Below are 60,948 nucleotides of genomic sequence, written 5' to 3' on the forward strand. Positions count from 1 at the left end.
ACCAGATCAACAGAGTCTGCTAGTATTTGAGAGGCGTATGCATTTTAGTTTGCATTTTTCATTTGGTATGCTTACAGAATGAGAGATATTTCTTTCATAAATAACCTTTATGTTGTTGATGTTCTGATTATTACTTCCATGTAGCAACAGGTTCCCATAAGATTGTAAAGCAGCACCCTTGTGGGTGACATTCAGAGATCCAGTAGCTATTTAGGTGTTCAATTCCTCCGTGGGTTTCTTGGGTGGCTGCAGCCTGGCTACGCTCATCTGCAGCTGGACAGGTAGGCATCCATGATGGTGTCTCCACACAGCCAGCACTGGATGCTGGTGTAGCCTGAGTTATGAGCTGGAGATGTCAGTCAGAGACCACAAACACAACCTTTTCAGGACAAGGGTTTCTGTGAAATCCTGTTTATTCTTGGTGATGATTTTACCTCAGAGCAAGTCACATTCCATGGGAGGAAACAGTTCAAACCTGTTCAGATTCAAAATGGGAAGGAATTTGGTCAATAATTCTGTCCATTTATTTAGTCAGTTGATCTTCCCAACATGCTAAAAGGCTGCTTACAACCTTCAGAATTCAGAATGCACTCAGCTTCTTCAAAGACCCTGCCTTTGGAGTCTTAGCTGGGTGATGTCATGTGCAGGTTCTACATGTGGGGTTTCGATGCAGACCCACAGGCACACACGGCTCCTCCTGTTCAGTCTTGAAGAATACTAGTCAATCTACAGAGGATGCGTAAGTCAGAGAAACAGATTTGGCTTCAGCACACATACAAAGGTGCCCCTGGGGAAGGGTGGCATATGCCTGCTTGGAGTAGAGTTGTAAATATGGTCATTTCTCTTCAGCAAGGGGTGTGATTACACCAGCTGGCCAGTGGGAGCCACAGCGGAAGGATGGTGAGACCAGTAAGAGTTTCAGTCTAGATCCTGCAGAGACTCAGGGAGGACTTTCTTCTTCTGATCTCATTTTCTACACAGGACGGATAACAAACACAAAAAACCCCAAGCCCCACAATTCTTTCTGTCAACTCTTCGGCTAAAATGTTCTACCAGAAATGCCAAAATCATGACGTTTGAGTACTAACAGACACAGATTGCCGTGTATCGGTAAGGTCATTTAACAAGCAGAAAATGTCACATAAATTATGATTAAATTATGAAGCAAAAAGTATTGAGTGTGAAGGAGAAACTTATTTTGATTTAGTGTCACCACTAGAGGTCAGTAGTGTACCATCGTCAACATGGAGACCTTAGGGCTCTTCTATTGAGGTTACTCCCCCAAGCCCCCAGCTGTCCTGGAAACGCTCTGTTAAGTTGGACAGCCACCACCTCTGGGGCTCTCTGCCTGTCTGCCAGGTGTAATGAGAAGCAGTGAGATTATTTGGTGGAAAGCAGTTTGAACTCTCAGGAAAAGACAGTGTGTCAATCCAGCACTGTCCCTTCATGCCAAACACACAAGCTTTCTCTCAACCCAGAAAAGTGGAGACCCCAGGGTAGAACACCTGTCCAGACAGAGTTTACAGACCGACCATGTCAAGAACTGTGTTCTTGGGACAGAACACAGTTGCTGTCACCAAGGAATATAAGAAATCAGATGCAGGGATTTCTGTTCAGCTCCAGTTGGTACTCATGCAGACCAGTGTGCCTCCCTTCTGTTCATCTTGTCTTCCCCGCAGACATAAAAGGCAAAACTGGAGTTCTGTTTCTGTGGTCTTAAACGGCACAGTGAAGGTCAAGTGCTTTGTTTAAGACAGGGTCTTTCAATGCAGTCCAGGCCATGAAGTCCAGGCTGGTCACATATCTGTAGCTCTCCTGCCTCTGCCTCCCAAGTGCTGGGATTATAACGTGTGTCTGCATGCATCTGGGACTGTCATTTTTCTAAAGGGGACATGATAGGCCTTTTACACTAAATCTAAAAGAGAACCACCAATATATTTTCATGAAATGTTAAAATGCTGATTGGACTGTGGTCTATGCGGGCTGTTAGCAAATAGCTAGTAACATTTATTTTGGCACAAAACTCTTGGGATGGAAAAGACATTGTACCAGTGAACACCAGGGGTGTCAAGAGCCGTGCAGATGTCCCGTGTCTGTGGGTGAAAGGCAGGGAGCTTCCGCATGCCTTCGACATGTATGTTACATTCCGTCCCCCTGAGAGCTGCTTGCTTGTAAAATACCTTGCACTGTTACAAGGAAAACCCAGGTTCATGACTGTTGTCTCCAATGAGTCTGAGACATGCTGGGTTCTGTGTTTAACTTCAGGAATTATTAATTTTTCCATAGCTTAAGGTTTCTTAAGGCTTGAACCAGTTGCCACTGGCTTTTAGACTGGCCTTGGCCTCCTAGTGGCGAGGCTTTGGAGAACTTTGCCAGGACAAGTAGAGGGAGTTCTGGCCCTGTTTCCCTGATTAGAAATGATCAATTTAGCCAGTTGTTTAAAACAAGTCACAAGTAGGTTTTTATTTACACCTCTCCCATGTGAGTCTGTGTTTCTCTGTTGGTGCACACACACCTGTGCAAGTGCGCTTGTACAGGCTGCAGGTCCACCTTGGGAGACATTCCTTAGGACGCCTACCCTAACTTCTGTTTTTGAGACAGTCTCTCCCAGGCTGGGACTCACTGGTTCAGCAAAGCCTGGGTATCTGTTAATCTTCTATTCCCCAACAACGGAATTAAAAGTGTTCACCACCACATATGGGTTTGTCTCCACAGGTCATAGGAATTGAAGTCAGGTCCTCATACTAGCATGGTGAGTTACCAACTGCACTCTCGCCCCGGCCTGGGTTCTTCCTTGGAAGCATGGAGACGTTAGGTAGGTTAAGTGGTGAAAAGGAAGGTCAGGAGTAAACAACAAAATGCCACCTGATTCATGCCACTGGCATTCCTAAAGTGACAATCATCTCTGCTGATGTATTCCCAGCCTCTGGCTAGTGGACTTTTCCTCCTTTTTAAAACTTGAAAGAACCCTCCCAGGCTGAGACATTTGGAGATATTTCCCTAGAGCTATATAATGGAGGGGCGGGGGACAGGGATTTGCCACAGAACTGAAAGCAACTCGGGTAGCAGGTTCCTGGAAGAGACGCTGACATGAGCCCTGGGGGCCATGGACCTGGGGGGGGGGGGGGCGCGTCACTGTGTTTTTTGTGGACCTACCGAGTGTGAAGCTCTTTCTCAGACTTTGATGGACTGTGCTTCCAGAGCACTGTTCAAAGCCACTGGTCCAGCCCTGGTCCAAGAAAAGCTCCCTACACTTTGTGGAGAAGCAATAGGTTTCCAAGATCAGTGTTCTGCCCCTGCATCCTAACACGCTGCACACGGAGGCTGCTGCAGCCTCCCCACACCCAGAGACATCCGCCAAAGGGGGATCCCAAAATGAAGTACAGGCAGGGGGTGTGAGGGGGTGTGAGGGGGTGTGAGGAGAGACTCGATCTTGGGGTTACCGAGAGTTTATCTCGTCTCATAGATAACTATGAGAATTAGGACAATTTGAAGAGAACTCTTTTAACAACCTGGCATTTTAGAGCTTTGCTACCTAGTGGGACCATTCTGTTATAAAATTGTCACCCTGGTGTCTCTGCGCTCTTCAATGCATTGCTTCATGCAGATTCTGGTGCACGGGTGTACATGCAGATAGAGCACTCAGATACATAAAACAAAATCTTTTTGAAAAGAGTTTAAAAAGATTTTCCAGTATAATTCTGATAAAGGTTTCTCTGTCTTCCAAAGCATTGACGATCTAAGCTTTCATTTTAGACTAGGTCCATTTGAATTAACATTTTTTGTGTATGCCGTGAGGTAGGAATTCAGGCTTACCTCCCGATGTTGATATGCAGTTGTTGAAGCATTGCTGTTGAAGACAAGCTTCTCTCTATGGGACTGCTTTGCTACCACTGTGAGAACCAGTTAGCTATCTGAATCAGTGTGTGCACCTTTTCCTGGTCCCATCCTGTTTTGTTTCTGTATGACAATCTTTATACCAACACCATTATTGATTTCATTGGCTTAGATTAAAAGTAAGTGTTGAGATAATGTAGGGGGTGCCCTCTCTTCCTTTGCAAAACTATTTTGTCTACACTGGTTTATTTGTATCTTACGGACTTGTAGAGTTTACAGCTTTAGACCATAAGTTTCCTTGCCGTGGGTAGGAGTCCCAGTGATTCAGGCTGCCTCCCTGCAGGATTTCCTGATACCTGTTAAGGCCTTTTGTGTCCACGTTGTGTCTTCCATGTTTACCCGTCCCTCAGTGGTCCTCATCCACCCTAATGCTGTGACCTTTAATACACTTCCTCTTGTGGTGACCTCCCCCAACTATAAAATTATTTTTGTTGCTACTTCATAACTGTACTTTTACTATTGTTATGAATTGTAATGCAAATATCTACATTTTTCAATAGTGTTAGGTGATCCCTGTGAAATGGTTTGTGACCCATAGGTTGAGAACAACAGTCTTAGCAGAAGGCTGGCTTTTTAAATTGAGTTGGAGAATGGCCTCTCCTGTTGTATTTCCTGGAAGACTTTGTACAGATTTGAATTTTATTAAAAAATTGGAACATTTTACTACAGAACCTTCTGGATCTGGAATCTTCTTTGTGGGGTCAGATCACTGACAGTTTAAAGTAGATATGGGCTCTGGGCGTCATCTGTTCTTGTGAGCTTTGCGGTTGGTTTTTCTTTCAAAGAATCATCAGTTGCCTCCAGGCTCTGACCCTGATCCAAGGCTTCTGTAGATCTTTACAGCCTCTGACATCTACAAGACGGACAGACAGTGACAGGACGGACAGACAGTGATGGGACAGACAGACGTGAGGCTTTCATCACTGAGGTTGGTAATTTGTAATGCCCCCTTTTCTCTTGCTGGATGAATTTTCCTTGATTGTAAATTTTACCATTTCTTTAAAAAACTAAAACCCAACCTACTGTTGTAACTCAGTGCTTGGCTTGCACGGGACTTCAATTCAACATTAAAACACACACACACACACATACACACACAGACATACGCACACACCACACACTACATACTATACCATATACACACACACACACACACACACACACGCACACAGACATGCGCATACACCACACACTACATACTATACCATATACACACCTACACACACACAGAGACACACATACCAAACACTACATACTACACCACATGCACACCACACTCACAGACACAAAGAGACACACACCACACACACATATACACACCATACTACACCACACACTACACATTACACACACCACACATACCACATCCTCCCACTCTCCCACACATGCACACACATACACCACACACTCTACACCACCCCACAGACACACATACTGATATACACACACCATACCATACACACACCACACACTCCACCACTTACTACACACACTACATACACACCACACACACACACACACACACACACCACATTGTCTTTTGTGGTTTGGATGAGAATGGCCCCCATAGGCTCATATATTAGAATTCTTGGTTCCTAGTTGGTGGAACTCTTTGGGATGGATTAGGAGGTGTGGCCTCACTGGAAGAGGCACATCACTGGAGGCGGGCTTTGAGGATCTAAAAGCCTCTTGCCATTCCCACCACACTCGATGCTTCCCTTTGAGGGGGATGTAAGTGGTCAGCTGCTGCTCTAGTGGTGCCTGCCTTCCTGCTGCCATGCCCTCCGCCATGACAGTGATGGGCTCTCCTCCTCTGGAACTGTAAGGTCCAAATAAACCCATTCTTCTAGCATTTGCCTTGGTCGTGGTGTTTGGTCACATCAGTAGAAAGGTAACTAAGAGACTGCCTTTCTGTTTCATTTTTTCCCCATGTTGATTATACGTATGGTTGTCTCATCTGATAGGAGGCTGGTGGGGAATACTGAAACGGGCTCTATGCAACCCAGAGCTCTCAAGCCTCCTGCCTCCATCTGTTAGATGCTGGAAACTTAGGTGTGCCAGAAAACATGGAACAAAAGGTTTTGATTTTAGATTATTTCCTTCTTTCTGCTTATTTTTAAAAAAATGTTCTTAGTTCCTAATTTCTTAAAGGAATACTTAGAATTATAATTTGAAAGTTTCCTTGACTTCCCAAATAAGCGTATAAAAGGAAAAAAATGTTCCTAAGCATTCCTTCAGCTGTATCCACAAATTTTGATGTTTACGCTTAAACTTAAGTAAATGTGTTGGTATGTTTACATTAATTAAAATATTTTGATATGTTCATATTTAAACTTAATTAAAATATTTTCCCATGACCGCCCCCATGACTCACAGTTTGTTTGAAGTGTTTTAATTTCCAATTATTCAGGAATTTCAAAATATTTTTCTCTTACTGATTTTAAATTTAATTTCTAGGTGGGCAGAGAAAATAATTCGTATGATTCCAACTATGTAAGCTATTCTAAATTTATTAATGTTTCTTTTCAGGCAAGAGATCAGTTGGGGGGCTGGAGAGATGATCAAGAACTGTTTCTCTTGTAGAGAACACAAGTTTGGGTCACAGCACCAATGCTACATGGCTCACAAAAGCTTGTAACTCCAGCTCCAGGGGATCAGATAACACCCTGACTGGGCTCAGAGGGCACAACACTCGTGCGCACACTGGCTCACACACATACATGTGATTAAAAAAAAATAAAATGTAGAGGCTGGAGAGGTAGTTCAGCAGTTAGAGCACTGGCAGCTTTTCCAGAGGACCCAGGTTCAGTTCCCAGCACCTCCATGGCAGCTCACAACTGTCTGTAACTCTAGTTCCGGGAGATTCAATTCTGTTTTCTGGCTTCCTCGGGTATCAGGTACCCAAGTGTTTGAGAGAAATACATGCAAGTAAAATACGCATACAATAAAAAAGAATTAAAACTGAAAAAAAATATTAAGGCCCATGTCTATGACTGGCCCGTGTGCATTTGAAAAGAAAGTGTGTTCTTCACTACCCTGGAAAATCCCACCATTCTTTGAATGTTGCCCGTATTCAGTCTCTCTGTTATCTTGTTGGCACTCCTTTTAGAGTTACCTGGGTTTCCCCTCTTCTCTTGTCCATTGTCTTTTCCTTCCCTCAAATCCTAAATAATAGTCTCAGCCAAATACATTTGTCTCAAACACCAAATGAAAGATACTTTATTTGTAAAGGATTATGGTCAAGTGTTAGCAAGTCCTGCTAGGTGGGGGAAAAGACCCCTGGGAGCTGTAGACATGGCTCTGCAGTTAACAGCACTACTGCTCTTGCACAGAGTTGAGTTCTCGGCATCGATGGCTCGCCACCACCTGTAACCCCAATTCCAGGGATCGGATTCCCTCTTCTGGCATCTGCAGGTAACTTACACACACACACACACACACGCACGCACGCACGCACACACACACACACACACACACACACACACACACACACACCGCTGCATATTCATGCAACTAAAAAATAAAATCTTATATTAAAAGAAAAGCCAAGAAGAAAAGTATTTGTAAGCTGGCTTCTAAAGCTCAGAAGGTTTGGATAAAGTCAAAGCAAGATTGCTTTGCGGGCGACAAGATACTTTTGTTTCAAAGGTTAGGCTGTAATGTGGTGTCACGAAAACCACCTGGCAACCCAAAGTCTGGCATTGTACCTGTACCCTTGAATAAGAAACACAATTTTAATTAAGCCTTGGATTTTCTGAGAGTGAGACTAGGCGACTGCTGATCTAAGACATCATTAAGTGGTCGGGTGAACGGTAAGTTTAAAAATTGTCCAGAATATGGAGTACGAAGAGAAACATCCATTAATGGTATACGCTTTGTGCATTATCTAATTTTAGAAATGGGGTGGTGGGGGGGAGGAAAATGTACTTTTAGAATTGAAGGACAGCCGACTGCACTGTTCTGCTCACTATGTTCTCGAATGTGAACGAAATCTCTCTCCCAGAGTCTAGTCACGGCAATTTCCAGAAATTCTTTGTCTCTCTGGCTCCCTCCTCCCTCTCTCTTTTAGCCTAGAGTGACTTTCCCCCTCACTTTCTAGGTTCCTGGCAAGACAAAAGATGCTCAGCAAGGACCGCTTTTTTTGGGGGGGGGGGCGCATCTTCTCTTCTGCGCCGTGATTGGTCGCTACTTTTTTGGGACACGCCCAACAGTCCTGATTGGGCGTCAATGCCCTTTTGTTAGGGCAAAGGTGGACCCCGGTGCTCTGCCACAGGCCTGGCGGGGCGTCCGGCAGCCAGTGCGCAGGCGTGCAGTCTCGAGTTAGGATTGGTGGGAGGGCGCCTCCTCGCTCGGCGCACGCTCCGTAGGCGGGAAGGGCGGAGCCGACGCTGTCAGTTGGTCCGAGAGCGGCGGCCTGAGGCTTCCTACCTATCCCGCCTCCTCCCGGAGCCTCAGACGCGAGGTGAGGCGGCTAGGAGCTGCGAGGGCCGCGGCCCGGGCACTGCCGAGGCCCTGCGGGGTGGGGCGGGATGGAACGGGGACCCGGGCGGCGGCGGCCTGGGCGCTGGGGTGCGGCGCGGCGAGGCCCGACACCCCACCGAGCGCTGCGCAGCCGCCTTCCCGGCCGCTCGCCGCGGGCTCGGTGGGAAGAGCCGGACGGTGCGGGACTGGGGCGCCGTGGGGTGCGATGGGACTGGGTGGTGGGATGGGAGAGGACGCTCTGCAGCCGGAGCTACCTTCCAGCTCGCTGCAATTCTCCTGCTTCAGCCTCTCGAGTGCTAGGGTTCGTTTGCAGGCGTGGTGGCCCATGCCTGTCTGGGGTGGGACGTCTTTGCTAGAACCTGAATTTGTTTCTTTGTCAGCTTTTCTCAAGCGTCCTGCGGAACAAATATTGAGGAGTAAGGTTTGGGAAGGAGAAATCATAGGTTCTCGAAAAGCCAAGATTTCTGTCACACCGTCAGAGACTGACGTCGTCGTAATAGCCATAAGGACAGAGGTCCCCAAACCGTTATCCGTGTCTGAGATGCAAAGCTGTGCGTAGGAATCCCAGTGTCTGTATGCTCCAATGATTAAACTGGATGCAGCTAGCTCCCCGGGGATCTAACTTAAGTTTGATCCTTACCGATGATGCAGTTCCTTGATTTCCATCGATTTTGAAACCCCCAAAATGTCAAAGCGGAACATGAACGGATAGAAACAGATCGCACTGGAGTGGATGTTGAAGCAGATGAAATTTTATATTTGTTTTGTTTGTGGAAACGCCAAAGGAGTCGAGTTTTTCAAACTCAGGTTAGGACCTTAATTATATCTTGGCTATGAAACATGAGGCAAGGCCTCTAGCCTTTATATAAGGCTTAGTATTCACATCTGTGAATTGCATTTTCCTTTTGTTTTGATAAAACTATATATATATATATATATATATATATATATATATATATATATATATATATATAGTGTTTAGTGCATTACTGTAGTGCATTGGACTTTTAATTTTTCAAAGCCCTGTATTTCTGGTGATTGGATAACAGATGACAATGGTAGGTGCAGAGAAGTCTTGCGGTTGAATCTGGAAGGATATTAGGGAAATGTCAAACCTATATCTGAGTTATGGCCAGCTGAGGTGGAGTGATGGGACATTGGCTATATCCTTGACTCTGGATGACTACTGTGATGTGAATTAAGCCACTTTCAGAATAGGCCATGAGTTCTAATACAAGGCTTTTGGCCTCACGTTTTTCTAAAGCTTCTTCTGTGGTCCAAATGAGAGTAGAGGTGAAAAGTTCCGTTAACATCTGTTGAATACTTACTAAGTACACACATATTTGGATGTATTAAATTCTCAGAACAAACCCATGAGATGCATAGTTATTAGTTCCATTTTATGGATGAGGATACTGAGGCTGAGGTTTTTAAACTTGACCAAATTTCAGAGCCTAAATAGGAATTTTAATCACTGTGCTAAACATCACCTCAAGAAGTCGTCTTAGAAGGTGCAGTGTGAGCACTGTCATATCCCTGAAGTCTTACTGTCTCTTTTCCCCTTTCTATATTCTGGATTCAAGTTATAAAAGGTTCTCATCCACTAGTAAACTAGATGCACACAGGCATTGAGATTTCCTGTGATTTTCAAAGAAAAGTCTTTTAAAGCACTGACATAAAGATCTCAGAGCCAGGGCAGGTGGTAAGTTACAAAATAATTGTGTAAGGTTGTGTGTATTTGTGTGTGTACATGTGTGCTGCATTCAGTTACCCCTCAAATTCCAGGCTTGGCAGTGTGCATGTGTTTGGGAGGTGGAGGTGAGACCTGGGGCTTCCTCACAAACACAATAGAACCAGTGGATTCCAGGTTCACGGTCTTATAAACAAAACAAAACAGTGGAAGAGGCATTGAGGGAGACAGCCAAAGCCTCTACATATGCACAAAGACATGCAGATACACATAAACATGTACACAGACAGAAATGAACACATAAAGCAACTTTGTCGAATCAAAAATTGAACATTGTTTAAATGAAGAGGAATACTACTTTCAAAAAATGACCATGCAGTGTTTCATACATTTGGTTGACTAGAAGAATTTTTCAAGTGTGATTATCAAATACTATAATAGGTTGAATAACTTTAAAAATAGAATTAAAACCCCCTAGTAATTCACTTCCCTGAGGGGCAGTGCACTGAGGTGGGAAGGGCAGGCAAGGGCTGCTTTGCACTTGAAGCAGGCTAGCTTTACAGTGGTGCTATGTAAGGATGCTCGATAGCTTTCAGACTGAGCTGCCACCCTGGGCATTCTTCCTCAGATTTTTATGTATGTACCTTTGCTCCTTTTTGTAATCGTCCTTAATAAAAAGATTTACAATGTTTCTGAATCTTCCTTTAAAAGTATTATCCTAATTTGGCAAGCTTGCGGTTACGATGTTTCCTGTCGGGTATTTACATTTCCGTCTCCCTTTGCTAGCACATGTCAGTTGATACGTCAGTGTGCAGAGGTTAACGTCAGGGGCTTGGCTACTGAGCAGCTCAACAGCATCTTTCCTTGTATTTATCTGTGGAACTGTTGTGTCCTTGGCTGATCTGTGCATGCACACTTAGTACTTCAGAGCAGTAAAGCACGGAGAGCAGGCATTCAGGAACATGGTCTTCTGCAAAACAAATGTGTGTTTTACTGTTACATGTTTCTTTTTCTTCCTACAGACCGTTCATTAAAGAGTTTGCGTTCAGGAGCTGAAAGTCTGTTACCCAAGATGATGAATGCTGACATGGATGGTGAGGTCTTCATCCTCTGGCTTTCTGGATGTTTTTGCTTCATTAAGCAATGGAAAGAGCAGAGCACTGCTTCCCCTTTACTTTAGAAAGCACCCAAGGTGGCTTCCATTCTGTAATTGTGTGGCAGTTCATTTGTTATTTTCTGCTTAGTGCTGTCAAGTGGAGGCTCCTTTAGGGACTTTGTGAGACAGTTAATGGTTGTACAGTGTTCTGCAGAATTTTAAGTGTTGCATGCCACACCTCACACAGTGTTTATTAATGGTAAATTTAACGCTTTTTATTATAGCAGTTGATGCTGAAAATCAGGTGGAACTGGAAGAAAAGACTCGACTTATTAATCAAGTGTTGGAACTCCAGCACACACTTGAAGGTAGATAGAAGTTAACTAGATGCCATTCATGAAAACTACTAAATGCAAAGTCCATGTTAATAGTTTTTTGTCTGTCCGGTGGGTGTGCATGCCAGGGTGGTGTTGTGCAAGTCAGAGGGTGACCTCCATTCTGTCTGCTCCATGGGCCTTGGACTTGAACTCAGGTCCTGAGGCTTGGGTGGCAGTGTGACCCAAGGAGTCACGTTGCTGCCCAGTCGTTGTCTCTCTTCCTGCTGTCTGCAGTTGGCTGTGGTTTACAGGACACACGTGCCCACTCAGACCAGTCACTGCTCGGTTCTGTAGGGGCTTCAACTGTGCTGACTTAGTGTGAGAGCTCTCTTAAAATTCTGGCAATGTGTTACTAAGCTTGTTTTAAGAAATCTCTATTAAAATGAAAAGAAACACTACTTCTAAAGATTAAAATTGATCTTAGAGGTTTTTCTTTTCTTTATTTTTTAACTTCCTTCCATAAAATTAATATTGCCACCTACCTGGTTTTTGATGTTTAATGACATTGCGTATTGTTTTTTCTGTTTGGGGCACAAAGTGAGCAGTAGCTTCTCACTGACGGTGACAGTCACACACTCAGGTCACCTCAGTACCTGGGCCTCGGCCGTTGCTGCTCTAAAGCACTGAGGTCCCCTTAAATGCTGCTTGAAAAAGTGTCTCCCGTCAGTTACACGTCTGAGTGGCTCGCTTCCTGAGTCCTTCAGAACTCTGGTCAGATTACCTTTAGCAAAAGAGTTAACTCTGAAAAAGTGCTTCTAGTCTGCTTTAGTGACCCTTAGCCATTTTTGCTTTTTTTTCCTAGAACGTTGTGACATACTGTCTATTGACATGTTTAGTGTTTTCTCTAGATGCCTGGACCCCACGTTACTGAATCACAGGTGCTCACACACAACCATGTTTTTCTCTGTTGCTTCTAGAATGGTGCCTGCTTCTGTTGGCCACTATGCATCTGTTCAATATGTGAACAGACATAATTGTTTATTGCTTCTTTCGGACCTGCATCTTTTGAATTTTTAACGAATATAAAACTGTAAAAGGATCAGCTGCTTGGGTCTTTTATCCAGCTTAGGAATCCAGCTGTATTAAGCTGTGCATCTTACACATTTCCAGTAAAGACGTAGTCATTTTGTGTGGGAGGACACACACACTTTAGAAATACACTGTTTTCTTAACCACCATAAGAGTTAATACAATTGCTCTCTACAGATTCCCGCGTCCCATGGGAAACACTGTTAACAATCACCATTTTCTGACTTGTACTCAGAAAAGTTTTTTTTTTTACCCAAGCCTTTCCCCCACAGTAATCTGAATTAAAAAACAGAAAACTTATTAATTAATTAATTAATTAATTTATTTATTGTTAGTGCTACGAATCAAATTCAGGGTCTCACATATGCTGGGCAAGGGCTATAGCATTGAGTTACACCCCTCAGCCTGCTCTCACATTTTGTTACATGGAGTCATTGCCATGATTTTATCGGTAATCACATTTTTATTTATTTTTTAATATAGATCTTTCTGCAAGAGTAGATGCAGTTAAGGAAGAAAATCTGAAGCTAAAATCGGAAAATCAAGTTCTTGGACAATATATAGAAAACCTCATGTCTGCTTCTAGTGTTTTCCAAACAACTGATACGAAGAGCAAAAGGAAGTAAAGGGCTTACTCCCTCTCTTCCGTGGATGGCTGCTCTTTCCTCCCCTAAGGCTTGGGTATGATCCAGAAGTTAGAGTGTCTTTGTTTGCTTCCCCGAGTATTTATAAAGAGAATGTCAGATCTAGGTAATACTAATGTTTAACAGGAGCATCTCTGAGTTAACATTATATGTATATGTTAGTCTATGAAAATGTGCACATGTAGAGACTTTATATTAGAATTACAGATATTTATGAAACTTGAAGATGAATGTTTTGCCAATTTGCTGATATATATATAGGTTTAGCACTGTCTTTTATCATAAGTCTAACTAGTAAAATATACAAGAAAATAACCATGTTGTGAAAAAGTGACCAAAACCATGTACTGAATCACAGCTTCTGAACCCTGTGCACCGCCCTGTGCCTCTCCTCCACCTGCCTCGTCCTTCCCATCCCCCTCCTGACAGTAACTTCAGTAGTCATCTCCAACAGAGTGACCTGAACTGTAATTGTTGACACTTAACCAAAATAAGGGACTTCCTTATCTAAGGCTTGCCATCTGTGATATTAGTAATAAGATAGGATTGCTGGTTTCTCTTTAACCAATTGAAAGTAGATTGAAGCTATCACAAATGAAGGGTTTTCTTAGAAATGTAAACTGTCACACCAAGAAGCTAAAAACTCCCTATTGCATAAAATAGTCCATTTGATGTTGAAAAGATAGGAATGCTGGTCATATGTGTGTGAGAAATAAAAAAAAAAAAAAAGCAAAACAAAACAAAAAACCAAAAAACCCCCCAAAAACAAAACAAAACAAAAAAAAACAAACTTGAGGAAAGATAGGAATAGGAAGGAAAACAGGATTAACAGAAATAACCAACTCCCAATGTTTTCCCTCTAAATGTGTGTTACCTCTAGCCCACAGCTGCACTTTTGGGACATATATGAAAATAGATTGAGTCTAATGTAAGTGGATTAAGAGAGACCAGTTAAGAGTTTGGTCTCAAGGTTTCTTTGTACCCAGGAAATGAACTTTTGCAAAATTAATTGAGAGTATATTAGTAACAGAATCATGAATATGAAAGAGTTTTGTATATGTGATAATTATTAATCTTAGTATTTTATCTCAGTTATTCCAGAATTTCTATAAACTCAACTTAGTTTGCAGAATTTGTCATTGTTTTAACAAATTTTAAAAATCTAGTTTACAGCTTCCATTGATAAGGAGCTGATATCAGAAATAATAGTAAGGTCTTAGGAAAGATCCGCTAACGCAGCTGGAGGCTCTTACACGGGCTGCTTTGACTTGTGGGATCATCTAATGTATTAATGGAAGCCTGGATGAGTGACGTTAGCTGTATGGATATGTAATGCAATCCTCACATTGCACACATTTTGCAACCCTTTTGTGATCTTGTTACAAATATTTAAAATTGTGCCCAAGTTCTGCTTTGCTGTTTAATAAAAAGTTGTTTCAGAGGTTGTGTTTTGTTACACTTGTTAATAAGTACATGTGCCTTGGGTATCCAGGATATGCGGTATCACATTGTGGTATCACATTGTAATAGTGCATCTTATTTAAGCACCCAAGGCTGCTACAGGGTAGCCCTTTAGTAGCAGTGTTGCAGAAGCTCACCCTCTATTGGAGTTCTCGGGAAGGGGGCTGGATTGGGTTAGACTCCTTACCCTCCTTGTTCCCAGGCTAGAGAGCTCTGCTACATAGATTGGCCTGTCATAGCTTCTGTATCACCAGTTACACCATTCCGTTTGCAGGAAAGAGTTTTCGAGTGCACAGAATCTAGGTATTAAGGGTTCTGTCTTGAAATGTCCAGGCCTCTCTACATCCAAGGCCTTAGATTGGTCAAGCAGAGTGAGTTCTTTCTTGTGCAAAGAAGTGAAGGACTTGTCATAGCCGCCTCAGCCACAGCTTGTTTCTTCCTACAAAGTGTCTGGAACTGTGTTTCCTCCAGAGAAGGCATTCCAACACCCACCCAGCCAGCTAAGGACTGAGCTCAAAATCCAAGATCTCCCTTGAGGTCCCTCACTTTATCTGTTCTCACTCTGCCTGGTCTAGAGTGTTATGGGACAGGATAGCCAAGTAAAAAGCTCTGGGTATGCAATGTGGAATAGAGATACTCAGATCTGAGCAATTGTGGAATGACACTTGGAGACAAGTTCCTTGACATAGACCCTGACTCTGATTAAGGTTTTCTGTTTCTGCAGCTTTCCCCTTCAGAGTTATTCCACACCCACCCCACTCCATCCCTCAGGTTGAGAAAACAGTCCACTTGCTGGCAAGAGCTTGGGCCCCTTATAGCTTTCTCAAACTAACTGAAGCCTTTTACCTAGTTTACATTTATTCCATCTGTTTGCTTTTATGCACTAAGGTTAGAGGACAACCTGTAGGAGTCTGTCCTTTCTTCCACCATGTGAGTTCTGGGGACCAAGCTCATGTAGTCGGGCTGTACCCTAGCCTGAGCCATCTTGCTGTGAAGCCTTTTATCTTTGTACTCTTAGTCTGTGTGTCAGGGACAGTCTAACTTTCTAGCTTTGACTCGGAAGCTTTTTTCTCTAGGACTTGACTCGGTAACAGAGACTACCTTAGGACCAACTGAAATGCAGGCAGGGAGAGCTGGCCCTGGGGCTGGAGAGCTGGTCCTGGGGCTGGAGAGCTGGCCCTGCCCCTCACTGGCTACAACACTTTGGGAGTGGGCTCTGCCCCTCACCTGGGCAGCACAATAAAGCTGTCCCTGTTGGAGTGGTGGTGGATGAACTGAGCCCCAGGGGCATGAGAGCAGAAGAGTTGGCTCTGCGCCTTGCTGTGGCATTGGGTAAGCCAGGGCAATGCTGGAGGGCTTGCCTGGTGGTTTGGATGCTGGAGAGCTGGAGGTCTGACTAGCTCAGCTACAACCCAGGCCCAAATCTAGGCTTTAAGTCGGCTCACCCCAACATCTACACCATCTATGAACTTCTGGAGCTCGTTAAGGGATTGGTCCTGCCGATCTAAGCTATCATAGGATCTCTGTGACACAGCAAAAACAGGATATCTGAGAGGAGTCCTAGTAAGGATCCAGTATTGAAAGTGTAGCAGGCCTCACATCAGACCAAGGACTCATTGCAATGAACATTTGCAAGTAAAGTGTGGACAAAAGGGTGTACTGTGTGACACAGTCTCACACACTATAGCTTCTATAACAATTTTTTTTTCTTATGAGGTGGGGTAGGGGCAGGTATGAAGGATGGGGAGATGAGTAGGATTGGGATACAAAATGTGAGATTCACAAACGATTATAAAGTTAAAAAAAAAGATATAGAACTCTCAGCTCCTTCTCCAGCACCATGTCTGCCTGGACGCTGCCACGCTTCCTGCCTCAATGACAATGAACTAAACCTTTGATTTGTAAGACAGCCCCAGTTAAATGTTTTCCTTTATAAGAGTTGCCGAGGTCATGGTGTCTCTTCTTAGAACACTAAGGCACATAGCTTGTGTCTTAGCTTGGCTCTAGAACTGTGGAAACAAATTTATTGTTTAGAAGGCACCTGGATAATTGTATTTTGATAGCAGTCAGGCAGATGGTGGCTCCTCCCCACTGGGCCCCAAAGAAGAGCTTCTTCCAACAATGACACTCTTATGTTTCCGCTGCTGACAGTTCTGCTGCACACCACAATCCCTTATTTGGAACTTATAGGACCAGATGCTCCAGAACTTGGCATTTTTCAGATTTTATAAAATGTTACAATTTATGGGCAACTTGTTTTTGCATGAGAATCCATAAAAATTAGTGGTAAATGGGGTGAAGTGAGTGTACAATGCATATGACAGTCGCCCTGGGAGGTCAGGTCGGGCTGCTGAGGGAGTTTTGTTGTCACAGTTGTGAAGTTACTTGAACAGAGATAGATTTTCTTTTCTTGAACTATACAAAGCAACAAACTCTTTTGTTGTAAAAGACACTTAAACATCTGCTTCCATCTAGGTTGTAATTCCTATATTCCTGGCCACTCCTTTCCCTTGTAATGTGTGGTCCTTTTCATAGGATAAAAGTGAGAGTAGAAATTTAAAACCTAAGATTAATTTTATGGTCAAGAGCAAAGAAAAATTGGGTCTTAATTCTTTACCTATAAAGCTTTACTCTTTGATGATAATGCTTTCTTCAGCCTTGAGTTAATCTTCATTCCTGACTCTTTCTAGGAACTTCTTCAGTGATGTCATAGCCAAGATGACCACCAACAAGTATCAGAGGTTGCTTTTATTCTTAAGATTGCTTGTCAAGTGAGACTGTTATATGGACAATAATATTATTGCCTTTAGCTACTTCTTCCAGAAAACTACAGTCAACTGACTAAAACCAGAAATTAATGAAATCTAAATGACAAATTCACTATAACAAAGACTTATGTCATTCCATCACACTGTCTCTATGTAGCCCTGGAACTCACTGTATAGACGAGTCTGGCTGTAAACACAGGGAGATAGATCTACCTGCTTCTACCTCCCAAGAGCTGGGATTAAAAGTGTGTACTACAGTGCTCAGCCCAGAGTTTATGTCTTGACAGAACTGAAGCCACACACAGTAATCAGTTACACGATGTATTTACCTTGTTTTAAGGTTTACAGAAGACTAATCAAGTGTCTGTTTAATTAAAACTTGAAGATAACCCTAAAATAACAAAGAATGCAGATTACAATCATTTAACATCCACAAAAATGTGTATCTCTTCAGAGGAGAACTTTGGAATTCAGATCTCTCCTTCTTTCTCCACTGAGCCTCCCTGTCCTGATAAAACCACTTGCAGAGTTCTAGATTTTGTGGTATAGAGAATCCATCACAGTTGCTCACCTGGAGAAGGTGAGCCTGTCGAGGTTTTGTCTTTTACTGACTATTGTCATGCTAAGTATGGCCCAACTTAATCCTGATTGGTGGATAAGGATGCCGACAGCCAATAGCTGGACAGAAGAGAGATAGGGATGATGGAAAGGAGGAGCCACCTCTGTGGAAGAAGACAGACCAGGAGGGAGGGAGAGCGAGCGAGCTGGCATGGGGTGTGGCCAAGTGGGCTGGCCAATCGGAGCTAAGAGCAGCCCAGAGGGAACTCAGAGAGGGATGTCTCCTGTTATCGGTGGGAGGTAGATTCTAATGGCATGGAGGGGAGGCAGCCGCCCCACTAGTGTGCTGCCTAAAGCATATTAAAATATAAAGGCTGCCTGTGTCTTTCATCTGAGAACATACATGGTAAAAGGCAGATAGAAACACCCGCAGTAGGAGTTTTAGTAATTACTACAATTTCCACCATGTATTCCTCCAAATGAAGACTAACCAATATTGAATAGAGAATGTGCACTGGAAGTGGGCATTTTCAAGGAAAGAAAGCAGAGGCTGATGAGATAGCTCAGCCAATAAGAACAAGGCTGCTCTTGCAGAAGAGCCAATTTCAGATCCCAGTACAACTTGGAAGCTCATGACCAGTGCTGTCTTTGGGTCTCCATGGGTACTGCATACCTGTGTACATACACAACAAATCCAGGTACATGAACGTACAAGTCAAATAGATCTTTAGAAAGTTACCTTAGTAAAAAGCTGAAAAAGACCAAGAAAGCAAGACATACACACACACACACACACACACACACACACACAACCTTTTATCTGGGAAAATGATAAATTCAAGTAATTATAAAAAAATAAAATTAGATTAGAATGCAGAAAAAAGCCAGTTGACTCCTATAACTCTTTCAGATTGCATAGATCTCATGTGTCACTCACTGGGCTTTAGTTTGGATTGACCTGTCTGCCTGGCACAGTCACAGAGGGAACACAACCAGGAATTTGTAGTCATTGTTTGCATGATTTCCCACACTTGCCGTCCCAGCACTGAGGGGCTGATACAGGATCGCATCAAGTATGAGTACAGCCTGGGCTACACCAGGTTTCCAAGCCAGCTTGAGCTACAGAGTATAACCTTGTAGCGACAAAAATAAACTAAAAATAAAACTTGGTTGCTCAGGTGCTACTATGGCAAGCTCCTGAAGTTTACTCAAGTGCCCATGAAGAGTCAGTCTGCAGCTAAGAGTTAAAACAGCTCGGACCAATCTTCAGAACACGTGTCCACACACAAGTTACAGGTCAAGCCGATTTCTATCAAATCGGCATACTTTATTTTGAAATTATATATTTTATTTATAATTATTTCAAATGACTAGCTCAAAGGAAAAAAAAGGAGCCCTCGAAAACTATGTTAAGCCCTATTATTGCTAAGTAAATTCTTGTTATGGCAGCTGTGTTAGAAATTCACCAGGAGTCTATCAGTGCATGGCCGCAGGGCAAACACTCACGCTCCCCATTTGATGTCAGTCTGGATGATGCAAACCACAGTTACTGGCTTACTCAGCCTCCTTAAGGGGGGTGAAGCTAGGTTTCTTAGTGGGTGTGTGAGTTCTGAGTGTACCTGTGAGGGAGTCAGAAGGCGGGCATGCATCTCTATTAAACAAACCCCATAAAACGCACAAGAAGTCCATAGGACTTTCTCTGGTCTTCACGGGGACTTGAATGGCCTTTCAAAGGGTTGACACCTGGTGCTTAAGTGTGGAAAGTTTTTCTTTTTCTTTTTTTTTTTTTTAAAGATTTATTTATTATTATATGTAAGTACACTGTAGCTGTTTTTAGACACACCAGAAGAGGGTCTCAGATCTCATTACATTACGGATGGTTGTGAGCCATCATGTGGTTGCTGGGATTTGAACTCAGGACCTTCAGAAAAACAGTCAGTGCTCTTAACCGCTGAGACAACTCTCCAGCCCGGAAAGTTTTTCATAAGACATTTTAAATACAGCAATACTGCTGATAAGGTAGGCTGTCTGGGCACCCACTTCAGACGCAGCTGTGCGGGTGACCTTGTCAGCAGGAATGCATGGTTAAAAGCTACAGTTGCAGAACTGCGACACAGCCATTAGAATCCCACACTAATCAAAGAAGCCTCCCCAGTAAGGATGCACACAGAGGATATCATTTAGATGGGAAAAATATTTAAATTTCATTTTCAAGAGCAGTGTGTGCATACACAATTTGGTGAATGAGGTAAGCCACTTGGGCTACAAGAGCTTGAAAAAAATATGTACATAATTTGGTTTTGACAAGCCTGTTATCTTGTAAACTATGCTTGCGTTATTACCCGGCAATGGAGTGGGGACACTTAAACGGTCGCTCAGTTGACAGGCTTGCCAGCGCAGCGCCTCTTCAAGGACTCTGTGAGCTGAGTGAACTGACCTCAGCACAGAGTAGCACAAGCCAGGGAAGTGTGACTCCTTGCTCACACTCTATAGTGCAGACAGCATCGCACAGTCATCCATGGAGTCCACCACCTTCAGTCTGTACCTCATAGCACACCCACATCTCAGGGCAAAGCTAACCTGCTGCTTCCTGCACAGGCACGGCAGAGGAAAAGCCCAATAGCAGATGCTCCAATAGCAGGCGAACACAAAACACATTATTTTTTGCGCCATAAAACCAAAATGATCTTCCTTCCAACTGTTAAACGGTAACCTCTAAGGAGACGAGTATCTTGGCTCTCATGTAATGTGCCACTTTTCTTTTATTCTAAATTCAAAGACCAGTTAACTTCAAAGTTACTTCCCCCCGCCCCCCAAAAGAAAGAAAGAAAGAAGTGTGTGAAAGAGTAACATTGCTAGATACTTAGAGGAGTTTGTGCAGATGCCCAGAGTCACTGTCCTTCTGGGCACCCTAACTCTAGATGCCAGATCTCTCTCTCCGGGATACTTGAAGCACTTCAGTCCTTCCGTACCCTCCTCTTGCGTAATGACTTCAGTGGGGCGTCTCCAGATCCTGTGCTCTCATCAGCGTCCTTCATCTGGAAAAGAATGAATGAGGGGAACGTTTCCTTTCATGTGATCTGTAACTAGCCGGCAACAGCAGGCTCTTTCCACATTCTTTAAACCATGTGCCTTAACTGTCCAGTGCTGTGTGACACAGGTTCCTGTACTTCACAAAGGTGCCTTGGGGTTTTAATTGTTTACACTGGCCTGATGTCTCTTCCCAAATAACCCTGCTTTTTTCACTGATAAAGAGATTTCATCACAGGGGTTCTGTGAGTAATGAATCCTGAGTCGGTTTTACAGAGATTAGTTCAGAACTTCTGGAATGAAAGTTTCCAGAGAAGTGAGAAGAGAAGTAACAGTTTCCCCTCTGTTCTTTCAGATGCGTTTGCACCTCAAAGCAAACTAGGGACAGAGCACACACATGTGGCCAACGTCCTTCACAGTGCGACGCCCTGACTAAAATGATGCTATTCAAGAATAACTGAGCGTGGTGGTGCACGCCTGTAATCCCAGCACCTGGGAGGCAGAGGCAGGCGGATTTCTGAGTTCAAGGCCAGCCTGGTCTACAGAGTGAGTTCCAGGACAGCCAGGGCTACACAGAGAAACCCTGTCTTGAAAAAACCAAAACCAAACAAACAAAAAGAGTAACTGAGCTTACTGACAAAACGCTAGAGTGGGCAGAGGCGCCAGTCTGACTGCAGCCCTGTGTTTTCCACAGGAGGACTGCATTTTACAGACTCAGCCACATCTGTGTCTTCTTACCAGTGCAGCCTTTACCTAGCGGGGCACAGGTGACCTGAGGGACAGGGAGGGCGGGTGGGGGCGGGGGAAGCCTGCCCTGTGGGGAGGGCTCACCTCATCCTCAGATCCGGATTTACTCAGCTTGCTCACTTCCTCTTGCCCTTCTATGGTCTCTCCGTCTTCCTCATTCTTCTCTTCCGGTTCACCAATTACTTCTTCTGGAATACAGATTTCATTAAAGGCAGAGACCCCATGAGTTAGGATTTTGCTACTGAAAAAGGATTAAGAATTAAGGGGGATTTATTTAAATTCTAAAATTAAAAAGCCATTTCAATCCTTCAAAACTGAAAAGAAAAAAAATGAGCTAATTGTAAATACTCATTATTTTACATTTATAAATAAATCATCTTTTTGAAGCAAAGGGTGAGTTCCTAAAATTGTGATGATATAACAAAGAAACCCCAATGATTCTCAGCTTTAGTGACACCCCTTCACTCAGGCCTCTGTGCTCTTCAGCGGGCTGTCTAAGTATCCTGGAGCGCATGGCGCCGCCTCTACCTTTCCCAGGTGCTGATTCTCCCATAGTCTCTGTAGCCAAATCCCAGCTTTGTCACCATCTTTATGAACAGATGGGGGGGGGAGGGAGAGGGAGGGGGAGGAGAAAGAAGAGGAAAAGAGGGGAGATAAGGACCGGGAGGAGCACCCAAGAGGAGGAGGAAGGGGAGGAGGAGGAAGAAAGGGAGGAAGAGATTCCATAGCAAAAAAAGAGAACATGTCCTAAGAATTATAAAAAGTAAAAACTTACTTTGCCAAAAATTAGGTTGGAGGAAACCAGCCACATGCTCTCTCTTTTCTCACGTTTGCACATGTGCAGTGCAGGACAGTGCAGAAGCACAGAACTGCCTTAAACAAGGTCTCTTGGATATTTAAGTATTCCCAAAATTGTTATTTATGACAGAAACATAAATATAATGTACTAATAAGTTACAAAGACTCTGAGAACCTATAACCTAAATTTATACACACACACACACACAGAGACAGCACACACACACATACACACACACCACACACACACACCACACACAGACAACACACACACACAGACAACACACACACATATATACATACACACACATACCCAGACAACACACATATACATACACACACACACCAGACAACACACACACACACTTCTTTTCTAAGAACTTAGTCCTGTGCTACGTTCTCTGGCACACACATGTGCACACATGCATGCTGCCTTTGAGTCACCATGCACCCGTAAGGAACCCACTGGCTCATCAAGCTAGACTTGGGTGGAACTGTTTGGACTGCTGCAGGTGCCCCATTGGGCTGAGGGTATGCCTGGTCACACAGCCCTAAGGACACGCAGGGTAAACAGGGTGCCTGCTCAGAGGGCTGTCCCTCTCGGAGGCTTGCTAGTCACGCTCCCAAAGTCACACGCTCTTGCCAATTCCTGTGCACATCAGACGTGGAGCAGGGCAGACAATTCTGTCAGTGCTGGCAGGCCAGGGCGGGTGCCACAAGCCATCAGCACAGCCTTACCCTTTTCCACGATGACGGCCTCAGCTTCATTTGGCTTCTTTTCCTCTTGCAAATCTTCTGGCATCTCCAGGGCCCTCTCCTCCTCTGCCTCTTGTTCCAGAGCGGCCTTGCTTTGCAGTTTGCATAATTCAGGTTTTTTAGGCCCCACGTCTTCATATTTTTTCTGTGGTAGTTTAACAAAAGCTGGTATTACTGAGCTAGCCCTATTTTTATTTTATCTTTCTTTTTTAGTGCACAGACAGTAATGATTGAAATACACAATGCGTGTCCTCTCCGTTAGAGCATTTATCTACCTGTTTTCTGTTTGTTTGGTTTTTTGCACTAACTGATGAGGTACATAATCAACTCAGTAAATCTTACAGGAAACTGAACTCATTACATTTGCATTGGATTCATTACATTGCTTGACCCATACAACTCTGGAACAGAAGCAAATCTGAAAAAACAAAGTTGAAAAAAAAAAGGTGTGTTTCCTTTACCTTTACTTTTCTTGGCCAACAAAATGAAGTAACTAATGCTATGGGCAACCCGACCGTCACCAGATACATGAGCCAGAGCCAGGGGCGTTCCTCTGCAGCCGTCGTCAGCTGTCGGAGTACACCAGGCTGCGGGAGACAGCAGGGAGTTCACAGACTTCCACAGATTCTGTACATCTTACACTACTAACCAGTGAGCATGTGCACAGACACAGAGACACACAGACACACACAGACACACACAGACACACACACACACACACACACACACACACACACACGCACACGCATGTGTGTGCTCACACACGGAAAAAGACATCTTTGATGATATGTTCTGTTAAAGAACTTCCTGATAAAATCACTCTGGGATTACTCTGTTCTCTTTTTCTTTTTATATGAACAATTTCACAAGTGGTCCTTGTGTATGAATTTTATCAAATTAAAATCTGAGGCCACGACATACTTCACTTGTAACAATCAAGTGTCTAAAGCAACCAACTGGGCATGGGTGAATGGTTCAACAGATTAAAGTGCTGACCATCGTATAAAATGTAGGATGCGGTGGCCTGCATCTGTAATCCTACACCCCAGGGTGAGCCGGGAAGTGGAGTCAGCAGGCTCACAGGCCAGCTAGCCCAGAGCACACAGCACAGCAGTGCAAACAAACACAATAATGCTGAAGTTAGGCATCTTGGCATTTCTCTGAGTAAAAATAGTTGGAATGCATGTAGATTACTGTTATAACCCAGCCTTGCACTGCCGACATGAAAATGCAAAGACGTCATTTTTGATGCTATAACCTATATGCTATAACAATTGGACTTTGAATCTCATGAGGGCTATTATAATTTAAGTTCACCATGCAGTCTATGAGGAAAAGCTCGATACTCTGTGTAAATGTATTCAAGTCCATTTCCTTGGCATTTAGTAGTTACTGCATCTGTATGTCCCACAGCCGGGGTGGGTCCCAAGGCCCGCCCGCAGTTATGTTGTCTGTGGTCATTGTCACACCTCATTAGCATTTGCCACCATTATCTTCAGTTCCCAGCCATCGGAAGCCCACTGATCTGCCACTTCTTTTTCTGAACAGATGATAAAATTATCGAAGTAGATGTCAGGAGTCATGGACCAAAGCTCTAGGCCCAGTGCACTAAAGGAAGTCAGGAGGAACGGGTGGTCGTCCTCGAAATAGTCCGGGTTCGGAATCTTCTGAGGACTCCAAATTCCCTGGAAGAAATAACAAAGAAAGACACTTTTGGATAAAGTGATGTCATTAAACAAATAGAAAGGAGCCTTTTCTAAGGGATAGGGAGGTGGCTCAGGGTAACATGTGCCTCTGTGGGAAGATACAGGAGTTGACTTTAGTCCCTGGCACCATCTAAAAAGCTGGTGCTGTCAGACAATGGCTGTGATCCCAGTCCTGAGAAGAAGGAGACAGTGGATCCCTGGAATCTGTTGGCTAGTCAGTCTACTTGAGTCAGAAAGATCCAGGTTCACTGAGAGACAGTGTCTCAAAAACAGTAAAAGAAGAACAATCACATGTCCATGCACATAAGCACGCGCGTGCACATATATGTGTGCACACACATACCATAGCTTGTGATAAATGAATGCTATGAAGACTACTGTGAAGAATTAGAATATATAATCATATTTGTATGTGTATACCATCTCTATATATCTCTATATCCCTATCTATCTGTCTGTCCGTCCATCCGTCCATCTGTCTGAGAGAGACAGAGATGGTTTCTTTATATAGCTCTAACTGTCCTGGAATTTGCTCTGTACACCAGACTGGCCTTGAATTTACAGAAATACTCCTAACTCTACCTCTCGAGGACTGGGAGTAAAGGTGTGTGCTACCACATCCAGCAAAAGTTGCTACATCCATTTTTTTTATTGATACTTTATTTTAAATATTATTACTTTTGCTTTTACCCTAGGGGTCTTACTTGGGTAACCTAGAGTGCTGGGTATGAGTGCCTTCTCGTGGAGTGGGCCTTAAATCAAATCACACACTGCTTGGCCACTCCCACCAAGTTCTGTGCCACAACTGCCCTAGCATATTTTGCAAGCAGGACGGATGGTGGGTTGATAGTTTTGTGGCAGGGTGGGTATCCATGTTTCTTGAAGCTTGCAGAGCTTCCTGGACCCCAGAGACTAGAACATAGGGGTGAGGGCTTCATGTAGGCATCAGTGCAACTTCTCCATGTTCACAGGAAGTGTCTGTTGCCCCCACTCTCCACCCCCACCCCATCAGCTTTCAGAGAGAAACCCTTTGCCTTAGCAACAGTCTGGGTTGTTTAGGGATTTCCATGGGATCCCCTTAGCCAACAACTCAATTAAATGTGCCCTGCTCTCACCACTGGGAGCCTTGCCTGGCTACAGAGATGACCAGCTGGGACTCTGTGTTCCCCATTACCAGGAGTCTTCACTAGATTCCAGGAAGTTCCCACTGCACTAGGTTTCCACACCACCCCCAAGTGCTCCCCAATCCCAGCCATCTCTCCCTTCATACTCTGTCTTTACTTCATCTCCCCCCCCCCCCCCCCGCTCTTGCCCCACCCCCCCGCCCACCCATAAAGTCTGTTCTATCTTCCCTTCCTAGGGAGAACCACGTGGTCCCGCCCCAGACCACGCCTCTTTCCAAACCTAAGTTAGATGACTTTCTTTAGCTTCATAAAATGACAAATAAAACTTCTAAGAGCTGCAGACTCTGGTGAGGATTAGATAAAACAATCCGACCTTACTACAGACCGGGGACAGGGCTATCACCTGGTAGTTAGGATTATTGATCATTGGTGGTCTCCAGATTCCTTTGTACTTTGGGTTATCTATCATGGGAGGTTTCCATTCTCCACACCCGATTTGACAGGCTGGGTTAGGAATGTGTGGCGCCTCCCACTCTCCGTCCATGTCTTCGCTCCTGGAGGATTAGAGCAGGGACTACTTTAGCTCCTTAGCTCGCAGGCTGTGACACACTCGGCACCATGCGGGAACTGGGGGATGCTCACCAGTCCTCAGGCTTCTCAGCTTTAGGATTGGGGATAAATTTTGGTTCATCATCAAGCCAGCCGTCAGGTTTAACCGCGCTTGAGTCTTCTATTTGGGCAGGTTCATTTTCATCCCTGCAAAGACATCGTTACAATAATGTACTTACTATTTTAGGAAGTTCTTAAATACACATGTCAAAATGTCCAGAAGGTACCATGGCAGTATGTCCTATTTAGTCTGTGTGCCTACTAAGGGCACCTTATACACCCACACACATGCACACGCACACTCACACATGCACACGCACACACATGCACCCCATTCACTTGTCGTATGTGGTCTCATGTTCCATGCACACATTGCACACACTTTTTTACATAAATGACAACCCTGCATCATGGCATGCTCAATCTTGCTTTTGTCACCAAAGCTCAGCAAAAATGTATGCACTGGCTGCTTTGTGACACGGCTTGCTTTATGTGTTGAAGGCTTGGTTCCTAGCGAGGCGAGTTTAGAGAAGGGGTGACTGGATCAGGAGGGTTTTGGTTCGTAAATTAATCGACTCCTAGCTTAATGGATTTCAAGCAGGAGATTTTGTTATAAAGCGATGCCCCTCTGCTTCCCCAATGCCACAGGCGGGCAGCTCTGTTTCACAACATGCTCCTTTCCAAGGTGTCCTGACACCGCAGCCACCAACAGTGGAGCCGGGCAGCTCTGGATAGAATGGCTGACACTGAGCTCAGGGTCGGCTTCCTCATGTGTTGACTGCTGAGTGTTTTCTGTCACAGTGAAGTCAGTCTAACCCAGACACTTCACACCAAGGAATGTGTTCCTGTCCACAGCTACCCCCTACAGAAGCCTTTGGACCATGTCTGTGTCGGGGAATGGCTCGGGAAAGTCTCAGTGAAGACTCAGTGTAGAAGGAGCTTCTAGGGCCAGAAGCAAGAGCTCAGAGGACAGTCTGCCCGTGCTCAGGAGAGACAGAGATGCGGAGGGCGATGGAGGCAGTGCAGCCCGGCCCTGAAATCCGGAGTAAGGTCTAAGCGAAGTGCACAGCAGGGAAGTGCATATCCAAGCCACTCACACCTCTTAGGTAGATTATTAATTCCACATCATGAAATCGGCCCTTTGCTGGCTATATACTGTAAAAATATAATCTTTCCACTTTCTACATTTTCAGGTTAAAAAAATACATTTAATTATTTATTTCTCTGTATGTGTGTGTGCACATTCGAGAGCACAGACACATATGTATGCCTATGTGAATGTGCACTTATGCCACAGCACACAGGAGGTCAGAGGACAACTTGTAGAAGCTGGTTTTCTCTTCCATGTGGGCTCTGAGGGTGGGACTTTGACCATCAGGCCCAGTGGCAGGGACCTTCAGCTAATGAGTCATCCCACAGTCCTCGTGTGTTTTAAAATAAATGTTTCTGGCCTTTCCTCTCTCTTCCCTTTCCTTTCCTTTCCTTCCCTTCATTCCCCTCCCCTCCCCTCTTCATCCCTTTCCTTTCCTTTCCTTTCCTTTCCTTTTCTTTCCTTTCCTTTCCTTACCCATCTAGCCTGGCACTTTCTGTGTGATCAAGAATAACTGTAACGCCCTGACCCTCCTGCTTACTTTCCAGGTGCTGAGCTATGTGTTTCTAACATGGTGCCAGGCCTTTAACATGACTCTGGAGTTCCTTTTGCCATGTGCAAACTGTATGTTTTCAAGCAGCTAAATTTATTAGCATTTTATGACTTTTCTAATTCATGTCATATTTAAAAAGATTCTTCATACTCTCCATATTCACATCTAGCATTTTAATTTAAAAAGCAACACTGACTTAGGAAGCAAACCCCGAGGAGGAGTATGAGCATAATGAGTGTTAGGAGAGTGACCATGACGTTGCTGTGACGTCACTGCTCCAGAGACGTGGACACCGTGACCCCATCAGCTCACTCACAGCTTTCCATGCAAATCTCAAGCTGCAACACAGACTAAACCCAATTCTTTTAGTGCACAGACTCAGCCAACCTGACCTCAGGGTCAGTCTCTGAACAAGCACAGTAACCTCACCCTGGCCCCAATACGGCTAATGCGCAGACTCAGCCAGCTTGACCTCAGAGTCAGGCTTTGAACACGCACAGCAACCAGACGCTGGCTTTTGACAAAGCCTTTCTTTTCGTACCTCCTAACACAAATCTAATGCATTCACCAAACATGAAGCTGTTAGCTACAGCTTCTTCCTCTTTCTGGGTCTACAAGGCTGAAGCGGTGTGGGCTCATGGTGGGGGGAGGGGGCCCACCACTGTTGACGAGGTAGGACTCATCAAATGACGTGGCTTGCTCCTCCTTCCCTTGTAAAGCTTGTCTGGAGGGAAAGGCAGGCAACATCTCTCTGGATCAGTAGTGCTGACACGTTTGGTTTTCCTAAGAACAAGACCCATGTTCTGCACAGGTGGTCACAGCAATGTTTGCAAGCACACGGCTGGAGGAAATGAGTTTTCACAGGCAAAGTTAAAAAAATAATCAGACAATGGCAAACAATGAAACACGCACGTACGGAGCTGCCAGAATGTCTAGTGGAAAAGCAGCCAAATCTATAACACCGCACCTCTTGACCATGTTCTAAGAAGCTCAAAGAACAGGAAGACACCAGGAGGAAAAAGAAATCCGAATCAGAACACAGCAAAAAGCAAACATCTGAAACTGGCAAAGTGGGAGAGTGAGTGCCTTAGAGTAGAAAATGAGTGACAGGGTGGCAGAGATCACCCACCTGCCGTTATGAACCACACACACACACACACACACACACACACACGTTCTCAGAACAGTCCAGCAATTCCGTGCCTAGGCATTTACCCTCCAAAGATCTGTCCGCAGATTTCTATTACGCATTTACTTGTAATTCCTCAAAACTGGGAAATTGTGCGGATTTTCAATAACTTGTGAATGAATGGAGTCATGATGATTCTATGCGAGGTGTGATTGCTGCAGACAAAGGCACCGATGCCGGGCAGGCTCGGGAACCAGATGGAGAAGCCAGACCCTGTAAGAGGTCATTCTTGCCAAGAGTGCAGAATGTTGGGTCCTTCTGGGAAGACAGGAATGCCGCAGACGCCTGTGTGCCAGTCAGCCACAGAGCCGGGCGGCACTAAAGAGCTTAGCAGCATGCGATTTATAATCAGATTGTAAGCAGTACCCAGCAAAAGATATAAAAAAGATACCAGTGCTAAGCAGGTGGGTGTGAGTCAGCCACTCAATGTGATATACTATACTGAGAAAGTACAGACAAGACAGGTATTTCTTTTTTTAAAAAAAATTAGATATATTCTTTATTCACATTTCAAATGTTGTCCCTTTTCCTGGTTTCCCCCCCCCCCCCCCGAAAGTCTCATAAGCCATCTCCCCTCCCCCTGTTCCTCAATCAACTCTCCCACTTCCCTGTCCTGGTATTCCTCTACACTGCAGCTTTGAGCCTTCCCAGGACCAAGGGCCTCTCCTCCCTTTGGTGTCTAACAAGGCCATCTTCTGCTGCCTATGCTTCTGGAGCCATGGGTAACTCCATGTGTACTCTCTGGTTGATGGTTTTGTCCTTGAGAGCTCTGGGAGTACTGGGTGGCTCATGTTGTTCCTCCTGTGGCGCTGCAAACCCCTTCAGCTCCTCAGGTCCTTTCTCTAGCTCCTCCATTGGGGATCCGGTAATCAGTTCAATGGCTGGCTGAGCCTCCCAGGTGACAGCTATATCCGGCTCTGGTCAGCAAGCACTTGTGGGCATCCTCGATAGTGTCTGGGTTTTGTAGCTGTATATGGGATGGATCCCTAGGTGGGACAGTATTTGGATGGTCTTTCCCTCTGACTCTGCTCTACACTTTGTCTCTGTATCTCCTCCTGTGGGTATTTTGTTTCTTCTTAGAAGAAGGACCAGATTATCCATACTTGGTTCTTCCTTCTTCTTGGGCATCATTTGATATGTGAATTGTGTCTTGGCTATTCCAAGCTTCTGGGCTAGTATCCACTTATCAGTGAGTGTATACCATGTGTGTTCTTTTGTGATTGAGTTACCTCACTTAGGATGACATTTTCCAGTTCCACCCATTTGCCTAAGAATTTCATGAATTCATTGTTTTTAGTTGTTGAGTAGTATTCAATTGTGTATGTATACCACATTTTTGTATCCATTCCTCCGTTGAGGGACATCTGGGTTCTTTCCAGCTTCTGGCTATTATAAATAAGGCTGCAATGAATATAGTGGAGCATGTGTCCTTATTACATGCTGGAGAATCCTCTGGGTATATGCCCAGGAGTGGTATAGCAGGGTCCTTCAGTAGTATTATGCCCAATTTTCTGAGAAACTGCTAAACTGATTTCCAGAGTGGTTTTACCAGCTTGCAATTCCACCAGCAATGGAAGAGTGTTCCTCTTTCTCCACATCTTCTCCAGAATTTGCTGTTCCCTGGGTTTTTGATCTTGGCCATCCTGACTGGTGTGAGGTGGAATCTCAGGGTTGTTTTGATTTGCATTTCTCTGATGACTAAGGATGCTGAACATTTCTTTAGGTGCTTCTTAGCCATTCGATATTCCTCAGTTGAAAATTCTGTTTTCAGCTCTGTATCCCATTTTTTAATAGGGTTATTTGGTTCTCTGGAGTCTAACTTCCTGAGTTCTTTGTATATGTTGGATATTAGCCCTCTGAGAGACAGGCATTTCAACAAGCATGCAAACATCATGCTATAGTCTCACAGGAGGCTTGTTTTTAACTCTTAGGATTTATATTCGCCAGTGTGCTAATTCTAGTCTCAGTCATGGCGGCCATTTCAGGGTGCTGTCTCTCTTTCTCAGCTCCCCTACAGGGAGGGCCAGGCCGGGGTGGACTGAAACCTGGGATCTGCCACTTAGCAGCCTCTCAGCCAAGCCAGAGTCAGTCACCTCTCACTCAGCCCTCCTTTCATCCTCCACCTCAGTCCACTGAGGTAACTGTCAGCATGACTTGTCAGCCTGGCCTGGTCGGTTCGGGGATATTTGTTTTACAGTACAACCTAGCGTGGTGGTTAAACACAGCAAGAAATACAATCTATTTAGCAAACCTTAATTAAGGGTTATGCAATAGACAGGAAAAAACCGTGGTTCTTAGGAATAAAAGTACGTGGTCTTTATGCAGAAATCATAAAACATATGTGATGGACAAAGACTAGCTCATTAGAAAGAGCGATTCACTGGGCGTCCTTCACCATCCAACCTCAAGCTATGGGAACTTATCAACCCAATACATTCAGGTAAGAAAACCTTCCCCTAGGATGGCAACACCAACAGCTAGTAAAGACAAGTCAAGCTTTAGCATGTTGGTGCCAGTGAGTCCCAAGGAGAGTTTAAATAAGACATTGACAACGCAACAACCTAAAGCCAAGTTATTGTTAAGCAAAACCAAAAAACTCAAACTATCAACCTACAAAAGAAAAATAGCACAAACAAACAAAACCCAAACCAATCTACACCTATAGAGAATATTGCACACAGATGAAGTACAACAAGTCAGGAATTGAGATGAAAGGAAAGACTTGCTGTTTCAAACTCATGGATTTTCCTGCAGAACTGATATCATTAAAAAAAAAAAGCACACAAGGAAAAGAAAAGCAATAAAGTAAACATATTAAAGAAAAATTTAAATTAAAATGATAGGAAGATAGGACCATGCAACATCAATTTCTGAAAATTATTTCATAGAAAACCACTGAAGTCGGCAGTTTTAACAGCTCTGCTGTTAAGAGTCTCATAGCTGCAACCGTTACTCAGACAGACTAGGCCTGCAGCTGAGGCCCTGGCTTACCAGTCGTCTGGCTTGACTGCGGTGGGATCTGGGATCTTGGCTCTGTCATCCCACTCTTCTGGCTTTTTATCATTGGGGTCATCAATTTCTCTGGGTGGATTGATAGGCGGGACCACATCATCTAGCAAGGTCCCTTGGTTCACAACTTTTTGATCGATTAATATTTCAAATGTATCATCCGGATTCATCACTAAAGAACAACAATTTTAACACCTGATGGTTAGTATTCAGACAGATGGAAAGATAATCTTATAAATAATAAAATGACTTAAAAGTTTATGGATAAACGTTTTTCTCCTAACCAGGGAAAACCAATGTATTGAATCAAAACTTGCTGAAATCATGAGCTACACTATTTTCTAAAATAAAGATAAAATTTGTTTTAAAATCATTTTTCAACGATGAAAAATTCCATTATCTCCACAGATAAAATTACCAAGCAGCTAGCTGACCTGGTGGGGACTCATGGCCGCAAAGTACCTCTTTACAGTTTAGCCCAATCTTCTTCATATTAAGACAAACCCCTCAACCTTAAGAGGTTGCAGTATATCACAAAGAACTTAAACTGTTTCAGAACCACTTGAAAGTTCTCAACCCCAGTATACATCACTCTTAAAAATGAATTTTCCTACAAACATAATTTTTATACATAAACCCCACCCAAGGAACACTATCAGGAAAGATGCACTGTTAAGTAACTTCCATCCTGGAATCTCCTCTTATGACACCCCCTTCCCATGACGCAACTTATCTTCCCCCAAAGATAAACTTCTTAAAGGTAGATACATTTATTCTCTCCTGAAAGCACAAGCTGTCAGCATCTCCATGGAAACGAGAACTTTTGAGTGAATGAATTAAAGGTGTACCAAGGGTATAGAGGTGAGTCTTCCTGTCTGTAAAGAACTCTTTCAGATCGACATCTGGAGGTTTGGCATGCTTTTCTTCAAAAACTCCAGTTTTGGGATGTTTGTGTCTGAAGATTAAATGAAGTTTATAATCTTCTCCACATTTATCTGGTCCAAACATGATGGTATAGGATGTTTTATCATAAAAGTTTTCCTTCAAAGAGAGAGATGGTCCCAATTAGTCCAGAGTTCATGGTACACTCTTTGGCTTTCTCTATTATGTCCAATGGGCAGAATTTACAAACTATATTAAATGCCAACTTATCAAGTAACACAAAAGATAATAAAGGATATGGCAAAGTGAGGACTTTTGCTTCAAAGTAATGTGTTACTTTAGAAAAGCACACGTTATTTCCTTCCTGAGGATGCTTGGGACATCTCAGACAAACTTCAATTGTTCTATGCAGATAGCTATTAGCAGTTCGTGGGGCGCTAGGCACATGTATGACCTCAGACTAAAATGATTATTTGTTACCTATTAGGAAGTTACAAGGAAATGACCCCCTAGCCAAAAACAAAACAAAACAACAACAACAACAAAAAAGTGCTCAGACGGAGAAGCACTCCAGATTTCATTCCTTGTGGGGTCTGTCCCTCCAGCACAATATCCCTCTGCGAGTCAGGCCCGCTGCTCTCAGATCCTGTACTCGGCTCCTGTACTCAATCAAACATGTGAGGCTGAGTGAGCTTCTGAGCCTCTGGATCCCATGATGCCTCCGATGTGGAGATGACAGTTCCTACGTTAGAAGGGCTCTGAGGATTTGCTGGGTCCAATTAAGTTCTTAAAGGAACTCAAGCATACTATGTCTTTGCCACCCCTCCACTAAGACCTACAAGATCTCAACCAAGAGCTTCCCCACAGCCTGCAAGCAGCCTCTCTTACCTGATCCTACAGCCAGCAGTGCAGAAAGCAGGCTCTGCTGTGCACCGTGGAGCAGGTCTCAGCAAGGCCATCCCAACCATGACACGGACCCTTGCTTCTGTTCTATCAGACCCTGGCAGGACTCCCACTGTGGAAATCTCTAAGAAATGTCCCCAAACTATCAGAGCTCTCTGGGTGTTTGCAGCACAGAAGATACAGCTTTTAATGTGGGCTCTGTGCCTCGGTCGACTTCTCCGAACAAACTTGTGAGGAGCTCCAGTTTGATACCTCACGAGTATCTCTAAGCACCTGCCACTTCTACCCACAGGGAGAGTACAGTTACTTATGTTTCTGAAGAGCACAGATTCGATGTCTTCATCACACAGTGTGACTGTGTGGCTATAAAGGCCATGGAAACTCATGTTGGAAAAAAGACATTGAAAATGAATTTTCAGTTGTTGTCAACCCGTCCTTAAAATACTTACTGACGTTAACAGGGTGTTGTTAGATATTAAAATGTCATACCAGAATCAAGTCACCAGTGTCTGCTAGAAGTTTAATGTATGCACCTCCACAATCAATACCATCTTGAAAATTTACTTCATATCTAAATGGAGGGAAAAAGAACCACACTGCTGATAAGTACAGGTTACTCATTGCTTGTTAAAGTATAATGACGTTCTCTCGGCGCCCTTAAGTCCAATTACTGTACATTACCACCAAGCTCACTCGCATGACGAATATCATGAGTGGAAATGCTCCTCTAATCTACAGGTCAAATTATGATCTTACAATATTTAGAAATAATTAGAACCAACTGGAGAAAAACCAACCATCTCATTTACATAATTTCTTAGCAAAAGTATTAACATGGGGATAAAGAGATTTTGAATTAAAGCTGAAACAGGAAATCTTGAAGTGTGATGCGGTAAGTTCTCCCTACAGTCTCCTTAGCAGGTTGTCAAACTCAGGGCTTGGTACAAGCCGGGCAAACACTCTACTACTGAGCCAATCCCTGGCCTCCATGTTCTGATTAAACCTGACCACCTCAGGGTTCTCAGAGCTGACGATTACCTTGGAGATTCATAAGCCAACACTCATTCTTATTTAACTCAACTCCACCCGAACTGTGCTCAGTAGTTTTAGTTTATTGAATTTCTCTAGCAAAGGGATTTCAGATTTTCATTCAATAATTAGGTTTTCACACCAAAAAGCCCACGAGAAAGGGCATTTGTCCATACTGTCTAGTATGCCAGCCGCGAGCCTCTCATAGATTTACACATGACAAGTCTGTGGCAATTATGTTCTGTTTTAGGTTGTGTCTTAAAAACAAAACAAAACAAAAACCAAAACCAGTGCTAAGCTAACAAACGAAGCAGACGTTTAAGTGTCTCTGATGACTTAATGGGTCACGTGGGGGAAATCCACAAAGTAGTTGCTAACTTGAAAAACAGTAAAAAAAAGATATTGTTTTGTTAAGTGAAGTAACAAAAATATAAAGTTAAGAAACCAGGCACACTGCTGCTTATTTAATGAATGGCATAGTTATAAACGTTTCCCAGGCAGCTTCAGGGACAAGAAAAATAGCAAAACAACCCGACACCTTGAACCCAATTGGGTTCACACTTAGATCAGAGAGAGGAAGGGAGGGAGGGAAGGAGGGAGGGAGGGGGAGAGAGAGAGAGAGAAAGAGAAGAGAGAGAGGGGGGTTTGGGTAGGTAACTTGCAAGCCTGTAGATCCCACACCCATGCTGTGCTGTATTTCCCAAACTGCCCACACGAGGGCGCTCTAAGCACATCGTCTCAAGTAGCAAAGCCCCAAACTGCCTCCTTCTTGATCCATCTGCCTGGCCCACCGATGTCCAGTGTGAGCCACCTTCTTTCTATTTGCACACCTATGGCGTGGGGCTTGGCCCTCACTCACTTAAAGAACTTAAGGTGATTTGAACGATGCTGAAATAAAGGTTGAAAAATGTCACATTCTGTTACGAAGCTTAGCAAAAACAATTTTTAAAAAAACGCTTGTTGCCCCCAAAGCCTTAAGTTTTACTTAAAACACAACTTGACAGTTTCTTCCTGGGGCTCATATCTTTGAAGAACAAAGCAGAAGAAATGAGGCTGGTGTGGTTTAAAGGTTGTTATTTTCAGGAATTTAAATATGAAAAGATATTGCTGTATTCCAGGTGATTAAGGATGAAGGATCCTCCAGGAAGTGTAGGTGCTCGAAGGAGGACGGTGACAGTTCTACAGACACACAGCGGCTTTGCTGCCCTGCCAGGCTGAGGCTCAGTCACTTTGTTCATTTCGTATCCTGCAAACTTTCTATTTACGAAAATCGACTCTGCAGGGCCTGCCTGGCAGCTTGGTGAGACCTTGTCTCAAGATAAAAAGACATCTGGGGATCAGAGGCAGAGCGTTTGTCCAGCACACAGCGAGCTCTGGTTTCAATCGCCAGTGCCTTTAGAATCAAAGCCACAAAGGTACAAGCATTCATTCGCTAGTTTAAACCATACACAGTGGATTCGGGGGCGGGAGCAGGGGCAGGTCAGCAAAATGTCTCTCATCACATAAGGAGGCTGCGGCTAAACATTGAGCTTCAGGAAACTGAGGGCACACACAGCGTTGTGTTAATTCTGATTTCTCAGGAGTGTTGTTTACCGAAGCATCCTATGAAATGGTTAACAGAAGAAAACCAACTGACATGGTCAAGCTTGGGGGAAGCAACAGCACAGCTACACGTGGTTTGTACGTGCGGACTGTCTTCAAACCTTCACGGGCTCTGTGCTTCCTTCTTAAGCTCGACCATCTGTAATCTTCACAACCTGACTGATCACATAGCAAACACAGGAGGACGCTCCTTTGGGGATCCATGTTCTGGGATACCTGCTGTGTATCCCAAACCGAAATTCAAAGCACTTTGAGAATCACGAGGTCAATCAAACTACTTCAAATTTCAGAGCAATAGCTAATTTAGGTGCTTTGAAAGACTCTTTCAGGATAGAAGTCCTCCTGCCACCATTTGCACCTGGGAGCTGGGCAGCTCCACAGCCTTCTGTGCATGCCCACCAGGAGAGAGATCTCCCAGCAGCACTTTCACTTCTGAAGGAGGAGGTGAGATCTCTACCTTCTCTCTGAGGGGAACAGCTAGGAGCTCACGGGGCATACGATCAGTGGAGCAGCTGGGACAGAGGTCTTCAGGCCGCCATTTGTACCAGGGAGCCAGGCGGCTCCACAGCCTTCTGTGCATAGACCCTGACAGAAGAGAGTTGGTCTCCCAGGAGTACAGACACAGGCTTACAGGCTCACAGGAGGGACAAGCTCCAGCCAGAGACAGCAAGACCAACCAGCACCAGAGATAACCAGATGGTGAAAGGCAAGCACAAGAACCCTACCAACAGAAACTAAGGCTACTTGGCAACATCACAACCCAGTTCTCCCACCACAGCAAGTCCCAGATACCCCAACACACTGGAAAAGTAGGAGTTGGATTTAAAATCATATCTCATGATGCTGATAAAGGGCTTCAAGAAGGACTTAAATAACTCCCTTAAAGAAATACAGGAGAACATTGGTCAACAGGTAAAAACCCTTAAAGAGGAAGCACAAAATCCCTTAAAGAAATACAATAGAAGATGGGTCAAGAAGCAGAAGCCCTTAAAGAGGAAACACAAAAATCCCTTAAAGAATTACAGGAAAACACAAACAATCAAGTGAAGGAGCTGAAAAAAACCATCCAGGATCTAAAAGTGGAAATAGAAGCAATAAAGAAATCACAAAGTAACACATCTCTGGAGATAGAAAACCTTGGAAAGAATTCATGCAAGCATCAACAACAGAATATAAGAGATAGAAGAAAGAATCTCAGGTGCTGAAGATACCATAGAAAACATTGACTCAGTAGTCAAAGAAAATGCAAAATGCATAAAACTGGTAACCCAAAACATCCAGGAAATCCAGTACACAATGAGAAGACCAAACCTAAGGATGATAGGTATAGAAGAGAGCAAAGATTTACAACTTAAAGGCCCAGTAAATATCTTCCACAAAATTATAGAAGAAAACTTCCCTAACCTAAAGAAAGAGATGCCCATGAACATAAAAGAAGCCTTCAGAACTCCAAAACAGACTCTAAACTCTGGACCAGAACAGAAAATCCTCCTGGCACATAATAATCAAAACACCAAATTCACTAAACAAACAAAGAATATTAAAATCAGTAAGGGAAAAGGGGCAAGTAACTTATAAAGGCAGACCTATCAGAATTACACCAGACTTCTCACCAGAGACAATGAAAGCTAGAAGATCCTGGGCAGACCTCATACAGACCCTAAGAGAACACAAATGCCAGCCCAGGATACTACACCCAGCAAAACTCTCAATCATCATAGATGGAGAAATCAAGATATTCCATGATAAAACCAAATTTACACAATATCTGTCCACATCCAGCCCTACAAAGATAATTGATGGAAAATGCCAACACAAGGAGGGAAACTACACCCTAGAAAAAGCAAGAAAGTAATCTTTTTCCAACAAACCCAAAAGAAGATACCCACATAAACATAAAAATAACATTAAAAATAACAGGAAGCAACAATCTCTATTTCCTAATATCTCTTTAACAACAATGGATTCAACTCCCCAATAAAAAGACATAGACTAACTAAATATTTCTCATGTAAATCTTCAATTTTATCAGAAAATGTTTATAATACCCCTTTTAATTAATTTAGTAATGCTTTTTATGTCTACCATTTTATCTGCATTATTTTTCATGATAATCTTCAATTTTACAATGTCTTTCTATATACTTCTTCTATTTTATCAGAAATGTAAATCTCTGATTTTATTACAAAATGTTTTTAATTATACCTTCAATTAATTTAAAAAGGTTTTTATATATACCATTTTATCTGTATAATTTCCATGATAATTTTCAATTTTAACATGTTTTTCTATATATTTCTTGAATTTTATCAGAAATATTTTCCATGTAAATCTTCAATTTTACCTGAAAATGTTTATAATTCCACTTTCAATCAACTTAGAATATTTTTATGCCTACCATTTTATCTGTATAATTTCCATGATAATCTTCATTTTAACATGTTTTTCTATATATTTCTTCAATTTTATCAGAAATATTTTCCATGTAAAATCTTCAAGTTTATCAGAAAATGGTTATAATTCCACTTTCAATCAACTTAGGAATACTTTTATGCCTACCATTATTATATCTATATAAAATTTTCCATGATAATCTTCAATTTTAACATGTTTCTCTATATTTTCTACAATTTTATAAGAAATATTTTCCACGTAAATCTTCAATTACATCATAAAATGTTTTTACTTCCTTTTTCAATAAAAGAACATGCTTTTCAAAAAAAAAAGAAAAACTCTTTCAGTTTTTCTCTTTCAGACCCAACAACAGCGTGCCTACACCCCAAATCAAACAGCAAAAAAATCAAAACTGAACCTCAAACCCACAATTGCTATGGAGTTTTGAGGGAGAGCGTGAGGCACACTAAGGATAAAACAGAGATGCACATGGACACCTGGGACTGCCTCAGCAAGAAGGGCCAGGCACCCAGCACCCAGCACCCAGCATCCCATCTCTCCAACCAAGACCAACTTTGAATCCAACAGGGCTTCACAAAGCAGATAGTGGGCCAGGAGGAGACTCTGACAATGCCAGCTTATGCTATGGCCAATGACCTATGTGCTACAGAAGATGCCCACACAAACACAGCTCAGCTTAGGAAACCCACACCACCCAATTACCCTAAAAACCGCCCAGTTCATACAGTGCCAGACACCACCCAGGCTCCATTGGAGAACCTGCCCAGCTGTGGTCCCACAAAGCAGGTGGCCACCCTACCTATTTACCCTCATCCTGAGAAGCACCAAGAAGCCTGCCCTGCACAGACTGGCTCACCAAGGCTCCAAACAAGGAGCCAAGGCAAAGCAATCCCCAGTGCCTGGAAGCATCTGGGCGTCCACCCTGAGCACCCACCTCTGCCTAACAAGAGCCTTCAAAGGCAACGGTGCACGGCTGGACACGGTGAGCATCCCACCCCATAGCCAGGAGCCGTCCACCATAGGCTCTAAGGCAGCATTTCTCAACGTGTGTGTTGCCCGACCTTTCACGGGGATCGCATATCTGATATCCTGCATACCAGATATTTACATTACAATTCATATTCCAAGCAAAATTAGTTATCAGGTAGCAATAAAAATAATTTTATGGTTGGGCCACCACAACATGAGCAGCTGTACTAAAGGAGATTTGAGGGAGAATGGGAAGCACGCTAGGGTTGCGACAGAGATGCATGTGGAGATTTTGCAGCGCTAGGAACATTGAGATCCCCTGCTCTAGAGACTCTGTATGACCTTCAGCTACTCAAACACGACCCATGCTAGGCCCCCAGAAACCACTGAGTTCCCTGCCCCTACTGGTGAGAATGCTACACCATGCCACCCTGAACCAACTGGAGCATACCCCCCCACCAAAAAAAAAAAAAACACCCACCAAAGTAAACTTGTGGAAATAGCCAAACACACTCCATCTGAAAGAGCTGCATATCCAGCTGCAGAACAACCCCACAACCCTGCAAACCCACATTGCTGGAACACCTGCGGCCATCAGTTGTATAGCTGAAGGTGACACCATACCATTACGTCCACAGAGAACTAAAACCAGTGTAGCTTGCCCAGCCAGCACCTGGGAATTCACTGTCTGATACACAAAACTGGTAGAGGCTACTGATCTTGGTAGATAGGCATCAGCATGGTCAGAAGCAGTGTAGACGCTACATTATCCAGCTGCACACAGGAAGCATGCTGCACTGGTAAGATTTGCAGAGATGGGACGGGAAGCAGGAGGTTTGTCACTCACTGGAAACGTACGACTCTCCTGCCAGGTAGTGAACAGACCAGTCATGCAACGAACCACTGGATTCAAACTGTTCCAGATCAGCAGGCGGTGACAGGATATGTCCTCTGGCAGCTGACACACACCCTACCCATCGGGACCCAGGGCTTTCTCCATACGCTAGTCTACAAAATTAGAAATAATTGGCTAATATTCAGACTGTCTGGAACACTCAAGAGCAAAAAGAAAAAAAAAACTTTCAAAAATCCTATTAAAAATAGTGCACACCACAGGGATGGCCAAGGCCTTGTGCACTATGAAACAGTTGTGCAGCTGGGTCTTCAAGCAGACCCCTAATAACAGGAACAGGGCTGTCTCTGACTCTGTTGCCTGCCCTTAGATCCCTTTCCCCTAACTGGGCTGCCTTGTCTAGCCTCAATAGAAGATGTACTTAATCTCTCACTGCAACTTGAGATACCAAGGCTGGTTGATATCCATGGGAGGCCTCCCTCGCCATCTCTAAGGAGAAAGGAAGGAGAGTGTGGGGGGAGGGAGATGAGCGGGAGGGATTGGGAGGAGGGAGGGAACTGAAGCAGTGATCAGGATGTAAAGTAAATAAATAACTTAATTAATAAAAATTATACATGCTTAAGAAGGCAGAGGCAGGCTGATCTCTGAGTTTGAGGCCAGCATGGTCTACAGAGTGAGGTCCAGGACAGCCAAGTCTACACAGAGAGACTCTATCTCAAAAAAAGTGCAATAGACTTACATAGACATTTCTCAAAAGAAGATACACATGAATAAAGAACATTATAAAAAACATGTTCAACCACGAATCAGGAAAACACAAATGAAAACCTTACCCGGGTGGAATAGCTTTAATGAAAAACAGAAAATAAAACCAAAACCCCCAAACCACCCCAAAATAAACAAACAAAAAACTTATGATGATGTCAAAAAAGCAATTCTTATATATTGATGGTGGGACCACAGATTAATACAGCCACTATGATAAATGGCACCAGGACTGTACCATGAGCCACTGTCGCAATCCCGGGGCTGGGAGTGTAGCCACAGGGAGTGAGCACATCAGCTCATGATGCTGGCCCTTCCAACGCCCACTCAGCAGCGATCTCAGTGGCCTGATGCACAGTTAACCGGGGTGGCACTGACATGTGGCTACGGAAGGGGTGGTCCATATGTCCAAAGGAATGCTGTCCTGCCACTTCAAAGCGTCAGTAAAGTTTCACTCACAGCGACATGGCTGGCACTGTGGAGCATTACATAAAGTAAAATAATTTCAGCAAAACCACCCAAGACATACCCCACCTGCTCGCATTCCTTTTTGGAAGGAACGTATTGATTTAAGAAGTGACAAGGAGTTATTGGTGGTTTGGAATCAAAAGGGAGAGGAAGGAAAGAGGGAAGAGAAAGACCAGGGACCAAAATACACTCAGAAAGAAGGAAGGTCTTCGGAGTCCTGCAACGGTAGGTGACTACAACAATTTATCTCCTAGAAAGGGCCAGAAGACAGCATCTCAACACAAAGCTGTGACAAATGTTTAAAGAGACAGAAATGTCAGGTTGCATCCCACACTGACTGTAACATACACATTAAATGATCAAACACCACACAGGTGGTGCATGTATAAAATTAAGGTTTAAAATGAATACTGTACAGAAGAAAAGTAACACAAAACTGTTGTTATTTGAAAAAGTGATCACAGAGATTAGAAAAATGTTCCAAATTGCAAAGCATTTCAGACTTTTGGGCAGGTATGTTCAAACATGGCCATGGAAAGGAAAAGTCTCCAAAAATGTCAGCCAACGCCACATGCTACTGAAAGCATTTAAGGGAATATTTTAGCCCATGTGACAGCTGGCCAGATCCTGACTCGCTTTCTTTTTTCAAGATAATAATTTCACAGTTGTTTGAGAAAGTTTTAGATGTATTTTGTTTGCTTCTTATCTGGCAAGACATTTTCCCCCTTTTTTTGGTGACTCACATTGAAAACATGACGTTTATCTTAGCCCTGAGAACTTGAATTTTGTCTTGGCTTCCTTTACAGCCCTTTTCAAATGAATGATGCATTCAGTGAGTGATGTTACGCACACCTAACTTTTAGGTGACTGGGAAGGCTGCTTTCCAGTTCTCAAGGAAGGGCTGTGGAGACGGCTCAGTAGTGAAAGTGCTTGACACCCAAGCGTCAGGACCATAGTTCAGATCCCAGAACCCAGGGCAATGTGGGGTGGACATGGTGGCCAGCCTGTGACTCCAGCTCAGGAGGCAGGGCTGGGGGATCTGCAGAGCAGGCTGGCTAGAGAGAGAAGCCACGCTGTAGACAGAGTCTGTGTCTGTGAATAAGGTGGGTCCAGGGTGATTCCCGGCATCAACCTCAAACCTCCAAACACAGACACAGGTATACATACATAAACACATAATTGTATACATAAACACACAATTGCATACACACCACATGGAGGGGGAGGAAAAAGAAAAAATTATCAAGGAAAACAAAAATCAGACCAAATCTTAATAGTAAATAAAGGCAACATAGCTAATGTTAGTTCATACAACGGCAACCCCCCTTGTGGAGTGGATCGCTACCGAAATGGACTCCTACAGACTGACTGAAATGGGGCAACTAACCAGGAAGGAGCACCGCTCACAGCACTGGCAGAGGATCACAGAGTGTGCAGGCCTGTGGGTACCACCGCTACTCTGGAGGACATACTGACCTGGGGCAGTTTCCAATACAAGGCAACCTGTGACTAACGCTGCCTCATTCCCTTTCCTCTGCCATTGAACAGCGAGGGGTTTTCAAAGCCTCACTTTGGCTTCAAGAACTGCAGGCGAGAGCAGGTTAGGATTCCACCTGACCTCGGGGCAGTGTGCATGTGACCCCAGGGCTGGGTCAGTGCAAGGGGGAAGAGACTTCAGACAGTACGGGGCTTTAAGAAGCGCTCTGCACCTGAGGTCATCGGCCTGCAGACACATTGCCCTGCTGAAATCTGTTTGCTGCCTCTGAGCTCTGTTTTGTTTTGAATATCCTGAGGTTTCTATCTTAACAGCACGAAACAAGAAAAGCTAAGTCAAGAATGTTGACTTAATGTGCCATCCTTTACGGAACCAGAATTGTGCCTACAGGGCATGTGATGTAAAAGTTTATCATAACCTGTTTGCCCCCCAAAGCCCAGGGTGTGGCTAGGTATACATGCGTTTGTCTATGAACCTGGAAAGGGAAAGGGGGGGATCTCTCTCTCTCTCTCTCTCTCTCTCTCTCTCTCTCTGTGTGTGTGTGTGTGTGTTTGTGTGTGTGCAGCACCAAACCTAACATACATTCAGATGTCAAATTATAGCAGACTAATACAAATGATAAAGTCTTAAAACTTACTGAACTATCAAAGGCTTATCGGCAAAAATAAAGGGTTTTGCGAGCACAGCGGAGATCGCGTGGTGCTTGGCTTTAGACTTCAGAACCAGCCCTCTGTCGCCAGGCACCTGGTTTTCCTTCAGTTCTTCTAGTTCCCATCGTCCTGAAGGAGAAAGCAAAGGGAATGGGCTGCAATGGCCGACACACAGCTGCGTCCCTCAGCCTTGTCAGCTGGTCCTCTCCCATGGAAACTGATTACGGAGAAAATAAAACTAAATAACTAAATAAAAACTAATAACGAAAACGATTCCTGAAATTTCTATTTCCCCTCTCCTTATTCCATCCTTTCTCTTCCTTCTTCTCTTCTCCTCTCTTCTACACCCCCCTTTTCTTTTTCTTATCATTTACCAGAAACTGGCTTCATTTCCTTAGTTAAAACTCAGAAGACAGGGGCTGGAGAGATGGCATAGCAAGTAAGAGCACTGACTGCTCTTCCAGAGATTCTGAGTTCAAATCCCAGCAACTGCACGGTGGCTCACAACCATCTGTAATGGGGTCCAATGCCCTCTTCTGGAGTGTCTGAAGAGAGAGATAGTACTCATATATGTAAGATAAATAAATCTTTAAAAAATACCATAGATGGACACAATGATATTTTCTTGATCTACTTTCAATAAAACAATGGTGATAACAATGTGGTTCCTCTCGCGAGATCTGAGTGCTGACTGCACTTCCGTTCTGTGTCTTACCCTGCTGAGCGCACCCTCTGATCAAGAGCAAAGCTTGCCCTGTCCAGACACTTAAAATGAATAAAATAAATTTAAAAGTGTGCATGAAACAAGTGCGGCATTCAAAGCCCCAGAGCTGAGCTGGGCTCCGGGCTGGAACCTCAGTGTTTGGAGCTGAGCGTTTTTGTTGGCAGACCATGGGGCTACACAGACTGTAAGCCAGGTGAGCTAACTGTAGCCCCAGACCTGGTCTGTGCTGGACACCAACCCTTTACTCATTTTAGAATAGAAAAAAAAAGACAAAACCAAACTTAGTTTAATTTATATAAAATATTACAGTTTCAAAAATTATATATGTTTGTCTGTTCCAACCAAACTCAATTCAGTAAAAGATAGTTATTTTGCTATAATGTTTCAACTCACAATTATTTTTATGGGCATGCTTAAATCACTAATGCTTCTAGACTGCTTTTACTCCTTTTAAAAACAGTGCATCTACCACAAGTCCCACCATCAAAGTAGCTTGAGTTTTTGTTGTTTTGTATAATTATTGGGATTTTAAAAGTACTCTTAAGAAAGATTTTCAGCAGGGAGCAACACATTGTTGTGCATGTCTGTAATCACACCATTACTCATAGCCGAGGCAGGAGGATTGCATGTTTGAAGACAGCCTAGGCTACATAGCAAGACCTATCTCAAAAGTTTGCAGGTCTCCTTAAAGCACCCCCACCCATCTTGTATTATATTTTCCCAGAATGAACCTTTTACTTCTCTTCTCTTCTCTTAAAGACCATACAGAGCTCAAACACAGATGCTTAAAGCCAGACATTCTGGTTGATAGTAAGTAATACTGTATTTATTTAGATTTATTTTGGGCAGCACGTTCCTTGGTCTCATTGTTTCTTTGAGGGGAAAAATTCTCTCAATGGCTTTAGACTGGTCTATCCATGGGTTCATCTGGGGTATACACTCATGTGGAGGGTTTGTGGGGATGGAGAATGTTTCGTACGGAGGGAGGCAGCAGGCAGCAGGCAGGGTCTTTGTCTTACACGTGGGAGCTATGAGCAAGAATTTGGCCATGGAAGCCTAGCACATGCTGTGGTATAAACTGCCTTGCAGTGTAAGAGTTCTAGGCCACGTGCTACAGGGTGTGAGGACTTCCTAGACAGCGGAACTCCCCTCACGCTCAGCCGGAGCAGAGGGAGACCTTCCTTTTGGACATGATGGTTGGGGAGACTGTGGACCAGAAGGAAGACACTCTTTTGTCATTCTCTGAGGTAGTCCTTCTAGGGAAGGAAATATGACCCTGAAAGACATTTCCACAGCCCAACCAGAAGACGGCAGCATCAGGGATCCTGTGGACAAGGACAAGGCCTGATGCTGCTGGCTGCCTGGTGACCACAGTCTCACAGCGCTCATTGCTCGACCCGTGAGTGCCCAGGCTTGAGGCAAAGGGTCCAGAACAGCTCAGTGCACGTAAGATTACTGGGGCAAAGTCCAACTGTACTCTAAGAGACAGACAACCGGTTAGAGTGGGAAATCCCTGAAAAACCGTAGAGGGGCTGGTGGAAGGCAGAGTGGAACTTCCGGCCAACATAACGTAACAAAAATATAATCTCAAGGCTGTGAACATCGATTGTGGCTAACTAATATTTGAATAAGTATTTTACCATCATAAATAGAAATTTCTGAATCCATATCATCCTTCTTTGCTTTGGATAAGACCCACCTGTAAATACAAGTAAACAAAGATATTTGCCATTAAAATAAGATTTGCAATTTATAGATAAAAAAACGCATGCAAAAATACAAGAGGTTGTTACCCGACACAACCAGAGTTTTCATTCAAAAACTTTTGAGTGAAAAGTACTTCTTAGTACTAAGAAGCTGATCAGTTAATCTAGTCTTAGGGCAATCCCAGGGGCAGGAGTTCAATCGGCTTGGCTTAGCTGGTGTCTGGGGAATAAGTACGCACACCAGGCTGGGTTCTCAGCGGGAAATGGGGATGGAGTACACATCTGGCCCCCGGCAGAGGGGCTGGGGCACAGCAGACAGTAGCTATTACCCTCGCAGAGGTGTGTACTATCACTGAGGCTGCAACAGAAACTCAAAGCTGGGTTATCAATTGCCACTGTTAATTTCTCCTTTAGTGAACAAGCAAATGCTGTGTGCTTTCTTTGCATGCCAAATTTGTGTCTCTCTGTAGAAATACACAGCTTTAAACTATCCTAGAAGGTCACAGGAGCACTAATTCTCACAGACCAATAGGTTCAGGACACTCATCAAACTGAAGAAAACGTGGAGACACTCACCCAGCCAGATTTCCACTATCAAATGTTTCTGTAAAATATACTTCTCCTATAGGTTGAGGTGTCTTATATTTAATAGTCTAGAAAAGAGAATTTTTAAAAGCTAAAGTTATTTATTTTGCAAATATCTGACGTCATTCTGCTGGTTCAGAACCTAGTACACAGTACACAGGGGCAACACAGATGGAGGGGCATGGGATCTGGCTGTGAAGCTCATGTCTCGGCAATGTCAAAATGAAACCTGTTACCCTGTATAACTGATGTCCAGTAATGAATTTTTAATGTTTGTCTCACTTGCCACCTCACCAAATCTAGTCCCTCATGGTGAAGAGTCTTGTGATTTGTTTTTAAGTATGAACCTCCAAAGACCCCTGTAGCAGTGTATCTGCCCCAGCTGTTGGTACTTTAGGCATTGCTTTGCAAATCACAGAACTGGTTTCACAAGAATATCTTTGCAGAGATCGAAATTTAGGGGAAGCACAATATTCACTGCAGACAGATAATAACACTTATATTTGCATATTAAAAATCCAGTAAACAGGAGATGGAGTAAAGGAATCTGTGGGAACTTCCTGTGACTTCTCTGGGCCCTTTGACCAGAGGCCGGCACAACAGGATGGATGATTTCTAGTTATCACAATTTTAGATGTGAATATACTCAATATGGAGGCAGCAGAGACATGGTTCTAGAGAGCCAAGTGACCTGTGGGTCACCACTCCTTGGGGAGGGTCCTGGGGTGGAATGACCCTCTCACATGAGGGTCACCTAAGACCATGGGGAAAGCACAGAAATGTTGCATTTCATTACAGTTGCAAAATTACAGTAATGATGTAGCATCAACAATAATCTTATGGTTGGGGTCACCAGAGCATGAGGAACTGCATTAAAGGTTGTAGCATTAGGAAGCTAGAGTACTGCTCCAGGGAATAGTCAAGGTAGATAGGGCAAAGTCTCTATGTTTCGAAGTCTCCGGTCAGTCATCTCCTCAGAATGTAAACCTTCAGTGACAGCACAGAGGTGGAGCCCTGGCACAGCCCAGCTCAAACCCACACGGCCACCCTTCCCTGTTCAAATCTCCCGTGTAGCCATTTGCTACCCACAGAGAAATAAATAAGCAAAAGTCGCTCCCTTTATGTCCTGAGAACCATAAATGATGGTACCTTCCATTTTGTCTGGAGAAGGCTGGGATTACCAGAACTAAAACTGAAGGCCTTGGTCTTTGCTAAAGGACTTGGCCCTCTATAACCAGCGAGCTCCTGTCTCGTCAGCAAAAGCTCTGCACCTGCATCCTGAGCACAACTGGATTAGGTGGCAGACACAAATTTTTGCTGTGTGGCACTCTAAGGAACACAGCTGGAAAAAGTGAGGTCTTACTATCCACTGTGAAGACAAAGGCTGTCAGGAGAGAAGGACATGTATAGTGAGAGATCTGTCACTCCTATGACCATGGAAAGAATAGCGTATAACTCACTTCTCAACCATCTTACCCCCGAGGAAGGTTCATCGTTAAGATTACTGTCGTCTGAATTTTCACTGAAGTCTTCCACCTCAACACCATCCTCCATAAAATCCGCATTGGCCGTGATGAACAGGAGACCCAAGCACAGTCCAACACCCTGGAAATGCATATTGACTCTCTGTGAAATTAAGAGCAGCCAGTGAAAACCCAGGTGGGGATGCCTTGTGGTAAGAACCAAAGGAAGCAACGACTTCTCCTTCAGTCTACAGTGCCTTACTCACTAGCAACAGTATTTAAAGTAAGCCTTGACCAAGTCAAACACCAACTTCTAACTTTCATTTTTAAGTCGTCTTCCAAAATCAAAGAGCTAATGTGTAAAGATATAAGATGTCCGCAAGTGCCTATGAGATGCAAATATTGTAAAGATGTTGTGATCCCTAAATTTTCACTTACATTGTTTCACATAATGTGACTTAAGTATGTACAAAATTCAACATCTGATAATGGTACATCTAGAAGTGACTTACATCTAAACACCAAAAACTAAGGGATTTTTATTCAAACATTCAATGAAATAGTGCTTTGCCAAAGTCAAGTCCCATGCTGTCGCAGACTGTCTGATGAGGACCATGTTCTAGACAACTCACCATTCCTAAACTTCCATGATCATCACCTAGTTATCTGACCCAGTTATTGTTTCTTCAAACAACATAGAACTGCGGAGCAAAGGCCAGACATAGCTTGCTGCCTTCTTCTTTTTTTTTCTTTTTCTTTTTTCCTTTCTTTTTTTTTTTTTCCGAGACAGGGTTTCTCTGCGTAGGCCTAGCTGTCCTGGAACTCACTCTGTAGACCAGGATGGCCTCAAACTCAGAAATCTGCCTGCCTCTGCCTCCCAAGTGCTGGGAGTAAAGGTGTGCGCCACCACCGCCCAGCAAGCTTGCTGTCTTCTTAGCAGAAGTGCCTGGCTTATGTAATTATGCTGTCATCGACTCTCATCAGCATCCACTAATTCAAAATTTCTCCCTTGGTGCCAACAGGCTTTCAAATGAGTACTGTTGGGCACTGAGACAGTTCCATGTCATTGATTCAAAAGCAGTCATACAATAACTCCTCCTCCTGTCCTTCCCCCTCCTCCTCCCCTTCCTCCCTCTTTCCTCCTCCCCTCCTTCCTCCTCCCCTTCTTCCCCTTCCTCCTTCTTCCTCCTCCCCTTTTCCTCCTCCTCCTCCCCTTCTCCTTCCTCCTCCTCCCCTTCCTCCTTCCTCCTCCCCTTCTTCCTCCTCCTCCTCCTCCCCCTCCTCCTCCTCATGTATGCTGTTCTTTCCATAATGCTAACATGGACAGGGGGAAATTTTTAAAGTAGATTCTTAGAACACTAAGATGTTTTAGGAAATAGATAGCTATAGATGTATATGGGTCTACTTAAGAAGGGTGGGCCTGATCGAGATGTCGCTACAAGCACCAGAATTATCAACAATGATGATTGAAGGCCACACAGACTGGAGGAATTGAAACTCTCACTTGCTGCTGAGGAGTGGCAATGTATCACACCAACACAGTAGGAACTGCAGTGGCATGTTTCAACATGTCCAGTGATTCCACTCAAAATAGCCAAAGTAAACAAAGCCTAAGTCCTCACAGACACAAGCCATAAGATACATTTCTTCTATCAATCCAAATGTGGGCCAACTCAAATACCCGTCAACTCGTGAGCATACAGACCTAAGTCGAAGCCCTCCAACCCTGGGAAAGCACCCAGCAACATAAAAGGTCAGGAAGCAGGATCACAAAACTGTAACGCCTATGAAAAAGCCAATTATAAAAAAGTCATAAATGCTGTATCGTTCTACTTTAAAGAAGTCAGAAACCTACAGAGCCGGAGAGCAGATCCCATCAGCTAGACAAGGGCCCTGGGAGAGAGCTAGTGGGCTTATCTTTTGAGGGCGATGAAATGTCCAATATTGGAATCTAGTAGTGGCTACTCAAGTCTACAAATATAATTACACATATTAAGCACTTGAACTTGATACTATACAAATTATATATCAGTAGAGCAATTTATAATACAGAATCCCCCCCCAAAAGCATTATTTTACTTAGCTACTTCAATGGATACAACCTTTTTTCTGAGATCAAAACTTGAGATGAATGTTTGAGCCAGATGACCTTGATTTTTTCTAAGGGTTGGTGGCTGTCACCCTAATGTTTACTTTGAAAACACACATTTTGAAAACCACTAAACAGAAATATACCTTAATAGGAGCTTTCTATACTCAGGTACTGCCATTTTTATGAACAGAGGCAACACACACACACACACACATACACACACACACCATAAATAAATAAATGTAAAAAAAAAAGAACATCAATATCACTTTAAAAACATGCTTTCTCTTTCAAAATAAATTTCTGGAGAGTTCATATTGTCAACTTGACAGAATCTAGAATCATCTAGAGAGAAACGTCTGGGCAGCAGGCCTGTTCCCAGGGTGTCTAGATTGTGTTCCTTGAGCTATGAAGACTCATGTTAATGAGGATGACACCGTCCCGTGGACTGTGGCCTCAGACTGAAGGAAGAGACAGCAGCTGGACACCAGAATCCATCTCTCTACTTTCTGACTGCAAACACCGTGTGAGCAGCTGCCAGGCCTTCCCAGTCACAATCGACTGTGTCCCCTCAGACTGTAGGCCAGAATAAACAAACCCTTCCCTCCTTAAGTTCCTATATCCAGGATTTCAGTCTCAGCAACAGAACTAACAAAGGAGCTGCTCCTGTCCACTCTATCATATGACCATTCCACGCTGGGGTCTGAGGACCTTCCCACACTTCCCACACTGGCTGTACGCAGGGATCCAGGGGCTGTGTGCCTCCCCAGCATGGTGATTACAGGGGCTCACCGCCACACTAGCTTCTCTTCTTATCTATGGAGTTTCAAACCCACAAGGCGCCTATTTAACATATCACAGCAGACCTGGCCTCCAGGTTTTCCCAGCATCCCTCAGTCCTACCTGTCATGGGGTAAGTCTGGCATATCCTGCCCTCTACCCTGAACTTTCCTGCCCAGGGCTGAGCTGCTCTTACCCTAGACTCTTCCCAATAAAATCTAGACCTCTAGACCTGTGGCTTCCTGGCGGCTGGACCTCTCTCCTCTCCCCTGGTTCCCCTCTCTCCTCTCCTCTCCCCTGGTTCCCCCCTCTCCTCTCCTCTCCCCTTTCCCCTTCCCCATCTCCTCACATGGCTTAGGGTCCTGAGGACTCTGGACTCTCCCTGAAGTCTCTGCCTCTGGCTAATCTCTCGTCTATGGGAATCTAGCTCCTGCGGCACACCTAGGAGCAGTCTCCTTATTTATTGTTTTCATTCACTGTATATACTTTTTGCTTCTATGAAAGCTATCTGAAGATTCCCGAGCCTCACTCACATCCAGAGGTCACTCTGTAGCTTCAGGGACTTGTCCACCCCAGAGGTGACCCACGGCCTTCCTTAGGCCAGACTTGCTCTTTCCCTGGAACTGAGAATGCTTATTATTGTGGGCATCGAGAGGGCTCAGACAGAGCTTGCTGCTAAGCCTGACGACCCAAGTTTAATCCCCAGGACCCGCACGGTGGAGGGAAAGAACTGATTCCCAAAGCTGTCCTCTGACCTCTACGTGTGTGTCGTAGTACTTGACCACCCCCATAAATAAAGAATAGATAATAAATAAATAAATGCAATTTTATTTTATTTTGAATTTTTATTTTGTATTCCTGGCTGTCCTGAAACTCACTGTGTAGACCAGGCTAGCCTAGAAATCAGAGAGCGACCTGCCCCTGCCTCCCAAGTGTTAAGATTAGCTTAATAAATCACACCTGGTTTAATAAATGTAATTTTAAAAATTGTAAACATGCTTGTCTGTGTCTTTAACTCCCCCATCTACTGACACAACCTCTAGTCAGCCAAACTGGTTCTAAATGCATGGACTCGGGCTGGGAGTGAGGACACCCATGGCACTTGCCTGCGTCCCCAAGGCCCCGGGCGCACTACCAAAAAACAAAGCAACAATAGACGGAGTAGTCTCGCTGGTCCCTTGGGGTGTCTGGGAACTGAATTCAGCAGGAGGGCATTTGTGCAATGAACACATTTTGATTCCTCAGCCTCCTCCACTAGGGACCTAACCTTCCTGACAGACACTGGTAAGTTTTCAGTCCGTGTCATGTCCATGCCAGCTGACCTTTATAACCAACCCTGCCCTCTTGTTAGCCTGGTGTTTTCTAAAAACAATTCTTAAACTAGACACGACTTTAAAAATGTTTAGTAATTCTGACCATATACTGCCCCTTCCACAACTCATTCTTTCCTTTTGAGTGTTTGCCATATATCTATATACAATGTGTGTGTGTGTGTGTATATATATATATATATATATATATATATATGTACTTTAATTGTATGTATGTTTCTCCTGTGTGGTTATGTGCACATATGTGTGGATGCCAGAGGAGGCCAGAAAGGGGCATCAGAAGCCCTCTAACTGGAGTTACAGGTGGATTTCGCGTCCTCTGCAATAGCAGCGTGTGTTCTCCACCGCTGGGTCCTCTCTCCAGCCTCACTACTTCCCCATTTAAGGTACACACACTCTTGTAAATCGATGCTCTTCTAACTGAGAAGTTTTGCCTGTGTGATTTGGACCTAAGGCTGACTGAGGTATCAGACATCATCTGCACACCTCTGGAGCAATGTCTGGAAACACCCTGTGATTCTTTCCAACTACAGAAGGACAGTATAAGCTCCCTGCCCTTGATACCTTGTCAGTAAGTGACTAACACTGTTGTTCAAAGGACAACTGAACTAACTGTTTCCCTGCTCTGGGCTTCTTGTCACCTTTGAGATGAAAGTCCTATCAAAGCTGGTGGTCCCAGTTTTCTAATTACATAATAAAGAAGGAAAGTTTAATAGACACCAAACAAGGCCGAGCCTCTCGACAGCACCCACCTGCTAGCACCTGCTAGCTGCATAGCCGTCATTACAGGCAACAAACCAACAAGACTAATGAAAAACCAAGACCAAAAAAAGACTATCTGAAGTTTAGGGGACAAGATCAATGTATCTGGATGGTCAAACCAACAGACTGTGGACTAGAAAATGGTCAAAATTACAATTACCAGAAAAGAGGGCTACCTAGAGAGATGTCAAATTTTCAGGGCAACAAAACTCACCATGATTTACTATTCTATGTATCAAAAACTTTCAACATAAAATTAATCTTCAGAGACATTGAGTTATTGACTTTCAATTTTTGTTTTGCCTAAATTTTTTATTTATTTTTAAACCTTCTGTTTCCAGTTCCCAACTTCCCAAACAAACCCCTGCACAGCTTCTTCCTCCTGGGTGGGGCAGATGCTACTTAAATTCAGCTAAAGTATCTGATTGATAGTAAACAGGCTTTCGATAATGAGTCTCTAGTCACTAAGGTTTTCTGGATTCAACACACTCCCGGTCACTCCCCAGTGGCCCAGTTAGGCTCCACCCAAGTGTCTAGGGAGTGGCCAGGATTCTCTGGCCACCAGGTTTGGGGGCGGCGGCAGGGGGTGGGGCGGGGTAGAGTTCTTCTAACTTCGCAGAAAGGTGGGCTGCAAATGAGCCCGGGTTGGTTTTGTTTGTGTTTTCTAGAAACGTGTGACGAACTCTCCAGAGATCCTGGTATTGCTCCGTGATGGAACCGGGCCACGGTGGCAACCGCAGCGGTGGCAACCGCTGGGATAACGGACTCGAGGGGCGCCAGGCTGGGCAGGGCAACCTGGCCTTCCCCAGTGTCAGCAAAGCAGGGGGCGGGGGACCCAAGGGACTCGCGGTGGCATCTCCCTCCACCCAGGGCTGATCTCTGTCCCCGAGGCGGGCAGAGCCCACCCAAGAGTCTAACTCGCACATCCATCCCTAAACTCGTCCTGCAGCCTCACCTGGCCGCACCAAGCGGAGCGCTCTCCAGTCTCAGAAGAGGATGCTGCCGGGCACCACCCCGTCCCCAGAGAACAAGCTGCAGGAAGGCGGCCCGCGCTCTACACACCTGTCCTGCGGGCTTGTGTCCAGCAGCGGCAGCTTAGGTGTCCGACTGGCCGCTACTCGGTGCCCGGCGTCTCCCCAGACGGATCCCGCCGGCAGCCGCCCAGCAGCGACTGCTAACTGCGCGTGCGCGAGCGGCCGCGCCGGAGGCTGCGGGCTGCAGCGGCGGCCCCAGTGCGCGAGCCGCCGGCTCAACCGCCGCTCGGGACGGACGCCGCGGCCGCGCGCCTGGGGCGGGGTGCCGGGGACACGGTCCTCCCAACGTCAGTCCCTCTCTGGAGCTCAGGCTGCAAGCTCTGCGAGCTGCTCGGTTCTTCGTGTCGCGCCTTCATTGGCTTCCGGATGGATGATGAATGGATGGATGGAGTGGTTTGGTTGTTTTTGTTTTTGTTTTCTTTTCTTTCTCTTGTTTTGTTCTGATTACCTTAAACTCCTTGATCCTCCTTCCCCACTTCCTGACTTTTGGAACTGCGGACTTGCACCATCACACTGCCATAGACCGTCATCACACTGTCAAGCAGTAGCGACTGACGCCCTCTTGGTGGGGTTTGGCGACCTCTGTATCAGTTGATGCACCTCTCTTATTCCCTCAATTTTATCTCAAAGTTTTTAAGAGTGCCAAGATAGGCGTGCCAAATTCATACGCTAAAATTTCCCCTATATTTCTGTATTTTAGCAGCTGATTGCTCACGGCTATCAGTCGGGAAGCATCCTATTTCACATATGCACATGGCTTGCTATTACATTATAAATAAAACTGTACATTTTCATTTTGGCAGTATTAATAATTTGCCACAGACACATAATTGGTTTTTATTAATCTTGAACACTGCTTGAAGGTGTTACCTGCTCTCTCTCTGTATGCTTACAATTCTGTGCATTGTTTGTATCAAATATTTGTGTGACCAAACTTGGAGTCTGAGTAAACGTTCTGTTTTCTGTCCATAATTGTTTGCAGTTTGCCTCTTGATTTAGGATCTGTCATTTTTTTTTGTTTTGCTTGACTCAACTTTACTGTGGTTTCAATATAGTAACTTTAACTGTCTTTATTCCTCATTAGGCACAAGCAATACATTTTTAAAAACTTACACACCTCCATCCAAGAGCCCATCCGATCGAGGCATAGAGTCTGTGTTTTATCCAATCACTGTGCTGTTATTGTGGTACCCAAATTATCTTAGGTTTAACTGAAGGAGGTATGAAGTAGAAACCTAAGGGTTCTTTGGAAAGTCGGTTGGAAGGTGTTTTGCTGGGACAAACATGGGAAGGAACATTTTGTTAAAGTGGACACAGGTGCGAAAGGCTAAGGCGGACTCGCGAAGGAACGTTACTCTGAAGCAGACACAGGAGAGAGGATGTTCTGCTAAAGCAAGCATGTGAAAGGGCCCGTGATGAAGGATTCTTCCCTAATGACACGTGTATTGGTCCGTCTTACATTGTGTAGCTGGGCTGTATCTGTCAGGACTCCATAGAAACACACCAAAGAATTGTTGGGAGTGTGTTGTAGCTTTTGTTGGCAGAGTGATGCCAGCTGAGACAGATGCACATCCTGAGGCAACACCTGTGGAGGACACGTGATGTTTAGAGGGAGCATAGAAAGGACTTGGTGGACAGTGATGGGCTGAGCACGGCTTGCTTGTAGAGCCAGCTGCGCAACATTTGTTGGTCTTGTGTCTGCGTTGGTCTCGCTTGGTTGAGAGGCGCATCGTCAGAACTTTTCTTGGCATTCCCCTTGGGTCCCCCCTGCTGACTCAAGCCAAGGCTGGGGCCTGGCTGTCTCTGCTAGGTCATGCCACTGCTGTTCCCAACCCGACTCTACCAAACTGGACTGCTGGGGTATCTGTGAAGTGTTTGCGAGTGCACCGAGCTGCCACTACTGACCTGTGAATTGAGCTGTCCGTTTCTAGACAATATCGAAGTTACTCCAAAGAACCTTTCTAAGTAGGTTTATTTCTCCATATCTTTTTTTCCCCTATTACCTCTAGTGGGTAGTGGGCTACAGGGGAGGTTAAAGGGTTTAAGAACCATCATTAAAAAAACGCGTTGAAAAATTAAAGTTACAGAGGTGTCTTCAGGTTACTTCTGGTGGCCTTTGGACATGATCCTATTGTCTCTTAATTGGTCCTTTAAAATGTTTTATATGCAATTTGCTTATGTTGGGGATATGCAAATATCCAAGGAACACAACGAAAACGACATATTGCCAAAAGCTTTTTTTGGTCTCATCCCTAGCAATCATAGACTTGTGGAATTTGATAAAAAATGGAGTTTAAGCACCCTCCCCCCCCATTCTCCTTTCAGCCTGAAGTTCATCCACATGCCTAAATCCAAAGCTTGAATTTCCTTTTTGCTTTGTGGCTTCCCACTGTATTGATGTACAGCTGTTTACAAATCTGCTTTTTAAATAGACATTCTGGATAGTTTCTGGATGGGGATTATTACAAATATACTGTGGGCGTTCCTAGACAAGCCTGTGGAATGTCTAGGACAGAGGTTCTCCCTCCTCTTCAGCAGCTATAAGCAGAACGGGTGGGATGTCTGTGGTATCTGTGAAGGAAGATGCTAAGCTATGTGTTACAGTGTGGCTGTGGGATTTTAAGTTCCCACTAGCGATATGCCAGAGTCCCTGTTACTCCACCATTGTTAAGCATAATTAATCTTTAATCTGAGCCCTTTGGTTGGCTAATCAACAGCACCTCAGTGTTTAAGCACTATGTAGCTGTCTCACACATTACTAAATGTATTCTGTCAGTTGAATTTTCTTGTTGAGGTTTGGATTTTTGCTGTGTTTTGTAATACTAAGTGTGGTTCCCAAGACCTGGTTGTCCCAGAGATGAGACTGCTGCATGTAGACCTAGATGAAGCTATGTGACCTTATCCCTAAGTTATTTCTGATTGTAAATAAAGATGCTGACACCAAATAACAGCTAGGCAGAACAGACACAGGTGGGAGAAGGTGGTTACGGAGGAAGGGCACGCGGTGGCTTAGGAGTGAAGAAGGCATGGCCCCGAGGGAGAGAAGAGCAGCCTAGAAGAGACATAGTCATAACTTGGGGTTATCGATAGGAAATGGATTTTTGATAGTACAGAGGGTAGATGACTGATCAGCTCTAGTGCTGATTAGTGCTTATTGTAAATAATAAAAGTTGTCTCTTATCCCGGAACTAAATGATCAAAGGCGGGGTAGAAACCCTGGATTGGGATTAAAATTTTCTACATCATGTTGTATTTTCACAAGCACTGTAGGAGAGGAAGTTGATGTCAAAGACGTCCCCATGCCTTGCAGTATCTTTTGTTCCCCCTCTGCCGGATCATGGATTTCTATGAGGCTCTCCTTGCGTGCCATCTCCAGTCTCTTTCATGTTTGCACGGAAGACATGTTGAATTTTTTCGAATATCTTTCCAGCTTCTAAGAAAATAACAAAATGCTCTTTCTGAAACCAGTTTATTCAATGTAAAAACACGTTTCCTAATAGGTCCCTAGGGTTCATACACCCTGGATATAAACACCAAGACATGATTTGCTATGGTCTTGATGAAGCTTGGACAGTTAATATTGCACTGAGGAGTTTTGGATCAGGTAGCATTTGTTGCTATAGTGTGTGTGTGTGTGTGTGTGTGTGTGTGAGAGAGAGAGAGAGAGAGAGAGAGATCATTATCCAGATTGTTATTCTTACAGCATAAAAGAATTTGGAAATTTGCTATGATCTGAAACAATTTGGAAATAGAAGAGTCTAACTGTTTGGGATTTTGGAGCTTTGCCTTCCTTGTGGAGATCCCTGGCTTCAATATTCAGTGCCAAGAAATATATGTTGAGGTGAACCCCAGGGGTCACCTGGCGTTGGTGAGATGAACCCCAGGGGTCACCTGGCATTGGTGAGGTGAACCCCAGGGGTCACCTGGCATTGGTGAGGTGAACCCCAGGGGTCACCTGGCATTGGTGAGGTGAACCCCAGGAGTCACCTGGCATTGGTGAAGTGAACCCCAGGGGTCACCTGACATCGGTGAGGTGAACCCCAGGGGTCACCTGGCGTTGGTGGGCCCTTTGTGCTTTTTAACTTCACATCAACTTTCTTGATTTTGTTGTTTTTTGTTTTACGAAGACTGTCTGGCTTGAACTATATGTTTGGCATTCATTTTGATGAACTGTAGCTTTATACACACACACACACACACATGCATTTTATCTGGACTTGAGAGAAATCTAACATCAGACAGATGAAACTCAGCTTATATGAACGACTTCATTAACGGCACAAGTGGCTACAAAGCACCTAAAAATGAATGCCAGTGGTATTTTTGAAATATTTCAGGAGAAATAGCTGCCCAGATTTTAATGCCAGTCTTTCTCCATTCTTGTCATAATTCAGTCACAGAGTGGAGGCGTTTAAGTTTAATAGAGGGTGTCTGGCCCCCTACACAAGAATGAAGAGACATTAATTATCGCTATTAATATTGATGTGTAAATATCACACATTGCTAGGTACTTCATAGACTCCGCTAAAGTTCATATCTGGAATGTTCTTGTGAAGATCCACATGTTCCAGGTGTGTGAGGTGCTCCCTGCAGTTGTCAGGAGAGAAGAGAAGGAAAACCTGGTGCAGACTGACTTCATCAACCTGGCCCAGACTTTGGGCGGTGTCTGAGACCAGGCAACCTTATTGTAGGCATATTTAAACACGATAGAATTTGGATATGAGTCCTCAGGCAAAAATGAGTCCTATAATCATTCTGATTCTAGGTGTATGATACAATAGGAAGCGTAAGAGAGCGATGCGAACAGCTAGCAGCGCGCCGAGGAAAGGGGAAGCCATCCTAAGTCCATCTCTTAATCTCTGCTAATAATATAAAAATGGGTGTGATATGGCCCAACCCACAGAAACCTTTACTGACATCTCCATTTTTAACCAGCAGAGATGGGTAAGAATGGACACCGAGGGCAGCCCTCCTCACTAGATCAGAAAGAAGTTTCTTGAAATGCTGTGGCCAACACCCCAAACTTTGTAAATCATCCTTTCAGGAATGGGGTAATGTTTTATTTGTTAGTTTTTGTCTGTCTTCTGTTTCTTTCCCATTTCCTTCCAGCTCCTGCATGTTCCCAGGATCCAGTCACGGTTCGAGGCCCCTTCTGAGCGCTGGAGCGTTAGCCTCTAGCCTCACGCTGGGTCATCAGTCTTTCAGTGCCTACCCCAGAGTAAGACCCTCATCCTGCAGCCATTCTGCTCGGGTCTTAGACGGCTGGTATACAAGTCCAGGAAACACTGTTAGAGGCAGGCTGCGTCCTGAGAAGAACTGTACCTGGACTGACCTCCTGTGCTTGCTTGGCAGAGGCATGGGAAGACAATTTGGATCGAGCATATGATGTGCATTTATGAATAATAAGTAAAATATTTAACTAAGACACTCTAAAAGGTCAAATCTTGAATCTGAACTCTTTGGAAGATACCTGTGCCCTCTGTTCTTCTCAAAGGAGAGGAGGGAGCAGAGCAGCAGTTTACCTTCTGCAGTCTACAGTAACTGATGAGCGCAGCCCAAGAAAGGCCGTGGGCTGCCTGAGAGCAAGTCCCATGTGTGTCACTAAAGTAGAAGAGAGACCATGAGGAGGGCAGGGGCCACCCTGAGCTGAGAGAGCAGGTGACAGTTGGAACTGGGACAGGGAGAAAGGGGGAGGGAGGACAGCAGGATCAGGGAGGGGCTGGGGGAGCTGTGGAGGAGGGAGGAGGCCAGGAAAATCTGCGTAAAATGTTATAATAAACCCATCACTTAGTATGGAAACCCACATTTTATTTTTTTAATGAATTAA

General features: G+C 44.2%; 2 protein-coding genes across 3 annotated transcripts; one reads left to right on the top strand and one right to left on the bottom strand.

The window, feature by feature from the left end:
* The first annotated feature begins 8,248 nt into the window (after positions 1-8,248).
* Scoc (short coiled-coil protein) lies at positions 8,249-14,656 on the top strand. Of its 2 annotated transcripts, none has more exons than XM_052166913.1 (4): positions 8,249-8,359; positions 11,092-11,163; positions 11,450-11,533; positions 13,055-14,656. In XM_052166913.1, exons 2-4 carry the CDS (start codon positions 11,142-11,144, stop codon positions 13,195-13,197), a joined length of 249 nt encoding a protein of 82 aa, XP_052022873.1. In that variant the 5' UTR covers positions 8,249-8,359; positions 11,092-11,141; the 3' UTR covers positions 13,198-14,656. The 2 variants fall into 2 exon arrangements, with proteins under 2 accessions (XP_052022873.1, XP_052022874.1); XM_052166914.1 differs by having other exon boundaries at positions 11,453-11,533.
* Positions 14,657-20,746: 6,090 nt separating this feature from the next.
* Clgn (calmegin) lies at positions 20,747-55,133 on the bottom strand. The gene is made up of 15 exons (XM_052166483.1): positions 55,043-55,133; positions 49,136-49,285; positions 47,651-47,727; positions 47,009-47,067; positions 44,632-44,773; positions 34,888-34,969; positions 33,462-33,654; positions 32,596-32,785; positions 26,806-26,919; positions 26,567-26,717; positions 24,803-25,018; positions 23,795-23,920; positions 23,316-23,478; positions 21,864-21,967; positions 20,747-21,040 (listed from the first exon to the last, which is right to left on the bottom strand). Exons 2-15 carry the CDS (start codon positions 49,274-49,276, stop codon positions 20,960-20,962), a joined length of 1,839 nt encoding a protein of 612 aa, XP_052022443.1. The 5' UTR covers positions 49,277-49,285; positions 55,043-55,133; the 3' UTR covers positions 20,747-20,959.
* Positions 55,134-60,948: the final 5,815 nt, after the last annotated feature.

The sequence above is a fragment of the Apodemus sylvaticus genome, chromosome 21 (genome assembly GCF_947179515.1).
Source record: "Apodemus sylvaticus chromosome 21, mApoSyl1.1, whole genome shotgun sequence".
Lineage (NCBI taxonomy): Eukaryota > Metazoa > Chordata > Mammalia > Rodentia > Muridae > Apodemus > Apodemus sylvaticus.

What these genes read in the sequence shown, in the direction of transcription:
- Clgn (XM_052166483.1), bottom strand. Translation starts at nt 49,276, where the DNA reads ATGCATTTCCAGGGTGTTGGACTGTGCTTGGGTCTCCTGTTCATCACG. An exon ending in ACACTGGTGACTTGATTCTG is followed by an intron (nt 33,655 to 34,887) that starts GTATGACATTTT and finishes CTCTCTTTGAAG; the next exon opens with GAAAACTTTTATGATAAAAC. An exon ending in GCTGAGAAGCCTGAGGACTG is followed by an intron (nt 26,718 to 26,805) that starts GTGAGCATCCCC and finishes CTAATCCTCCAG; the next exon opens with GAGCGAAGACATGGACGGAG.
- Scoc (XM_052166913.1), top strand. Translation starts at nt 11,142, where the DNA reads ATGATGAATGCTGACATGGATG. An exon ending in GATGAATGCTGACATGGATG is followed by an intron (nt 11,164 to 11,449) that starts GTGAGGTCTTCA and finishes TTTTTATTATAG; the next exon opens with CAGTTGATGCTGAAAATCAG. An exon ending in ACTCCAGCACACACTTGAAG is followed by an intron (nt 11,534 to 13,054) that starts GTAGATAGAAGT and finishes TTTTTAATATAG; the next exon opens with ATCTTTCTGCAAGAGTAGAT.